The sequence below is a fragment of the Loxodonta africana genome, chromosome 3 (assembly GCF_030014295.1).
Source record: "Loxodonta africana isolate mLoxAfr1 chromosome 3, mLoxAfr1.hap2, whole genome shotgun sequence".
Lineage (NCBI taxonomy): Eukaryota > Metazoa > Chordata > Mammalia > Proboscidea > Elephantidae > Loxodonta > Loxodonta africana.
The window spans coordinates 34,748,452-34,817,323 of record NC_087344.1 but is presented as its reverse complement, the minus strand read 5'-3'; the positions used below and the strand labels follow the sequence as shown (position 1 = coordinate 34,817,323).

Here is a 68,872-nt window from a genome sequence, read left to right as displayed (position 1 = left end):
CTGGGCCAAGTGATTTGGCAGTTATGATGTAATCTGGCAGTTGTATGATGATGTGATCACTTCCATCATGAGATCTGATATAATGTGATCACCTCCATGATGGGGTCTGCTGTGAGTCCAAATCAGTTGAAAGGGAGTTTCCTTGGGGGTGTGGCCTGCATCAAATATAAGTGGACTCTCGGGCAAGGCTCGTGGGCTTTTGGTTACTCTGGATCTTGCAGTTGGCTCCTGTTCATCTGACCTCCAGTTCTTGGGACTCTAGCTAGCAGCTTACCTGCGGTCTTGCCTGCCAATCTTAGGATTCATCGGTCTTCACAGCCTGCGAGCAAAAGCCCTGCTGTCTGATCTGCCAGTCTTGGGTTCTCCAGCCCCTGAATCAGGAGAAGCCTCCAACCTGACTTACAGATTTGGGACATTCCAGCCTCTTCAACTGCATGAGCCATTTCCTTGATATAAATCTCTTTATATATTTACACGCTTTACTGGTTTTGCTTCTGTAGAGAACCCAGCCTAATACAGGTATGTTGAGATATTCCTTCTAAAGTGAAGGATAAGTTGTTGCATCTGGCTCCTAAAACTAAAAATGAGGCACAACATCTGGTGGGCCTCTTTGGATTTTGTAGGTTACATATCCCTCATTTGGGTATGCTTCTCCAGCCTCAAAAATCTGCTAGTTTTAAGTGGGGCCCAGAACAAGAGAAGGCTCTGCAATAGGTTCAGGCTGCCGTGCAAGTTGCTCTGTCACTTGGGCCATATGATCCGGTTGATCCAATGGTGGTTGAAGTGCCAGTGGTACATAGAGATGCTGTTTGAAGTCTCTGGCAGGCCCCTATTGGTGAATCACAGCTCACACCCTTAGGATTTTGGAGCAAAGCCCTGCCATCCTCCGCAAATAACTACTCTCCTTTTGAGAAACAGCTTTTGGCTTGTTACTGGGCCTTAGTAGAGACTGAAAACTTAACCATGGGCCACTAAATCTCCATCCGGCCTGAGCTGCCCATCATGAACTGGGTGTTGTCTGACCCGCCGAATCATAAACTCAGATGTGCGCGGCAGCACTGCACCATTAAACGGAAGTGGTATATACAAGATCGGGCCCAAGGAAGACCTGAAGGCACAAATAAGTTGCATGCGGAAGTAGCTCAAATGCTCTTGGTTTCCACTCCTGTCACATTATCTGCCCCCTCCCAGTAGGCACCTATGGTCTCTTGGGGAGTTCCTTATGATTAGTTGATTGAGGAAGAGAAAACTCATGCCTAGTTTTCAGATGGGTCTCTGCGATACACACGCACCACTCAAAAGTGGGCAGCAGCAGCACTGCAGCCTCTTCCTGGGACCTTTCTGACAACAACGGTGAAGGGAAATTCTCCCAACAGGCAGAACTTCAAGCAGTGAACCTAACTGTTCACTTTGCTTGGAAGGGAATGCCAGATGTGCGATTGTATACTGATTCATAGGCTGTGGCCAATGGTTTAGCTGTATGGTCAGCGACTTGGAAGGAATACGAGTGGAAAATTGGAGACAAAGAGGTATGACAAAGAGGTATGTGGATAAATCTCTCTGAATGAGCCAAAGAAGTAAAGATATTTGTGTCTCATGTGAATGCTCACCAAAGGGTGATCTTGGCAGAGTAGGATTTTAACAGCCAAGTGGATAGGATGACACTTCCGTGGAAATCAGTCATCCCCTTTCCCAGCCACTCCCATCATTGCTCAATGGGCTTATGAACAAAGTGGCCATGGTGATGGGGATGGAGGCTATGCATGGGCTCAGCAACATAGACTTCCACTCACCAAGGTCAACTTGGCTACAGCCACAGTTGAGTGCCCAATCTGCCAGCAGCAGAGACCAACACTGAGTACCCAATATGGCACCATTCCTCAATGTGATCAGTCATCAACCTGGAGGCAGGTTGATTACATTGGACTGTTTCCAGTGGAAAGGGCAACATTTTGTTCTTACTGGAATAGACACTTACTCTGGATTTGGGTTTGCCTGCCCAACACCTAATGCTTCTGCCAAAACTACCATTCGTGGACTTAGAGAATTTCTTATCCACCATCACGGTGTCCCACACAGCATCACCTTGGATCAAGGGACTCACTTCACAGCAAATTAACTGTGGCAATGGGCCCATGCTCATGGAATTCACTGGTCTTACCATGTTCTCTATCCTGAAGCAGCTGACTTGACTGAACGAAGGAATGGCCTTTTAAAGACACAGTTACAGTGCCAACTAGCTGGCAATACTTCGCAGAGTTGAGGCAATGTTCTCCAGGAGGCTGTATATATGCTCTAAACCAGTGTCCAAAATATCATGCTGTTTCTCCCATAGCCAGGATTCATGGGTCCAGGAATCAAGGGGTAGAAGTTGGAGTGGCACCACTCATTATTACCCCTAGTAACCCACTCATGAAATTTTTGCTTCCTGTCCCTGCAGCCCTATGCTGTGTGTGTCTAGAGGTCTTAGTTCCAAGGGAGGAATACTCCCACCAAGAGACACATTGAACTAGAAGAATGCCACCTGGCCACTTTGAGCTCCTTATGCCTCTGGATCAACAGGCAAAGAAGGGAATTACCATACTGGCTGCAATGATTGATCCTGATTACCAAGAGGAAATCAGACTGATACTACACAATGGCAGTAAAGAAGAGTATGTCTGTGTGATGGTTAAGGTTGTGTGTCAACTTGGCTGGGCCATGATTCTCAGTGTTTTGGCAGTTGTGTAATGTGATCACTTCCCTGTTGAGACTTGATATGTGATCATCCCCATGATGGGCTCTGCTGTGAGTATCCAATCAGTTGAAAGAGAGTTTCTTTGGACGTGTGGCCTGCATCAAAAATAAGCGGACATTCTAGCAAGGCTCAGGGGCTTTTTGGTCATGCTGGATCCTGCAGCTGACTCCTGTTCATCTGACCTCCGGTTCTTTGGACGTGAGCTAGCAGTTTACCTGCGGTCCTGCCTGCCGATCTTGGGATTCATCAATCTTCACAGCCTGTGAGCAAGAGCCCTGCTGTCTTATCTGCCGATCTTGAGTTCGCCAGCCCCTGTGGCTATGTAAATCAGGAAAAGCCTCTGTGCTAACCCATGGACTTGGGACATTCCAGCTGCTACAACCACATGAGCCGTTTCCTTGATATAATCTCTCTCTATACATATATTTATATGCTTTACTGGTTTTGCTTCTCCAGAGAACCCAGCCTAAGACAGTCTGGAATACAAGAGATCCCTTAGGACATCTCTTAGTAATACCATGCCCCGTGATTAAAGTCTGTAGAAAACTACAACCACCCCAATTCTGGCATGACTACTAAAGGCCCAGACCCTACAGGAATGAAGGTGTATGTCACCCCACCAGGCAAAGAACCATGACCAGCTGAGGTGCTTGCTGAGGGTAAAGGGAGAACAGAATGGGTGGTGGAAGAAGGTAGTTCTAAATACCAGTCACAACCAAATGACCGGTTGCAGAACTGAGGACTCTGATTGTTATGAGTATTGCTTCCTTGTATGTGCGCATCAAGTATTTTTGTTTTCTTCACTTATAAAATATAAGATGTAAACAGGGCTAGTGCGTTTTCAGTTGTGCACATGTTAGTTGTATCACGTTAGGTGCAAGTATGACTTTACAATTGTCTTTACTTAGAGATGTGTATGGGTGTTAAGTTGACAAGGGGTGGACTGTGATGGTTAAGGTTGTGTGTCAACTTGGCTGGGCTAAGATTCTCAGTGGTTTGGTAGTTATGATGCAGTTTGGCACCTAGGTAATGATGTGATCACCTCCATAATATCTGATATAATGTGATCACCTCCAAGATGAGATCTGTTGTGAGCAATCAGTTGAAAGGGATTTTCCTTGGGGGTGTGGCCTGAATCCAATACAGGTGAACTTTCTGGCAAGGTCCTCAGGTTTTTACTTACTCTGGCTCTTACAGCTAGCTCCTGTTCTGACCTTCAGTGCTTGAGACTTGAGCAAGCAGCTTACCTGCAGTCTTATCTCCCAGTCTTGGCGTCGCTCAGCCTCCACAGCCTGTGAATCAGAGGACTGCTGTCTGACCTTCTGATCTTGCCAGCCCCTGCAGTAATGTGAGTCAGAAGCTTTCAGCCTGACCCAAGGACTTGCGACTTTCTAGCCTCTACAACTGCATGAGCCATTTCCTTGATATAAATCTCTCTCTGTATACATTTATACACTGTACTGGATTTGCTCTTCTAGAGTACCCAGCCTACACCCCTGGCCCTCTCCCTGTGACAGTGTCCCCCACTGTCTGTGACCCCCCTCTACCTCTCCCTGTGACAGTGTCCCCTACCATCCTATGATTCCCTCTCTGCCCTCCATGGCCATTCACCTCTGCAGGCCCTTCCCCCAGGGCCCCCAAGAATGACTGTTCTAAGCAGTCTGACCACCGCCCCTCCCCCATCCACCCAGGGTGGTTCCAGCTTCTGCCCTTCCCCAAGACCCTATCCCAGCCCACCCCCCAAGTAGAACCCAAGCATGCCCTCCCACCAGTGTGGCGCCCTGGATGCTTCTCCCCAGGGAACCACTCACAGTTCTACCTCCCATCCCCCGCCATGCTGCCATCTGGACCCCAAAGTCAAATGATGCGTTCAAAATGCAAACCCGGTTCTGTCCCACCTCCTACCCACTTCCTCACTTTGTGGGACCCTCGGTAGTGACCCACTGCCTTGAGGGTGACTGGCATCACTGAGTGGTGCCCCCATCTCCTCAGCCCCACCTTATACCCTACCCACCCTATTTCCTCTGCTGAGCCACCTGCTCCTTCTTTCCCAGGACTGAGCCAGGCTTTCACTACCACTAGGCCTTTGCATGAGCCTCAGCTGCCCCTCAGTATACCTCCCTGGGATTGCCCCTGTACTTAAAGATCACACCCCAGCCATCCCCAACCACCCAGAGCAGGCTGAAGCTCAGGGTCCTATGTCCACTGTGCTCCCCCATCACAGGCCCTCCCTCAAGGACCCTCACAGATGCTGTACCTCCACCTCTTCGGTGGTTTGACTCGCATTGGTCTCTGACACCCAGGCTGTGAGACCACGTGGTCTGGAATACACTGCTTGCTCCCCTCCTCCATCCCTTTGGTCTTCTCCGCTGGCTGCAAACCCACTGACACCAAGGTAGCTCCTGGGCTGCAGTCAGTCGCCTCCTCACCTCTCACCCCTCAGCAGACACCAGCGGCCATGCCTGGTGGCCCTAAGTCCCTCCCTTGCTGGCTGGTAGGGGAGTCAGACCTAGGGTCATTACAGCCGAGTGGTCCAGTGGGGTAAGGCAACCAGGAGGGCTTCCTGGGAGAAGAACGGCCACACTTTGACCTTGAGGCTCCAACCCCGCCCAGACAATGAATGCTGCTGAACCACATCCTGCATCCAGGTACTCCCCCCAGGCCCCCAGCAGCCCTCCCTCTTGGACTGAGATGGGCAGTGCTCAGGCAGGGACATCTGGACAGGCCATCAGAGGGTGGGGCCAGGGCTGGGGTGGCAACCAGGCCTCGAAGCCTCAGAGAGGGTGAGGGGCACCTTTTTTCCCTCTCAGGTGTGCTCCTTCATACTTTCTGTCATACATCCTTAAGATGCCACTGGGTCTGCTGGGTGGAAACTCCAGGGCCATTCATGGCTGAGAGGGTGTGGCTGCTTGGCCACTGGCCACCCCCCATGCCCCCTGCTCCACTGCACCACTGCCCTCCCCTCCCCGGCCCACCGATATCCCAGGCCAAGACAGGGCTGGTTGACTCAGCACCCCACATCCGTGCCTGGAAGGGAAGCCAGGCGACCAGCACCAGTGTTGCTGTCAGGGCAGAGGGAGATGGGAGGAAGCAGAGAGGTACAGGATCCCCACCTCCCATCCCCACAACTCTCTTGTGCAGCTCAGGGCAGGAGAGGGGTTAAACAAGGCCGAACCCGCTCCAAAGAACCCAGGGCTACCTCTGTGCCAAATGGTGCCCGACTCCAAGGCTGGTCAGTGACTCAGCTCTGCCCTGATGCCAGGGCCAGGACACCACTGGCTCCTCAAACCCAGGGAGAGGGACAGGTGGGCTGTGGGGCACCAGGACTGCTCAAGGTTGGGCTGAGCCAAGTGCTCAGGAGCCCAGGAGTGGCCAAGATCCCCCAGAAGATCAGCCTGAACCAAGAACAGCTACTTGCCAGTCCAGCTCCCTGGCCTTGGCCCTGGTGTCCCATCTGTGGCCAGCACAGCTCCAACCCTGGGTCCCTGGGACCTCACCCCAGAAGGAGCTACACCTACACACACTTGATACAGGGACCAAAAATGCCTACAGTGGAGAAGGGATCCCGAGGTGAAATTCCAGGGCTGGGGACCCTGGTGGGGCAGTGGTTAAGAGTTCAGCTGTTAACCAAAAGGTTGGCAGTTTGAATCCACCAGGCGTTTGAATTCTCGGAAACCCCGTGAGGCAGTTTTACTCTGTCCACGAAAGCCAAAGTATGATCTTGAGTATATCCCACTCGAATTTAGAGACCGTCTCAAGAATAGATTTGATGCATTGAACACTAATGACTAAAGAGCAGACGAGTTGTGGGATGACATCTAGGACATCATACATGAGGAAAGCAAGACGTCATCAAAAAGACAGGAAAGAAAGAAAAGGCCAAAATGGATGTCAGAAGAGACTCTGAAAGTTGCTCTAGACGTAGAGTATCTAAAGCCAGAGGAAGAAATGATGAACTAAAATAGCTGAATAGAAGATTTCAAAGAGTGTCTCAAGAAGACAAAGTAAAGTATTATAATGAAAAGTGCGAAGACCTGGAGATAGAAAACCAAAAGGGAAGAACACAATTGTCATTTCTCAAGCTGAAAGAACTGAAGGAAAAATTCAGGCCTCAAGTTGCAATTTTGAAGGATTCTACATAGGGAAAATATTAAACGATACAGGAAGCATCAAAAGAAGATGGAAGGAATACAAAGAGTCACTGTACCAAAAAGAACTGGTCAATGTTCAGCCATTTCAGGAGGTAGCATATGATCAAAAACCAAAGGTACTGAAAGAAGACGTCCAAGCTGCACTGAAGGCATTGGTGAAAAACAAGGCTCCAGCAATTGACGGAATACCAATCAAGATGTTTCAACAAACAGATGCAGCGCTGGAAGCGCTCACTTTTCTATGCCAAGAAATTTGGAAGACACCTACCTGGCTGTCATGGATTGAATCGTGTCCCCCCAAAAACGTGTGTATCAGTTTGGTTAGGCCATGATTCCCAGTATTCTGTGGTTGTCCTCTATTTTATGATTATAATTTTACATTAAAGCGGATTAGGGTGGGATTGTAACACTCTTACCAGGTCACATCCCTGATCGAATGTAAAGGGAGTTTCCCAGGGGTGTGGCCTGCACCACCTTTTATCTCTCAAGATAAAAAGAAAGGGATGCAAGCAGAGAGTTAGGGACCTCATACCACCAAGAGAGAAGCACAGGAAGCAGCGCATCCTTTGGACCTGGGGTTCCTATGCAGAGAAGCTCCTGGTCCAGGGGAATATTGATGACTAGGACCTTCCTCCAGAGCTGACAGAGAGAGAAAGCCTTCCCCTGGAGCTGATGCCCTGATTTTGGACTTCTAGTACTAGACTGCAAGAAAATAAGTTTCTCTTTGTTAAAGCCATACACTTGTGGTATTGCTGCTATAGCAGCGCTAGATGACTAAGACACTGGCCAACCAACTGGATGAGATCTGTATTTGTACCTATTCCAGAGAAAGGTTATCCAACAGAATACAGAAATTATCAAACAATATAATTAATATCACACACAAGTAAAATTTTGCTGAAGATCATTCAAAAGCGGTTACAGCAGTACATCGACAGGGAACTGCCAGAAGTTCAAGGCGTATTCAGAAGGAAAAAAAAAAAAAAAAGCCCATTGCAGTCAAGTCGATTCCAACTCATAGCAACCCTATAGGACAGAGTAGAACTGCCCCATGGGGTTTCCAAGGAGCGCCTGGTGGATTCGAATTGCCACCCTTTTGGTTAGCAGCCGTAGCTCTTAACCACTATTTCACCAGGGTTTCTAGATTCAGAAGAGGATGTGGAAAAAGGGATATCATTGCTGATGTCAGATGAATCTTGGTTGAAACAAAGAATACCAGAAAGATGTTCACTTGTGTTTTATTGACTATGCAAAGGCATTTGACTGTGTGCGTCGTAACAAATTATGGATAACATTGCAAGGAATGGGAATTCCAGGACACTTAATTGTGCTCATGAGGAGCCTGTACATGGATCCAGAGGCAGTCGTTCAAACAGAACAAGGGGATACTGAATGATTTAAAGTCAGGAAGGGTGTGTATCAGGGTTGTATCCTTTCACCATACTTATTCAACCTGTATGCTGAGCAAATAATCTGAGAAACTGGACTATATGAAGAAGAACGGGGCCTCACAATTGGAAGAAGACTCATTAACAACCTGCGATATGCAGATGACACAACCTTGCTTTCTGAAAGTAAAGAGAACTTGAAGCACTTACTGATGAAGATGAAAGACCACAGCCTTCAGTAAGAATTACACCTTAACGTAAAGAAAACAAAAGTTCTCACAAATGAACCAATAAGCAACATCATTACATATGGAGAAAATATTGAAGTTGTAAAGGATTTCATTTTTACTTGGATCCACAATCAATGCCCATGGAAGCAGCAGTTAAGAAATCAAAAGATGCATTGCATTGGGCACTCTTTAAAAAGTGTTAAAAAGCAAAGATGTCACTTTAAGGACTAAGGTGCGCCTGACCCAAGCCATGGTGTTTTTAACTGCCTCAGGTGCCTGTGAAAGATGGACAATGAATAAGCAAGACAGAAGAAGAATTGATGCCTTTAAATTATGGTGTTGGCGAAGAATATTGAATATACTGTGGACTTGCAGAAGAACGAACAAATCTGTCTTTGAAGAGATACAGCCAGAATACTCCTCAGAAGCGACAATGGCAAGACATCATCTGGCATGCTTTGGACATGTTACCAGGAGGGACCAGTCCCTGGAGAAGGACGTCATGCTTGGTAAAGTAGAGGGTCAGCAGAAAAGAGGAAGATCTTCAATGAGATGGACTGACACAGTGGCTGCGACAATGGGCTCATGCATAACGATTGTGAGGATGGGGCAGGACCAGGCAGTGTTTTGTTCTGTTGTATATGGGTCGCTATGACTTGGAACCAACTTGAAGCACCTAACAACAACAATATAGGGTCACTATGAGTTGGAATCGACTCTTACAGCAATGGGCTTGTTTTTTTTGTTTTTTTGGTTTGGGTACCCCAGAGCCCAGGCAGTGCCCCTTCCTATCTCCCTGCCTGGGACCTGGAGGTCTTTCCCCAGCCCCACCATCACCACCATGCCCCTTGGACACAGATGGGGGCCCCCAACCAGGGTGCATCCTGACTAGACAGAATCACATTAACCAGAGACATGTCTTTCGTCCCTGGCACAGAGGGGACCTGAAGGGGCTCAGTAGGCCCAGCCCCCTCCCCCCCACAATAGGACCAGTGTCAGAGCAACAACCACAGAGCCTGGGTGGGGACTGTGTCCAGCCTGGAGGTAGTGGTATTGGCAGTGGTTGCTGTTGATCCGCAAGCCACAGGGCCTGGAGGCAGCCAGAAAGGGTCACTGGGTCAGGGCTGGGATTCTGTTGGCTCTGCCCAGGCCTGATGTGGTGGGGGCAGGCCCAGGTCAGGGCCAGCCAGATGGTCATCACAGGGTGGGGTCCAGGGGTGAGGACCAGGCCAGCTCATTCTGGGCTTTCCAAGCAAGTAGCTGGGCCTGAGGGCCAGGGACATGGACAAATGCCAGTGACTCTCCCTGAGCACCAATGGCACTGGCCGTTGGTCAGGGGACAGATAAGAGTGAGACTGAAAAGGGAGCCCCAAGGGCTCATGTCCATCAGGCCCCACCCTGGGATGTAGATCCTCAGGTTGGATTTTAAACCTGGGACTCAAGGGCTTGGAGGGTGACATGTTCTTAGAGATAAACCCACTTCCAACTTTCACGATGGGGTGAGGGCCCATAACACTGCAGCTCAGTCAGGCTGCCTGCCTATCCCCTTCCTCACCCCACACCTCCCCTAGGGGTCCAGAGGACCCTAACCTCACAACTGCTACAGGATGGCTGGTGGGAGGTGGAACAGGGAGTAGTCTCTCTGCGTTGGGCTGAGGTCCTTGAGCTCAGGCAGGGAGGTGCTAGGTGGACCCTGCAGATCGGATCCTGTCCAGTCCAGCCCTGGCCAGGGGAGGGTCACTCTGGACCTCAGTCATAGGGTGACCCCTCCTATGACATCTAACCTCACCAAGACTGGGATCCCAGAGGAAGGGGCTCTGGGTGAAATGCTGGGTACCTGGACTTCGTGGTATGTGGTTCTCACTTATGCAGCTCCCGGATGATGGCCATGTGCAGGCTAGTTTGGGCTTGCACACACACATTGAGCAGGGATCCAGGCAGAAAGGATCCAAGCAGAAAAGGCAGGAAGTGCCCAATTCCTGTGGCTCTTCCCGCCTTCTCTCTCCACGGAGGCAGGAAGCTGGCCCAACCTGCCGCCTGGCCCAAGTGCTCCTCAAAAGGGGCTCCCGGGGATCTGAGGCAAGGGTACATAGGCCAGGTCCAGAAGGGGAATCTGGGGCAAGGGTACATAGGCCAGGTCCAGAAGGGGAGACGACCCACAGGAACAACCCCAGCGCAGCTGCCCACAGTCTGGGCAGGGGAAAGAGTGGCTGGCCACGGACTGCATGGAGCCTGGAGCAGGGCAAGAGGTGCAGGGAGGCCCCGTCGCCTCCCTTCCACCATTGACGGAATGAGGTCTTGACATCTGTTGCCCTTCGAGGTTCCAGCCCCTGCGCCCGAAGCGCATCTCCCTGGGCTGCGGCGTCGGGGCTACCGGGCGGTCGGGCTCACCTGAGCGAGATCCTGCATGCTCGGGGCGCTCAGGGGTCAGCTCTGCAGGCGGCCGCGCCCTTTGACCTCTCAGCGGAAGGCCCCGCCCCATCGCGAGGCCACGCCCACAGAGGCAACGCCCCCCGGCTTCCTTAAAGGCACCGCGCCCACCTGCCACCTCCGTGCCCCGGAAGTTGGGATTGGAAACAGAAGTATTGGAAGGCGCCGCTGACTTCAGAGACGAGAGGTTCACACCAGCGTCTGGGGCCCGGACGGCGAGCGCGGTGTCGCACAGAGTCGGCCTGCCGGGGCGGGGGCCGGGTCCCGAGCGGTCCCGGTCCCAGCGCGGCCGGTGCGTAAACATGATTAATAATGGATCGTCCCGGGCCGGGCTGAACGTCTCGGCGCTTTCCTTCCAAGAATCTCCGGGCTTTTCTAAGCACCGCCTCCTAACAGGGGCGGCCCAAGAGGAAGGACTCGGCTCCTTACCCTGGGGTGGGGGCGTGAAAGAGAAGACCCCGGGCGGAAGGTCTGCCAAGATAACAACTCCCGTTTACTAACACGTGCGTGGAACAAAGTAGCCACACAAGTTATCCAGAGTCTTCTGAACGAGCAAGTTAATGAATCAAGGATGAGAATGGGGGGCCCACAGGTTAGCAGGTTACCTGGATGCTGAGATTATGGGAGATTTGCCTTCTTATTTGCATTTTTTCCCCCTACCATTAACACAAATTCCAAAGAACATTTTGTTATCTTTAATAAAAAACAGAAGCTATGAAAGGGCTGACTCAGTAAGGGAAGAGCAGGTGGGAGTACGGAGTAAGATGTATGTAAACTTATATTGACAGACTGATTGGATTTGTAAACGTTCACTTGAAGCTTAATAAAAGTTAATAAAAAAAAAAAAAAAAAGAAGCTGGAGGGACGAGGCCACACTGGGGTGTTCCTCGCCTGCCCCACCCCGCAGCCCACCTAGGGGCTCACGCTTTCTGGGGTGGCTAGGCTCCTGCTCATGGGGTGGGGCAGGACAGGGAGTTGGCTAGGGCCCCCCACCAGCACCAAGGGTCCCTCTGCACATGGGCCCAGTAGGGAGGGCCACCTGCCACCCCCTACCAGGCCCTCTCTGCCAAACTGCTCTCCTCATAGGCACAGATGCTGGCCAATACATGTGCGAATACATTGTGTACGTGCACATACACGTACGGGGCGGGGGGGGGGGCAGCCTGCAGGGTCTGCCACAGCCTGGCCACCTCCAAGGATCCCACCTGGAGTGTCCAGCCCGTGGTCCCTGTACCCCCAGCCAAGCGGTGTTCTAGCTGGTGTGTGTCAGCTCACCCACATGGGGTCTCCTCAGCCAAAAGGGGCCTCCCACCCGCCCACAGTGGAGGCCCACCCCCTCCACCCAGAGCCCCCACCATAAGGGTGAGCCAGGTGGGCACTGGGAGGGGCTGGGGAGGAGTTCAGTGAAGACAGACACAAGCACCCCTTTTGAAGTGCTGAGATTTTATTTCACGGTGACCGACAGACAGCACTGGGTTAGTAACGGTACACCGGGCAGCTCCCTGCTTCTCTGGGCCCTGGGCCTGAGGCAGCCCCGCCTCAGGGAGGATGTTTGCGCCACTGGCTCCACCAGGAGGACGGACAGGGGTAGGATGACAGGATGGACACAACAGTGCAGTTTAAGGCAGTTCTGGCTCTGCAGCTGCCTGTGCCTCCCCACCGCCACCATGGCCTGGGCCCCTGCACGTTCCTGGTCAAGGACACCACCCCTGACACCACATTGTCCACAGCTGCCCTCAACCAGGACACGAAGGCCAAGCGCCTCATTCCTCCAAATGTTAAATAACGTCATACATGAAGCACTCTGTGATCGGTGGCCAAGCCCAGACCCCCAGTCCCTCAGAAGGGGGAACGCCATTGGCCCAGGCAGGCATGCAACAGAGGTCAACAACTTCACACCCATGGCAGCCACACTCTCTCCTGGGGGCCTCAGTGGCCTGTTGGGGGGAGGTGGGCATAGCCATGTCCATTGGGGCTGGATGAAGGGGTGGAACCTGCAAGTAAGGGCACCCAGAATGGTCTGGCCCTGGCTTTTTCCTTCCCAGTACCCTGGGACTGATAGACACAGCTTCTGGGGGGCACGGTGTGTAGCCCCAACGGTAACAATGTTTTTAAGTCACAGTATTGGCACAGGAGGCCCAGGGTGGCCTACCACAATGTACCCCTGGGTGGGGGAGCAACTCAGAGGGGGACCCCAGAAAGGTCCTATGGGACTGGGGGGAAGGGCCCCCCTTGAGTCCCAGCACATTCCTGGCAAGACCTGAGGCCCTCTGCCAGAGGGTGTGACATGTGCAAGGGCCTGCCAGTGGGCCTGAGGACAAGGGGGCCAGCACAGGAGACACATGAAATGCACAGAAGGACAGTTAGTGTGACCACCAGGGACGGAGGCAGGATGCAGGGGCCAAGGCAGAGGGGTGTGTCCGTGGCATCAGGCTGAGCCCCGCTCCTGCCGCTGTTGTCCTTCAAGTCCTGGCTCCAGGTTTTGTCTGCAGCAAGGCTGCCTGGAGGAAGGGAGGCCGGGCCAGCAGTCCTTCCAGCCAGCACACAGGTGAGAAAATCATATCAAAAGGCAACGAGTTTACAAAAATAGAAAATAATTACAGCAGGTGGGAAGTGGTGGCAGTGGGGGCTCCTGGCCCAGCTGGCTCAGGGGGCAGGGCACGGCCGCAGCTGGGGCTTGGTGACGGCATCCTCCAGCAGGTGCAGCGGGCGCCGGCCCACCACCACATCCCGCAGGCAGCCCACGAAGCCGGTGCTGTAGGCCTTAGGCAGCCCCTGGCCTGCGGGCAGCTTCTCCAGGCCCCCTGTAGGCCAGACAGAGGAATGATCACCCGCCAAAACTCAAGGGTCTGCCAGCTGGGGCGGGAAAGAGCTGAGCCCCCCGCCACTCTGCTGTCCTGAGCTGGGCTAAGTCAGCTCTGCCCACAGCAACTGCCCCAGCAGCTGTGGTCTGCCCCTGTGAAACCCTGGGACCCTTGGCTGGCTCCTGACCATCCCAACACTCACCAAGCCACAGGGTTCCGTCTGTGTCGAGCTGCGAGGCGCCCAGTGGGGAGGAGCCGGTTACGGGGGCCTCATTGCCCACCTGAAGGGAGCCTTCCCTCTGTGCCCTGGGGTGGGGGGGAGACGATCAGGTGGCCCAGGGGCCCCTCTGCCACCTTCAGATCCTAACCTGACACCTTGCAGGTGATACTCCCTGAGGGGCTGCACTGATCCCCAGGAGAGAGCCTGGTGGCGAGGGGATGCAAATGGGCCCCAAGGAGCATCCCCAACCAGCACATGGCAGGGCAGGGACTCTCTTTCCAGGAAGGAAACCCTCAGCCCACACTGCTGCTGCTGCTGCTGCTGCTGCTGTGTCTTCACGTCCCTCCCTCCTCCCACAGGCCAGCGCACTCCCTGCCCACCTGTGTGCCTTGACCCGCAGCCATCGGTTGGTGTTGACAGGCACAGTGGAGCGAAGCACCACAGGCTGGGAGCCCAGGTCATAGGTCATCTGCAGGTGCCCGTCCACAATGGCCAGCGCCATGTAGTCTGCTCGCTCCGTGGCCGTGCCACTCCACAGCACCAGCCCCTGCGTGGCCTCCGTGCGCAGGCTCAACTCAAAGTGGTTGCTCTGCAGCGCCTTTTCACTGGGGAAGAAGGGGACAGAGTCTCAGGAAGGGACAGAGACCACCACCCCCAGGCCCCGGGGCCATGACTGCCAAGGCCACCAGGCTGGGGAGGGTGACTCAGGGACGTGTGGATGGGCAGATGGACCGACATGGATAATGAGGCAGGGAGATGGACAAGGATAGATGGGCAGACACAGAAGCAAGGGCAAGGGGAGATCAGGTGGCCGTCAGAGGGGCAGCGCGGCAGTGAGCATGATGGTTGGGCAGAGATGAGAGGACAATGGTGGGTAGCAGGAGGCAGCAGCCCGGTCCCTTGGGCACTGCCACGTGCTCACCTGTGAGAGGCCCCGGGATCCAGAGCTTCGGGGCTTAGAAGTGGGAAGAGAGGGAGGCAGGTGAGCAGGGGACAGACAGGCCAAAGCGCAGGGGAGGGGCCTAGCCACCATCCCACCCCACACCCCACTGTGAACACTGGATGGTGGGAGGAACAAGCGTCCACAGGAGACATGCAGGACCCTGGGCACTGGCTCCATCCCTCAAAGAACCCGACAGTGACGCATGAGACACATGCAACACATGGCAGGCGGCCAGGGCCCACGCCCAGTGCAGAGCTTAAGAGATGAGGTATGGGGTGCCATGGAATGGAGCTGAGGGGACACCACCCCTAGAGAGGCCCAGAGATGCCTGCATACTCACACATGTGAGCAGAGTGCTCACAGATTTATTCCCATGGGTGCACATACATTCACACAACAGCATCCATGTATACACATATTATACACACAGTGCACGCAAACACAAGTGTGAACACACACACGTGCACACTTGTACTGGTGCCTCCATGATGAGTGGAGTGGCTGCAGGGGTGGATGAGGTGCCTTGGCCCTCAGAAAGGGGTCCTGAGTCCCGGTGGGCTTCCGGAGACCAGGCAGCACAAGTCCTGGAAAGGGGTGACTGCCTGCTTCCGAGGTGGGAAACAGAGCCTTTCAGAAGCACAAACACTGGCCCCGGCCCCATCTTCCTCCATCTGGGATGGGGGGACTCAGAACAGAGATGCCAGGTGAGCAAGGGAGCAGAGGCAAATGGATGAAAGTTGAGTATGGAAGTGCAGGTGAGCTGGGGGACTACTTACGCTGGGATCTCATTGGTCAGTTCGCTTGGAAATAAAGAGACAGAGACAGTGAGAGGGAAGCAGAATGACGGCAGTGGGTGAGGGTGGGTGCCAGGCTTTCCCTCCTGGCCACGGGGCCATGGTGCCTAACGGTGAGAGCCTACGCAGCAAATAGGACCAGACAGACCACAAGGGGTGGGGTGTTACCTCTCGGTCACAGCGTTGAGGTACTCAATGTAGGTCCGCCCATCGAAGGCCACTGTGTCCAGGTCCCCTGCTGACTTCTCGATCAGCCCTGAGACACAGTGGGTGAGGGGAGGCCTCAACAGGGATTCCTGTCCCGGGACCCCACATCCCTCTGCCCCCGTATGCTCACCTTTCTCGCAATTTGGCCCTGAAAAGCCCGCAGGACACAGGCACTCGTAAGTAGCCTCCCGTGGGAGGCAGGAGGCCCCGTTGAGGCAGGGGTGGCCTGAGGGCCGGGTGCAGGGGTGGTCCATGAAGGACGAGACATCCACCACCCGTAGCACGTTCTCCTCAGTCAGCAGCTGGTGGCCTTTCAGGGAGACCTGTGGGGATGGGGGAGCCTCTGTGCTGCCACCTAACATGCATGTAGCCCCACCTCAGGAGAGCATCCCAGGAGGACAAAATCCCTGGACAGGCCCCTCCTTGGAACCCCTGCCCTCCCCACCCAGGAGACGCCCCCCATAGGCTCCACCCTACCCTGGAGAGCCCCCCTGCTGGGATAGGCTTCCCCCCTGCAAAGTACTCCCCACAGGCCCTGCCCCCCAGGTACCATCTGGATGGCGCCGTCAAAGCCTGTGGACACAGCAGCGGCCCGGGCCAGCTTGCTGAAGTCAGGGGCACCCCCAATGTAGAGTGGCTCCTTCAGGTTGAGGACCGTGTGCGGCACCTAGGGGAGGCACTGGGTGAGGGGCCTGTGGGGCCCACCCATCGGGCAAGGACAGGGACGCTGGGCCAGGTGAGCCTGCCCAGGGCACCGCCTTCCTGCCACGCGCCCAGCCCGCCTGTCTGGGAGGCAAGTTAGTCATAGGAACAGCCGCCGCCGGGCTCCTTAGTGGGGTGGGGGCTACTCTAGGGAGGAGGAGGCAGCAGACGGTACCTTGCGGGATTTCTGAGATCCGAAGAGCGGGGTGGGGGTTGCAGAGCAAGAGCCAGAGAGCAGGGAGCAGAGAGAGAGACGGACGGACAGACAGACCAGGCAGGGCACAGACAGGGAGAGAGAAAACAGTTCAGTGAGAGCCGGCAGGGCGGGGCTGCGCACGCCCGACAGGAGGGGCCAGAAGTGGAGGTGCGGGGACTCACCGGGGACTCCCCCAGCACTCGGGGCCCATCACCAACACGCAGGGCACCCTTGCGGCCACTGCGCTCCAGCAAGACCCGGGTCCAGGTGCTCAGGGCCACTGGCTCCTTGCTCCTAGTGGGGAGAGAGTATCGTGAGCAGGTCCTGCCCCTGCCTGCCTGCCACCCACCCCAGTGTCCCTGCAGCTGCTCACCTGATGACCGCTGCCCCCTTGCCCAGGTCATATCGGAACTCCAGGTGGCGGCCGTGTAGTGCCAGAGACACAAAGTCCCCCCGGCCGTCTGTCTTCTGCCCATTGTAGAGGATCAGGCCGTTGGGGCCACGGGCCAGGAAGACTACCTCCAGCGTCATCTTCTCCCTGGGGTCACGCAGGGTCACACAGACTCCTCTTGCCATTCCCTCCATGGCTGAACCCATTGGCTGCTTCCCCTCCCCCGCTCCCTGGCCCACTGACCCCAGGTCGCGCTCAAAGGTGTGGAGGCCTTTCAGCTCCAGGTAGGAGAAGCCGTTGAAGTCAGCCAGAAAGGGCCAGGAATCATCCCGCTCTGAGGCTGTGGAGGGCAGGAGACAGGGTCACACAGTACCAGGGCCCCGACTCCTGTTGCCTGCCCCCACAATCCCCTACCCACCTTGCGATCTTGTGCCAACCTATCTCAAAAACCTAATTCTAGCCCAGATTAGAACTTGGAACTCCAACCCTGACTCAAATCTGAACCCAAACCTGAAGTCTACCTCTAACTCAAATGCGAACCCTCGAGCCTAACTTCTGACCTTTGATTCCCACTCACCCCTGTGGCCCTCACCTGTCTGGCAGAGGGCGCCCTCACGTCCCGGGGGGCACTCGCACTTGGCCCCATCCCCAGGCAGGATGCGGCAGGGGGCCGCCCCGTGGCAGGGGTTGGGCAAACAGGGGCTCTTTTCATCGGCGCAAGTTGGGCCTGGAAGAGATGGAACGGGTTTCATAAGGCTTGAGCCCCCGCCTCAGACTCCCAGCACCCCACACCATCCTCACCGAAGCGTTTGGGTGGGCACTGGCAGAGAAACATGTCAGTATCCAGGGCCTGGCATGGGGCGTCGCCATGACAGGGGTTGGGCAGGCAGGGGTCATCCCCACACTCGCCCACACCAACACTGCGGGCTGCAGGCCCCTGACTACTCAGCTCCAGCTGCTGGTTGTTGATGTCCAGTAGGCGGATGCAACCCTGAAGGCCAGTGCTGACTGAGGTCCGCTCTAACACCCTACAGTCAGGGAAGAGGTCAGAGGTCAGAGGCTAGAATTCAGAGGTGTCCTTTCCTATAGCCAGCTTCAACCCACACATCCCACAATAAGCCGGGATCAGGCGTCAGGGTCAAGGCTGCCTCCATTCCATACCCCCACTCCTCCTTGGTGCTCACAAGGTGGCCGATCCCACAAACAGGACAGAATCAGGAGGTGGGGTTGAGGGTCAAGGGTCAGGACTGATGGTCAGGGCCAGGCCAGCCCCTCCTCAGTGGTCACCCAGCAACCTGGTCCTCAGGGAAGCTACCCACAGATAGGACAGGATCAGGATCAATGGCCAGGGATCAAGGTCAAGGTCAGGGTCACAGCATCCTCCACACCCAATCCCCCACCCCTTTGCTATCCAAAGGGTAGCCTGGGCCTCTTGGATACTGCCCACAAGCCCATTAGAAAGGGTCAGGGGTCAGGGGTGAGGGTTCAGGGCCACCCCCCTGGTGCTCACACAGTGGCCTGGTCCTCGGGGACGCCACCCACAAAGAGGTCTGTGTCCAGGTTGAGGCCATCAGTGCCACTAGGGCTTTCACCAAGTACAGGGGTCTCGCCATCCACTGACAGTGTCCCTTGACGCCAGTGCCGTGACAACTCCAGGCGGTGCCAGGGGCCTGGCTCAATGGGCACCAAGCTGGTCAGTATGGCGGGTCCAGAGCCAGTGTCAAACCTGGGGGAACATGGGATGGTGCTCTGGATGGCCACCTGGTCCCCCCAACCTCCCTCCTCCTCACCCCACCCCAGCCCCCGCAGCCCAGGGTGCTCCTGTTCAACCATGGCCCCTTCCCAGCCCTGTCCCGCCCACCTGAGCTGCACGCGGCCCCCCAGCAGAGTCAGTGCCAGGAAATCCTTGCCACGGGCATTGCCATTATAGAGCAGCAGCCCCTGTGGCTCCAGAGTCCGGAACTCAAGTGCCAGGCGCAGTGTGTGGTAGGCGCGCAGTGTGGGGAAGGCCAGGAAGGAGTGGCCCCTGAAGGCTGGCACTACAGGCCGCAGCACTGTGGGGCAGTGGGGAGAGTCAGGCCAGGGAAGGACAGAGAAACCCAACCTGCACATCCCCGACTCTGCCCCTTCCGGTCCCCAGCCCTGCAACCACCCTCCACTCAGCTTGTCCCCCCATGCTTAGCCCTGACCCACTCCCCTATGTTCCCAATTCACTCTCCTACCCGTCTCACAGACAGTGCCACCCCTGCCTGCGGGGCAGCTGCAGCTGAAAGCCTGGCCGGCATCCTGGTCCTGGCAGGTCCCGCCGTGAAGGCAGGGCTGTGAGTCACAGGGCTGTGGGGGCCGTGGGGTGCCTGGGAGCAGGGGTCGGCGTCCGGGCACGCGGCTTGGAGCAGCAGTGGAGGCCCGGCGGGTGGTAGGGGGTGCTGTGGTTCTGCTGAGGGGCCGGCTGGTGTGAGTAGGGTAGAGGGTTCGGGGGGTCACAGAGGCAGAGGGCGGGTGGGCAGCAGTAGTGGCTCCGGCCATGGCAGTGGTGGCTCCCGGGGTGAAGAATGCAGGAAACCAGTCTGAGGAGGAAAGGGGGTTTACAAGGGCATGGGTAGGGTGGATGCAGAGCTGGGAGACATGGGTAGAAAGGGGGTAGGCCTGGCAGCACTCACCGAAGTCCATGAAACGCATATGTTCCTGCAGCGGCCGTTTCACCACCAAGGACCTGCGGCGGGATGCCTGGATCTGCCTGAGCAAGGCCCGTCCCACGTCAGCTGCCCTGAAGGTTGTGGCTGGGGAAGAGGAGCGCTAAGCACAGCAGAGTGGGTGCAGAGCCCCACTACCTCCAGGGAGGGACCTGGGGACACAGGCGCTCACTGGGGTCAAAGTGGGCTTCCACGATGGCACGGACTAAGATGCCAGGCCCCAGGTCCTGCAGGCGCACGCTCCGGAAGTCTTTCTTGACATCCGAGTTCCGGAACAGGTCATCCAACTGTGGGCAGGGAGGGGGTGCAGGGCTCTTGGGGGTGCCCAAGCCTGGCTGAGATCTGTCCCCAGGCTGTCCTGCTGCATCTCCCACCCCCCAACACTTTTCTGGGACCGTCCTCTGTCCTGGGACTTGCACCCCACCCCATGCCCGTCCTCACCGCACTCTCAATGCTCCGCGCCATCTCCCCAAACAGCTCTGACTTGGGGTCGGCCATCTCAGGTGTATAGAAGAGTTCCTGTCCCTCAACCTCCTCAAGCTCCAGCACACCCTGGAACGCCTTGGTGGCTGCAGAGGAGAGGGCAGTGAGGCCCTGCCCAGCACCTGCCTGGCCTCCTGGCCGGCTTTGGGCATGGTGGACTGCAAGCCACCCTGAGGCAGGGGCAAGTGGAGGTTAGTCAGATGGTGATGAGGTTAGTGGGGACCCCTAGTGGGGGGCTGGCGTCAGTTACCACACAGACTCCTCGGGGCAACAGCCCAGGCTGGCTGACGACGAGAGAGACATTGTTAGCCACAGGTCTTAGGCGAACACACGTGTGGAGGCTGAGACCATGCACACATGTGTGCAGAGGCCGACACCACACACGTGCAAAAGCCAGAAGACCATCAGCAGACGTGGACTGGCCACGCCCAGGCCACTCTCTGGGGTCTTGCCCATCTCCCCAGCCCCAGGGCCATCTACTTACCTGGGCAGTTGGAGCCCTCCGCGTCCAGCGAGGCCGTTGTCCCATCTGAGCAGCAGCCCAGAGGTGAGTTATAGCAGGAAGCCCTCTCGATGGGTGGTCCTGGAGTCACAGCATCACCACCTTCGGGAAGCTCAAGTCCTGGGGCAACACAGTGTCAGCCACGCCCCGGGGATGCCCTGGGGGTCCTGCCCACCCGTGCCCTGCGCCTGCACGCACCCCCAGAGCCGGCTCCACTGGCCTCCAGGTCCCCACTCAGGTCCTCGTCACCACTCCCGCCATCGGCGCTGCCTGATTCACCAAAGGCTGACGTGGCCAGGCTGGCCACCATGGAGAAGGCCGTGGGGGGCACTGTCAGTGCTGGCCGTCCTGTGGTCCTGGGCATGCTGGCTGTGGTCCACGGTCGCACTGAGGGTTGAGGGGTGGGCCGGCCATGGCGGGTACTACTAGGACCCAGGGGAAGGGCACTGGGGGGGACCGGCAGTGCCCTGTGTATGACAGGCTTGGCGGTGGCTGCAGGTGTCGGGCGGGTGCTGGGAGTGATGGAGTCTGCAAGGAGCAAAATTGGGGTGGGGGCAGATGAGGAGCAGGTGGGGGGAGGGGACAGGAGGTCAGGGCAGGGTCAAGCCTTCCCGGCTGGTATCGGGGCGGTGGATGCAGGGCCTCACCCTGGCAGGGCCCGAGGCTTTGGACGGAGATGTCCAGGCCCTGACGGCAGGCGATGGTCCTCAGCTGACACTCGTCACCATAGGTGATGCCGTCCGACCCACAGACCTGAGGCGGCACAGGGCAAGGAGGCTCAGGTGGGCCATACCTGTCCTCCATCCACTGCCGTCACCCATGTCTCCCCACCCTCACCTTGGTCGCATTGGCCTCTGAACATGTGGGCGTTGGGCACACACAGTGAGCAGAGCCAGCTTCCTCCACGCAGGAGGCTCCAAACTCACAGCGCATCTCCGCACAGGTCACAGGTGCCACAGAGTCTGGGGGCACAGATACATGAGCCCACGCCAGCTGAGGCAGCCCGGCCCCCATGCCAGGACCCGCCCCATCACAGGGCGCCCAGCTGCTGCCTGGCCTTGCCCTTACCTGCTTCACAGCCAGTGGGGCCCAGGGCCCGGCCATCTGGACACTGCCCGCACTTGGGGCCTGCCACGCCAGGCTTACAGGAGCACAGCCCGCTCATCTGCTCACAGTCATCCCGTACAGCGCCCCGGGGGTCACAGCTGCAGGCTGGGGTGAGGGGGAGAAGCCACCAGACGTCCAAGCCTCAATGGGTTCCCATCTGCCGGCGGGGGCCCGCCCAGCCCCTGCCAGGTGTGGGACAGAGACCTCTAGCCCAGGACACAGATGTGGGTGGACAAATGAAGTACACAGCTGGCCCTGGTCACTCACGGGTGCAGCCACTCCGGCCATCAGTGACGATGCCACGGAAGTTCCAAAAGCCAGGCTCACAGCGGTCGCACTTGATACCCCCCACGCCCGGGCGGCAGGAGCACTGGCCCGAGGCTGGGTCACAGGAGCCACCATAGGCGCCATGAGGGTTGCACTGGCACACACCTGCAAGGCCAGGTAAGGACATGGCCACATGCCCATGCATTCCCCCAGGACCGAGGTTCGGCCAGGCCGGGTACTCACTGGGACAGCCAGCCAGGCCTACACCCTGGGCAGCCGTGACATTGTCCTGGCAGCAGCCGTAGGGGGTCTGGGTGCAGTGTGGGGGAGCCATGGGTGGCAGTGGGGCAGCGGTAGGGCCTACAGAAGGAGCACAGGGTTCAAACTGGGGCCTGGGCCCCTACTTCAACTTTTTCCCAACCTCCTGATGCCAACTCCCAACCAAACCTGGGCACCTTGGGGCTAGGGTGACAGAGGAAGATCCCACATCACACAGGAAGACATGTCTGCACACACAGGACCACGTGCAGACAGAACATACAAGGCCACATACATAAAGAACACACAGAACACATATGACCATGTCTGCACACACCAAACCATATGCACAGAGAACACACATGACTATGTGTACACAGAACACATAGGACTATGAACACATACGACCACATGCGTACAGAACACACATGGCTATGTACACACAGGACACACAATAGCCTGTGCACTTTGAACACACAAAGATCACTGACACAGCCCTGTGCACACATGTATATCCACGGCTATTCACACTCGAATAAGTGTCTGTGCAAACAGTACACACACACACAAGAAAACACATGTGCGAACATTCACTCACACACACCTTGAAGCATGTACGCACAGGGAACACAGGAGAGCTGTATACACACCCACGTGAGTGCCCGTGCAGAGACCCAGAACACACCCTGCATCACGTACACCCACCTCGGCAGGCTCCCTGAGCCGCAACATACAGTTCTCGCTGTGACTCGCACTTGGCCTTCTTCAGCTCACACTCGGTGCCATAGGTGACCCCATCAGAGCCACAAACCTGGAGGGGGGAGCTTAGTGAGGCAGCTGCAGCCCTTTCTTGCGGCCACCCAAAGCCAGGGGAAAGGCCTCACCAGGTTCCGCAGAACGCTCTGGCAGCTGAAGTCACAGACGCATGGCCCATCCTCTGAGTCCTCATCCCAGATGCCGCCACGCTGCCGGCACAGCTCGGGCTCACACTCACCATCTTCCCCAGAGCCAGAGCCTCCTGAACCACACTCGGCTGTGGGCCGGGTGGGAACAACAGTCACTATGTGGTCCTTGCTGGGGTGCACAACCCTCCCTAGAAGCCCCCAGAGCTGGGGCCTACCCAGCTCGCAGGGCCCTGCCCGAGCCTCCTCAATGTGTGTCTGCTGCCGGCAGGAGGCCTCACGGAGCTCGCATACGCTATGGTAGGTGACGCCATCACTGCCGCACACAGGGCCAGGTGGGGGGCGCTCGCACCGTGGACACACGCACTGCCCCATCGAGCACACAGCCCCAAAGGCGCACACCATGTCCCCACAGGTTTCTGCGGGCAAGGAGCTGGGTCAGCAAGTTCAGAAGGCCTGGGAGGGGGGTCACCACCCGGCTGCCCCGCCCACTCACGGCAGTGTCCAGCTGCGGCCACATGAAGGCTGATCTGGTGGGTGCAGGCGGCCACGTGCAGCTCGCACTCGCTGGCATAGGTACGTCCATCAGAGCCACACACAGGCTGGGCCAAGGCCACACACTCGGAGGGGCACACACAACGCCCCGTCTCCGCCTCGCACAAGGCCCCAAAGCGGCACTGCCCACAGCGGTCTGGGGAAGGGGCTCTATCACCACATGGCCAGGAGCCCCCCTGCCTACCCCTGCCAGGCCCCCCACCCGCCACTGACCACAGGGCCCTCTTCTCGCCACATGGGTCTCTCGGCCGAGGGCGCAGGCTGTGGCTGCCAGCTCGCATGTGCTGCCATACGTGATGCCGTCACTGCCACACACAGGGTCGTAGATGCCTGGGCATGCCTGCGGGCACTCACACGCAGCCTCACCGTTCTTCACAGCACAAGTTGCCCCGAATGGGCACTGAACCCCGAGGCACGGTGATGGGGGTTGGCCTAGGGACAGATGTGGCACTTAGTGACCCCGGCCCCTCGCTAGGGGCAATAGCTCCCCCACACAGCAGACCCTCCCAGATAGGGTACGGCGGCGGACGAGCGCGGGCCAGGGAGAGGGATCAGATGCACAGGATACAGCAGAGAAAGGGACAGAAACACAACAGACAACAAGGGACAGGGACACAGACCTAAGCATTACCAGCCGCAGCCCTGGGCGTGAGATATGGGCAGCCGTCCCCAGACACAGGGAACTTTCTGACCACCCATCAGGGCCACAGGGAGTGGCTTAGCCAGGCCCACCCAGCCCCACCCCAGCCCCTGACACCCACTATGGGGGGGCTCTCCCTTGTGGGCCTGGGGAGTCCACACCCCGAGTCACACCCAGGGCCGCACGGGGAGAGGGGGTGTCTGTCAACTTGCTCTGGGGACTGCAAGGCCAGGCAGCAGCGAGCACCCCTCCCCCCTGCCGCGCCAGGGGCCGACCTCGGGCTGCGGACTCCGGGGTGCAGGCGCAGCACCTCCTCCTGCCAGTAGTTCGGCTGGAAGACATAAGAGGTGGAGCCGAGAGGGGAGGAAGGCCCATAGGAAAGAGACAAATGGATGCAGAGAAAGACAGGAAAGACAGACAGAGAAAGGGGTGGTGGGCAGAGACACCCCTGCCTGAGCCCACACAGGACATATTCCAAGCCCAACCCCAGACTCTGCTCCCTGAGAGGGCGAGGTCCTGTCATGTCCACTCCCACCCACCCCTCCACCCCAAGGCAACAGCACAAGGTACACAGACAGACTGACCCACCAGAGGACTCAAAGGCAGGAGTGGGCCTGTACAAGGACCCCTGCCTCCATCCCCTACTTACCACCCCAGGCATCCTGGGTGCCCCCTTCATGGCCTCTCCCTGCCCCAGCCCCCAGTAGCCCTCCCCACAACCAGGACCCAGGGAGAGCGTGACTCGGATGCAGATGGTGTGTGATGGGGGATGACAGAGACTGATGTGGACCCAGGTGGGTGCAGGCAGGGCAGGTGCTCACCACACGGGCCCCGGTGCCTCACAAGGATAGCACTCTGCTGCTGGCACTCAGCTTGGTGGAGCCAGCACTCGTTGTCATAGGTGTGCCCATCCTGGGCGCACACTGGCCTGTAGGCGCCATCACAAGTGACTCGGTCACAGGAACAGCGGGGGCGACCCCGGCGGGACAGGCACACAGCATGAAACTGGCAGGGCTCCAGGCACTGGTCTGCAGTCAAGGGGTGAGGACACCACTAAGTGGCCAAGTCTCAGGTGCAGGAAGTGGGAGGACCTAGGGACATGGGGCATGCGGAGGTGGGGAGAAGTTGGCCTGTGGTCCCCCATCGCAACTGTGCCCACCTCGTGGATGGCACTGGCCAGAGCGAACTTTCTGGAGAAGGATGCCATGGGCGGCCCCGGTGCGGCCCATCACGCAATCGTTCTCGTAGGTGACACCGTCGTCACCGCACACAGGTGCCTGCCGTGGGGGGCAGCTCTCGGATCGCAGAAGCATCTCAGGCTGCCTTGTGCGAGGGTTCACACGGCACATGCGGCTCGGGTCATCAGGGGTGCCCTGGCAGGGATCTGTGGGCAGAAGGTGACGTCAGAGCACTGCTCCCACGACTGCACATGCCAGGCACACACCAGGCACAGAAGTAGTGCTCACCGCAAGGGCCGTCAAACTTTTTAAAGAGGTTCTCCTGGTGGGCGCAGGCGTGGCGCAGGAGCTGGCACTCGCTGGGGTAGTCAGTGCCATCACTGCCACACACTGTGCCCTCGGAGGCCCCTGGGCAGGAGGTGGGGCACAGGCACACCGCCGTCTGCCCATCAGCGGAGCGGGTGCAGGTGCTGCCAAAGCTGCAGGTCACGTTGAGGCAGGGATCCCGGGACCCTGTAGATGGAGAGGGTTAGGGGTCCGGGCTGTCTGACCACAGACCCAGCTCACCAAGCCCGCCCTTTCACAGAACTCCACCCCACTCTGCAGGCCCCACCCCTCACTGCCCCTTGTCCCCCTCCTTACTAGCCCCACCCACTCATCCTGGCCCCCAGTCCCCCACTCACCAGGCCCTACCCCCATGCACCAGGCCCCACCCTGCCACTGGGCCCTGCCTCCCCGGCCTGGCCTCCTTGCCAGCCCCTCATTAGGCCCCACCTCCCACTCACCAGGCTCAAACCCCACTCACAAGTCCTGCCCCTGGCTCCACCTCTCACCAGAGCTCCCCCTCACTCACCACAGGGGCCACGGCTGAGCAGGCGGATGCGGCGCTGCTGGGTGCACTGTGCCCGCTGTAGCTCGCACTCGTTGCTATAGGTGGAGGCGTCAGAGCCGCACACGGGCGCCACCACGCTGGGACAGGCGCTCTTCTTGCACACGCAGGAGGCTGGGCCAGGGCCCTCCGCACTCAGCTCACACACGGCACCAAAGCCACACAGCATTCCCCGGCACGCTGGAGAAGGAATGAGAGAGGGTCAGAGCCCAACTCTGCCGGATGCCAGGGTCTACGCTCACAGTGCCATGTTTTCATGTCCACACACCTGCCGAGCACACACACATGCATGCCAAACACACGTCGTACATACCTCCACTCCCCTTCACATGTGCCTCACATTATCCACAGGTGTGTACACACTGCATAAACTACGGCACACACTCACACTGCATGTGCTTCTGCACACACCCCTGCATACATGCACCCGCTGCAGTGCTCCTGCACACACTCAGGACCTGGCTGGCCTCTCCGCAAGCCTCTCTTTCCTCCTGCATTCTTCCTTTCTCACCTTTGCTTCTTCTTCAGGTGCCTCCTCTCTGGAAGCACCTTCCCTGGCCCTGTTCCCAAGTGGGCCCTGCTTCTGCTGCCTCTTCCCTCCTCCCCTAAACTTCTGGGAAGAGCCATTCTTGTTCTCTCCCATCCCCTATCCCCCACCCCACCAGTCAGTGCCTCCCCCGCCCCAGTCCACACCCTCCATTAGCCTCTGAGGCTCGGCTCTCTGATGTGACGTCTCCCAGGGCACCAAACTGCCCATCCAGCCTTCCCAGGCCTCCCCACCCCAAGGTCCTGAACCCTGTCCCCTTGGACCCACACTGCCCCCATCCTGCCAACTCCCTGGTCCTGCTGCCTCCACCTGAGCACTCAGCACTCGAAACCCAATCCATCCACAGTGACCTTCGGGGGGCAGGAGTTGAGCACTGAGGCTTTGAGGGCCACTTTACTTTCTAAGTATTTTACTTAACATCATAGGATGCCAACAGCCGGCATGGACTGAGAGCTGACCATATGCTGGCACAGCCGGGCCCTGTCCATGGCTCTACACCAATCTAACTTGAGCCTCTCTTGACCCCCATCTGGTGGCAGAGGAAGGGGGCTCACTGAGGTTAAGGGACCAGCTGTAGGTCCCCAGGCTGGGGGGCAAAATCTACTGAGTGTAAGAGCTATCTCTGCAACCAGAAAGAATAGTGTAAGAAACAAAGAAAGTAGGCAGACGTTTAAGCTCATAGGCCTGAGCACCAGGCCCTCTCAAGTACAGACTGAAGCCTTGGATGGGGCAGGGGCAGGCTGAGTCCTCCAGGACCCCCAGCCCGTGTTGGCGCCTGCTGGACTACCACCTATGGGCGGGTGGGGTGGACCCATAAAGGACTACAGCTGTCTGGATCCAATAAATGTTCAATTAGGTTTAATTATCATTAATAAATCATGGAGAGAAGGGTGTGGCTCCCCATCCACCCATCACCTCCCAGACAGCTTGGGAAAAAAGGGCAAGAAGAGGCACCCCACCCCCATCTCCAGGGGAGGGAGGACTGCACAGGCCCAGGAGCTAGCTGTTTCCATGGCAACAGCCCTCCTGGAGGCGCTGGCTGGCTGTGTCTGTCAGAGCATCCCCACCCCCACCGGCACAGGCTGGGTGAACACAGGGTGGGGCTTGCATGGACCAGGGATCACTGGCAGGAGGAGGATTCTCACCCTCTGTCTCTGCCCCTCCTCTCCACATTCCTGTCCTCCTTCCCCACCTGCCCAAGGCTGCCAGGTTGCCCCCAGCTCTGCATCATTTGTCATTACTGCCTCATTGTGCCTCGGTTTCCCCATCTGTAAACAATAGGACCTACCTATAGGGCTACTGTGAGGTGAAATGAGCCAGTATCTGCAAAGTGCCCACAGTGCCCAGAACCTTAGCATTAGGTGCAGTGTCAGCTATCAATAACCGCTAGGACAGTGACAAGAGCTGCTATCCTCATTACCACCCCTCTGTCCTGGCTCAGATCAAGCTCAAACTGTGTCCACCCTTGACCCTCTCCATGCCTTCCCACCTGCCCTCTCTTCTCTGGCTCCAATCTTCCTTCCCAGGCCCCCGGCACCTCCCAGACCCAGCCAACAGGCACTTGCTGATGATGTCCAGCTGGCCACTCCACTTGGCTTCACCTCCCTGCTGGTCACCGTACTCTCCAGTCACCACGCCCTCTGGTTACTGCACCACCAAGTCACCATGCTGCCCAGTCACCACACTGCCCGATCACCACATTCTCTTGGTCACCACACCTTCCGGTCACCACACCGCCTAGTCACTATTCCGCCCAGTCACCACATTCTCTTGGTCACCACAACCTCTCAGTCACTAAGCCTCCTGATAACCACATTCTCCTGGTCACCAAGGCCTCTGGTCACCATGCTGCCTGGTCACCACAACTTCCCAGTCACCATGCCCTCCTGGTCAACACACCACCTGGTGACCACACCTTCCCTGTCACTATGCTCCCCCATCACCGTGCCACCTGGTCACCACACGACCCAATCCTCCTTCCTGGCCCAGGCTCCCTGCCAACTGCTGTGCTCCCCAGTTGGGTTTCCCTGTCTCCAGCCCGTCTCTCCCTCTGGTCACCTTGACCATCCCTCGACCAAGGCTCCAGTGCTAGCTACACAGAGACCCAGCCAGACATTTACTCCTGTACCCAAATCCATGGCCAAGGACACCTGCTCCTGATAATCAGTATGCTCCTTGCCCACACCCCCCATGACCCTGCTCACAGGTGGTTGCCCCAAGACAGCCCTGGCAACAAAGCCTACTCTGATGGTGGCAGCCCACTTGGGATGAGCATACCTCCCTGGGCTGAGGCTGGGCATGGCTTGTCCAAGGCAGGAGCCATTCTAAAGAACAAGGGAGCCATAGACCAGGCATCCGAGCCAGGCATGAGAAGGAGGCGGCAGGAGGTGGGCAGCAGCAGAAGGTGCTAGGCTACCCGGGCCTGGAGCCCCTATGTGGATGATGGGGCTGGCGGTGGGAGCCCAGTGGTATCCTGGGGGTGGACTCCAAGGGACCTGCTGCTGGAGTGGACATGGCTGAGGGGAAAAGAGGGGCCCAGGGTGCCTGGGGTGACCAGGTCCCGGCTCCTCGCCCTCTCAGCTAGGGCATCAGATTCCTTGGCCGTGCAGGGGGTGCTGCCCTGGACTGAAGTATTCTACCCCTCCCCTGTCCCATATAGCATCTCTTCCTTCCCAAATTTAGCCAGAAATCACCACCTCCAGGCAGCCTCCCCATTCCTAGGCTGGAGCTGTTCATGACTGCCCATTTACATGTCTGCCTCCCCTGTGGGCTAGAGATCACAGGAGCACATGTTTCCTGATGAAACATAAAAATGTGCATGCAAGCACAGAGACCACACAGACAGGTACACACAGAAGACAGCACCCCCAACGCATGCGCACACTCAGATGCATGTGCATTCAAATATGCAAACATTCATACCTGCACACACCTGCATGCAAAAACATGCACACACGCATGCACACATAAACACATATGTACACATTCACACACATGCAAGTGCACAAACACATATTTTTCATGTGCCAGGCATTGTTCTACATGGCATATCTTAATTGGCTCATGTATCACCGTATACACACACACATACATGCGCATATGCCCCTTCATGCCCATTTTGCAGAGGAGAAAGCTGAGGCAGAAGTGAGGTCACTTAACACGATCACATTGGTATAACTGGCAGAGCCACTCTGGCCCACACACCTACTCACTGCCCACACTGAGCACCTGTGAGCTGTGAGCTCACCTCTGGGCCCTGCCATGGCCTCCCCAAACCAGCCTCCTGCAGGTGCCCCGTCCTGGCCGCTCAGCCCTCACAGTTCCACTTCCCATGTGCCCATGTGCCAACGCCTCCCTCATGACGCTGGAGGCAGCAGTGGCTTTTTATAGCCAGCCCGTTGGCGCGGGCTATATTTAACTGCCTCCTGGTCTCGGGTGGGGAAAGGATGCCCCAGCCCTGTCTTGGCCACAAGTGTGCAGTGTGTTGGTACACATGGTGATGCCATGGCATGTAGCAGTCCATATGTGCGCAGTGGGGTTGTATGTCACTGTGGGGAGGGGGGACATGTAAAGGACAGGGGAGGCCCACCAGCCTCTGGGACTTCGGGGGAAGAGGCTGTGGGTGTTGGGAGAGGGGAGGGTGGCCTCGCTTCTGAGCACAATCGTAAACCTAGAAGTCTCCAGGCTTCCTGCCCACAGACTATGGGAACCAGTACAGCCCCGCTTCCCTATCTGGAACCAACAACACAGCTGCCCTCCACTGTCCTGCTGGACTGGACTTGTCTGAGCCACTCCCTCCTGCCCCTAGTGCTGGGGCTGTGGGAGGGAAGGAGTGTCTGAGCCAAGTAAGGGTCCCTGTGCTCTGTGTCCTCCTCATGTACCATGGTCGCATGTTGTGTGGTCCCCACAGGGGAGGGGGGCAACACCCCACAAGCAGAGGCCCCCAGAGGTCACAAGCACCCCCAGTAGGGCCAAGCAACTCTGGCCCTGGGGACAGGTCCCTCCCTACAGGCTAACTTTGGAGCTCTAAGGGTTCCGCAGGAGCTTGTGGGGGTAACCTGAGGGGTTCTGTGGGGGAACCAGAGCTGAGGTGCACCAGCTGCAGCCTGGGACCTCCTGGGTGACAGAGGAGGCAGGGGAAGCCCCTGGCTGGGCCAAGGGACAGAGGAAGGGAAGCCCTGACCCAGCCAGCCCCAAGTTCCCCACTCCCAAGACCCAGGAAGTGATCCCGACTAATTATGCAAACCAGGGGCATACCCAGGGAGGTGAGCCCAGGGCCCCCATGCCCAGGGCAAGACCCACATCCCCCTGAAGTCTATGCTCCTGTACAGGACCCACTTGCTGCCTAACAAGGTGCCCCAGTGGAGGGCAGATCCTGAGGGCAAACCTGGGAGCTCCTGGGGAGGGGGTGGGGCAAGAACCCCTCCCCCGCCCCCCAGGGCCCACTGGCCCCACCCTCGCCCCTACTCCCCTCTGCCATCCCTGCAGTGGCACTAACAGCTTCCCTTCTTCTCTTCCACATTAGCTTAATGGCAGCTACCCACACACAGCAGACCCCAGGGAGGCTGGTCAAGAGGGTCAGCCCTGCCCCCTTCATCACTACCCCCCGGCCCCAGCCAAGGTCTGCTCAGTCCCAGGGACAGACTCCAAGCCTGCCAGGCCCCTCCCCAGACAGCTGGCAGTCCTTCTGAAGGCTCCCGGCTACACCCCTCCAGTGCATCTCTGTCTAGCCCTGTCCCTGTCTGCACACACTGAGGCCCTTTCACAGCCTGTTGGTTCCAGGGACTTGGTCCCAATTTCATGACCAGGAGGCGGAGGCCCAGAGAAGTTAGCAACCACGGCCAGAGGTACGCAGCCCAAGGGACTTCTAGCCCCAGGCTTCTTCCACTGCCTCTCAGCTGGGAGCTCCCAGTAGGACCCTGGCTCCCTCATCCAGCTTCCCCACCTCCAGACACACCCTACACACCCCAAGAATAGCCTCCGATCCCCAAGAGTGGCCACTGCCCCTCCAGGTACAAATTCCCCAGCTCAGCTTAGGCCCCCACTCACCGTCTGGAGGCGTAGGGGCTGCTGGTGTGAAGTGGGTCCCAGGTTTATCTGGAAAAAAAAATCTCGAAGTTAGGCCCTACAGATCAGGTTGTCCCAAGGCCGTTTGCTTGCCCCGTCCCAGCCCCTCCATGCCACCGGCCACCCAAACCCCAGCCCTGGCCACCCAAGCCCCACCCCCATTCCCCCACGACCCATACCCTGCTCTCTATGCCCTCATCCTCATGGCTCTCTCAAACCCCACCCTCCAGCCCTGACCATCCACACCCTACCCTCCATGCCCCCACTCCCACAGCTCCCTCACACCCCACCCTCCAACCCCCTCATGCCCCACCCCCAGCCCTCTCACACCCCATCCTCCAGCCTTGGCCACCCACAAGCTGCCTTCTAGCCCCTGCCATCCACACCCAGCCACACCCCACAGTCCCTACATACCCCACTCCCCACGCCCCTGCCTGGTCCAGTATTTCCCTTTCCAGCCCCAGCTACAGAGATCCAGACTGGGGAGACTGGGAAGCCACATGGCCCAGGTCCTGACTCTCACTGACTGGCAGGCTCTTGCTCCTCTCTGCCCCCCAGCTGCAGGGTCACGGCCTGACACCTGCCAGGCCAGCTGGTGCGGTGAGATGCATGCCTCAATCCCATCCCCCCATCCCACTGCAGCCAAGGCCTCTCCCTCCCCAACTCCAGCAGAAAGTTGCTGTTCAGGGGGGTCAGCCCCCACAAGCCCAAGGCAGGCCTTAGGGCCTGAGGTCCTGTCCCCATAAGTTGCCGGGGACCCTGCTGCCCTCCAACCCCTGGAGGGCTGGGAGCTGGGGGGGCAGGGGAGTAGGCCGTTGTGCCAGTGTGGGGCCACCTGAGGGCCACGTACAGTTGCTGAGGAAGAGAAGGACGGCGAAGCCCAGCGTGGCGGTGGCCAGCAGGATCAGGCAGACGTTGCAGGGGACCATGAAGTAGCGCACCACCAGGGAGACTCGGCGCTGCTGCCGGGGGTCCCGCTCCAGCGGCAGTGGAGGCATGGCCCTGGGGGCCCCCAGGGGCAAGCAGCCCCCGAGGGTGGGCAGGTCCTCACGGGGCGCCCTTGGGCCTCTGAGGGGCTAACCCTCCCATGCTGGGATCCCCAGGACGGGTGTGGTCAGCAGCTGTACTCACACCAGGGGAGGGCAAGCCCTCCCAAACCTCCAGCTCTGTACTGGGAGGAGCTGATTGTTCTGGAGCAGAAATTCCAAATTCAGGTTCAGAAGGAGGTGAAGGGGACTGAGGGCCAGCGGCCACCCCTGCTGTGCACGACCCTCCCTGCTTCTGCGTGGCCCCTCTGCTCAGTCTTCGGGGGTCACCGACAGCCCCGTTCACCCGCCCCGCTGACCCGCCCCCCTGGAGAGGCTGGGGAGGCCCCTCCTCGCGCGCAGGATGGACCGACGGGCTTGGCGGGATGCGGCAGTCCGGCGGCGGGCGGTGCTTCCACGGCGGCTCCAGTCCCGGCAGAGGCGGGTGCGGCGATGGCAGCGGCGGGAGGAGCAACGCGCGTCAGTAGGAGGAATAAAGAGCCGGTCGCGCGCGGAGGCCGCGGACTCCCGACTCCCGCCCAGGCAGCAGCGCGGCCACCCCGAAGCAGGCTAGGCGGTGAGTGAGGGGCGCAGGGCACCGAGCAGGGAGCAGACAAAGGAAGGTGCCTCGGGGGACCCAGTGTCCACGGGGAGTCGCAGCTCGAGGAGTAAAAAGGATGAAGCGCCAGGCAGAGGGCGGCGGGGCACAAAGGGGAACACGGGGCGGGATGGGGTGGGGGTGGTAGGGGCTGGGGGAGAAGGCTGGAGGAGTCAGGGGCAGAGATGGGGGGCCGGGGGTTAGGGCAGGGGGCTTGAGGAGGGGGCAAAGGTGAAGACTGGGAAGGGGGCTGGAGCTGGGGTGGGGAAGCGGGGGTGGGGCAGGGGTTGGGGCTGGACCTCTCCTCTCTCAGCCCTCGGGTCTCTACTGCTAGTGCGCAGCCCTGTGTGAGCACGCCAGGAGGCCGGCGGGGTCTCCAGTTAGGGTCTGGGAGCGTCTTTCCGGGTCCCCGCAGGAGATTGAGGCCTGCGGGAAGGACCCAGTTCTGGGCTGCGGGCTGTGTATGTTTGTCAGTGTCCCCCTCCTGTTGGCCCCACCCTGTCAGTATGTGGGTGCGGGCAGGTGCGTGTACGCAGATGGGGAGTGGGCTGGGTCACAAGAAATAACCAAAGGGGTCCAAGCTAGAGGGTGGGGTGGGACAATGACCCCAGAAATCTCGTCACCTTCTCCCCTAGGAACTGAAAGCAACACCTTAAACCACTTCCCAACTCCCAGCGCCAGAGGAACAAGCAAATGAGTTCCATGCAAATAAGCCGTATGCAAATAGTGGCCGGGGTCCCGCGAGCCTGGAGCGCCCCCCAGAGGCCCCACTGGAAACGTTGCCGACTTGACGTCACAGCGGGGAGGGGGCGCGCGTGGCACCTGGAAGGCCTGGTCCTTCGTCAGGAATAGATACATGCGCCCCCCAGGACAACCCTTCCCCTGCCCAGCTGTAGGGGGTGAGGGTCCCGCCCTGCCCACCGCCCTCTCCCTGCCCAGGCTGGATCTCCCCTCCCCCTGCGAGCCCCAGGCCTGGCTGGGACCCGCCTCCGCCACCACTTGGTCCAGTCCCCACCGTCCACTTAACAATCAAGTCCTGCTCTAAAACCCGCCCCGTCAGAATCCTTAGGTGACAATCTCCATGACCAACGCCTTCGACTGGCCTGGCCAACCTCCCTGCTTCCCCACCTGCAAACCACCTCCACATCACCCGCAGGCCTCTGGGAGGGACTAGAGCGCCCCTATTAGCAGCGGGGTGGTCCCTCCTGCCTGGACCTTGTCACACACGCCCCCGCGCCCTGCAACGACCTCTGTCCACATGCCCCCTTCTTCTGCGGATCCCACCAGCCTCTTGTCCCCAGGGCGCAACCTGACCTCGGGCTTCGTGGCGCTCCTAGGGCCAGTCCACTGCATAGCTGCTAACCTGTCATCCCAGCTGACACACACACTCATACATTTACACAGCCTCACTTCTATATCCACTTGCACACTCAGACAGTTCCATGCACACATCATGCCCTTGCATTCATTCTCATACATTCACACACACGCTCACTCATATATTCACACATGCACACTTACACTCACACATTAACATCCACACACTCTCCCACACTCTGCACTCAGGTCTCTAGGGAAGGGTCAGCATGTGGGGTCAGGAGGTCCCTCTTGCAGTCAAACTGCTGTGGCCTGACCACCTAGGCCCCCCAGGGGTCCCTCAGGTTTCCTCTGATTCCATCTTGGGAAAACAGCACTGACCACACCAGCCTCCCGGGACCACCCCCTTCCAGCGCCCAGGCTGGGGACTCCTCTGCCCTGTGACCACCCTAACTGGGGCCACCGGAATCTCCCTCTGCACACACCCCATGGTTCTAAAGGAATCTCTACACCTGCAACTCCCCTGGCTGGCCTCACCCTCCCCAGTTGGGGAAGCCCCAAGCAGCAGAATCTCACAGCAGTCCAGAACTGCAGCCACCCACTGCTGGAGGTGAGGGAGTAGTGCTGCCTCAGAGAGGCCCCTTAGACAGCAGTCTCCTGACTCCAAACCTAGGGAACGTCCCTGGCTACACGCCAGCCAGGCCCTGCATGCCTGACCCTGCATGCTGCCACCAGCAGCTGTGGGGCTTTGAGGGAAGCCCTGCAGCAGAGGAATGGCAAACTGGGGCATGCCTGGGGGGAAGGGGTCTGCCAGCCCAGATGCTCTGGGTAGGACCCCTGATGAACCAGGGCACGTATGGGGGGGGAGCGGTCTGGAGGCTGGGTGCTCTGAGTGGGGATCCTGGATGAACCACGGCATGCTTGGGATGGGGGGGTCTGCCAGCCCACGTGTTCTGAGTGGGAATCCCAGATGAATGGGGGCATGCATGGGGGCGTCTGCCAGCCCCAGCTGCTCTGAATGGGAAGCCCAGTGGCTGTGGGCACCCACTAGGGTGGAGGCAGGCAGACAGGGCACAGGCAATTGAGGGAAAGTGGCAGCAGCCTGACCCCGCCCAGCCCTAGTCAAGTGTCTGAGCCCCCCACAGGGGCGGGGACCTTCAGGCAGACAAAGGGCCATTGAGGCCCCAGGCCCATCGGGGGAGGGGAGCTCAGACTACTCAGGCTATTTTGGGATCTTCAGATCCAAAATCATTCAGCCCTGACCAGCCCATGCAGGCTCTGGTCACTGATGGAACTGATGCTCTGAGCCAGGACCAGCCTGGTCTCTGGGCTCACACTCACTACAGTGCCTGGCTGCACATATGTGTCACACACACACTAGGTGTTCCAGTCTCATACATGCACACAGACATGCACATACACTTGCTCACCTGGGTTTGTATAGGCAATGGGTGACCTCTCAAACACACTCACCTGTGTGCACACACACCCCTGCTTGCATACAGAGTCCTTCGCAAACAAGTTCCCCTTAGTCCCCCCACACACATACTGGGCATTACGAATGGTGCACACACAGGGTCTCTTACACATACACAGCGTTTCCCTCATTACCCCTGATAGATGTTGATCCCACCCATATATGCTTGGGTGCACACACAGGGTGCCCCCCTCACACACACCTTCATGCGCACACAAAGGATGTGCCTCAGGCTTCGCGGGGCTCCTGGGGGCCCGTCAGGAGTTGCCACATGCGTCCCCCCCGCCAAGGAAACCAGCTACCGCACACACATGACCTTCAATCCCCCACGCACATGCTGGGTGTTGATCCCCTACATACACTTGGCGCACAAACAGGGTCTTGCACACACACACTTTCTCACCTGCACACAGGCTGTCCCTCACACGCTCTCACCTGCATGCACACACACAGCATGTCCCTCACCCCACCCGACAAGTATACATGGTGCACACACAGGGTGTGCTCCACCATCACCAGGTACTTCTCTGGCCCTGAAAAGGGAGTGGGGGAAGGGAACTGCAGAGGGGTGGGGAGCAAAGTCCCCAGACAACTAAGGGTCCCTTTCTCATGCAGATGTCCCTCCTCCTCCTCCTTCAGAAAGGATGAGTGGGGGTTGCAGAGGGATCTGGGTTCTTTTCTGCCCCACAGGGAGCCCACAGGCAGGGCCAGGGCCCTCCCCACACACATACCCTCTAACAGTGTCTGCACCTGGCCACTGCCTCCACTCCCCACACCCCCCTATGCCCTGGCGAGTGTGAGGTCTGGCCAAGCCTGGGGTCCATCTGCCACCCCCCCGCTGCCCTCCCCCACAGAACATGGAAGCTGCTTAAAGTCACAGGTGACCGGCTGCCCCAGTGGGGGCAGGGGAAGAGGAAGGGCTGGCAGAACAGCACCCCCCTCCCTGGAGTATGGGGCCTCCTGGTGTCTGGTCTCAGGCTGTGGCATTCCCTCCCCCTCCCCCTCAGTGGACAATGGGCGTTTCACGGCAGCGAGGCCCTGCTTGGCCCAGCCAGCTGCCAGAGGAAGGCTGGCTTTTGGGGCGGTGTCTTCCCCAGCAGCCCTAGGCCCCACAGTTGCCCATCGTCCTCAGGTGAGGCTGGGATGGTGCCCATGTTGGACCCCGTGGGCATGTGTGCCTTTCTTTGGACCACCCCTGCCTGGCTCACCTCTCAGGCTCAGTGGCCCACCTGGGTTTGAATCCCAGCCCTGCTACTTGATCATGGTGCAGCCTTAATGCCTGGCAGCCAAACCTGCTCTGCTGGGTCTCTGAATTACGCAGGACAGTAGGAGGGGGCTCCGCAGGGCTGGCTGGGAAGGGCGCCTGCCCTGCCACATGTTCATCCACCAGCCTGGATGAGCCCCTCACAGCCAGGGAGCCCCAATTCATCCACCGGCATCTCTGAGGCCCCCCTAGGCTAAGTGCAGGAGGTATGTCCTGTACCCCATAAACTCTTGACCTCAGGAAGGTTATATTTTGGTTACATTATAGCAATTTCAGACACAGCTCAGACAGGCTGAGGCGGGATGAGCTCCAGACTTAAGGATCTAAGAGGTAGTATTTGCAGAGAGATCTGAATGATAGTGGCAGAGGGGAACCTATGCATAGATCTGGAGAGTTTTCAGCCAGGGGCAACAACAGATTCAAAGGCCCCAAGGAAGCTGCAGGAGGCAGGAGAGGCCTGCGTGACAGGGAGTGACAGGGGCAAAGGACAGTCACACGGCAGGTGAGGAGGCCTGGAAGCTGCCAAGATGTCAGTGCAGCCATCAGAGGGCGCTAGCTGGTCGGTCGAGGGTAGAGGGGCTCCTGAGAAAAGGGGGAGGGTGGGGCCAGCCCTCTGCCCCACCCTCCCTGGCAGCCCCAGGCCAGCCACATTAGGCCAGGAGGAAAAGGAAAGCTTCCTCTGGGCACCAGGGTGTGGCCCAGGTGTGGTCAGTGCCAGGTGACTCAGGAGACGTGGTGGCCCTGCTGAGAGGCCATACGGGGAGCGCCGGGGTCAAGGAGGGGTAGTTTGCAGACAAACGCTCACTGCAACCAGGAGAGGAAGGGAAAGGTGGGGAACCTTGGTGAGGGGGGCGGTGGAGAGCAGCAGAGCAGGAAAAACAGACATAGGACAGAGGAGAATGCAGCAGTGACAGTGGCATTGCAGACGGAGGGGGAGGGCAGCTGGGTGCCCGGTGGAGCCAATGGGGCAACGGTTGCCACATTTCTGAGGGAAAACCAGCCAGGGTCCCAGGAACAGGGACATGAGTGCATCCCTATTTCCCAGCCCCCTCCCCTGCAGCACAACGGCAGGGCAGCCACCCACCCTCACACAGGCCTCTGGCTCCTGAGCCTCTCTGTACCCTCCAGCCCTCCCTTCAGCTTTAAAGCACAGCTCAGACCTGACCTCCTGGTAAGCCCCCTGCCCACGCTGTCCAGGACTCTACCGACGGTGGTGGACCCTGCTAAGGTGTGAGCACCCACAGCAGCACCAGAGCCTGGATGTGTGGATGAGTGAACTGACACGGAGCAGCCCCCAAGCCTGAGCCTCAATGCCCCCAGGAGAGCTATGAGGCGCACACTGTTCTCCACGCCCGCTCAGCCCAGATGTGCACCCAGTCTCATGTGTGGGCAGGGGACAGGTGCCTCCAAAGGCCGCCCCAAGCTCCCTGCTTCTCCCAGTGTGGAGGCCCAAGAAGGTACTGGCGGAGGGCCAGCTGGACCACTGAGGCCCACCTCAGGCCATTGCTAGACCCACTGCCTCCTCTGCATAAGGTGCCCTATCCCCTGCAGACAGGACTGCACGTGAGGGGACAGAACTCAAGTGGGCCTGACCCAGGACTCTCTCCTCTCTCTACACAGCCCCACCCAGCATGTGCTCTTATCACTGTACCTGGCAGCTTGGGTCACCCTGGCTGGACAGTGAGAAACTGCCGCAGTCATTCCCAGGGGTGGAGCTGGCAGGAGATGCACCCAGCACCTGCTTAGCTCATCACGAGGTACAGACACAGCTGCGCCACCGGGCACAGGCGGGCCATGGGGCTCAGCCAGAGCAGGGAGCATAGCTGCACCAGGCAGTTCAATCGAACCAGGGGGCACAGGTGGGTGAGAGGGCTCAGCCAGTCTGGGGGGCTCAGCCAGACCAGAGAGCTTGGGTTCAACAGTGAGATAGAGGCCCTTGGATGCAAGACCCTGGGACTCAGCCAGCCTGCACTAGCCCACTGGCCGAACACCTGTCACCACCCAACCTGGGCCAGGATATAAGGGCCAGCCAGGACCTAGACCCCACAAGTACAGGCTGTGACTGGAACTCACATGTGCACAGATGGGTTTCTCCCCAGAGCCACAGGTCTCTGTGCAGGCACATGTGCACACACACATGCCACAGACACATATGCATGTACGGCACAGGCACACATGGAGATGCAGTGCGCACACAAACAGGCACACACTGTGTAAATGCACATATACATGTGTATACCACATGCATGCACAGTACACACACAACACACATATACATACATACACAGTGCAGGCAAGTGTGAGCGTGTACACGCACACACACACACACATACATACAGCCACTCACAGCTGGAAACAGCCGGCTGCCTCTGAGGACAGCTTCCCCCCTCTCCCACGCCACAAGTCCTTAGGGGGGAGCTGGGGGCTGGGTGGGGCCGGTTTCCCCCTTCCCAGGTCCCACTTGTAAGCAGCCCTTGGCAGGGGGCCTTCCTCAGAGGAAGTTCTCAGGGTCTGTGCTGCGGGGAGGCTCTTGAAGGAGGAGCTTCCCCCCCTACTGGAGGCTCTACCACAGGCCCCCATCCGCTCAGCCCAGCAGGCAACCCTATCTCAACTGGGATTAGATAGTGACACCCCCCCAGTGGAGGGCAGCACCTGGAACATTGGTTCAGCCCTGAGCCTTTCCAGAGGCTGCAGTGGTGCCTATGTTGGAAGGACCCCCAACCCCAGCAGTCCCCTCAGCCTGAGCCCTCCCCTCATTCCCCCATCCCAACAGGGGTCCTGGACAGGAATGCAGGGCAGGAAGGGAAGTCATTCCCAACCCCACCCTGGCTTGGCAGACTGTTTCTGTGGGGTCCCCGCCCACTCAGTTATCAGAACCCAGCGTTAGGGTTGGGGAGCCTGCAGCCTCTGAAGTGAGCAGTCGGCCGGGTTCCCACAAGTGGAGGCAAGGGACAGACGAGGGACAGCCTGTTTTGCAGCTGTTTTTCACCATCCTGCTGTGCCGGTGACAGGGAAGCTTTGATTCTCAGGGGCTTGGGGGGCTAACCCTTCAGGAAGGAAGGGAGGCAGCCAGGCCACACAGCAGCAGGGGGACGACCAGGATGACCTCTGGCTGGACCCTGGTGACCTTGAAGACAGAGCCACTCCCGCCCCACCTGATTTCCCTCCAGGGATGCTGTGAGGGCACAGGCTGATCCCACAGAGTATACTTCTGTCCAGCACCCACAGTGTAGGCTTAGGGGGACAACCAGTGTAGACAGAGGTGCGGGACAGTTTCTTTTCCATTTGCCCATTGGAAGAGAAGAATGGCAGTTCCCCCCTCCCTCCCCCCAGCATGGGGGTGTGGGAGTCTGGAAAAAGCCAAGAGCAATTTCTACCAGCTAGGCCCTGCCCTCTTTTTCCTGTCTACAGGGGGTCACCTGGGGGAAGCGGGGTCCCCTCCCTGGCTACCACTCTGCCCCTGTGGTTTTAGACTGCAGTCACAAAGCCCCCTGGGGCTGCCTCAGAGACTCCCAGGCCCAGGCGAGCCCAGCTGAGCTGAAAGACAGACAAGTCCATTCTTGTACATGGGGAGCGTCTGATCCCACTTCCTACCTGGAACCCCCAGGTGGGGAGAAGGCCGCTGGGCCTCCCCACCTGGGCAGACCCCTCCCCCAACCTCAGGAGAAAGATTCCAGGCAAGCCAGCCTTTAGCCCAGACCTGCCTCCTCTGGGGTTGGCTGCCTGGGAGAGGGCCCCAGTGGAGTCTAGAGGAGCAGGGCTAGAACCTGAGTCAGGAAGGGGACAGGAGGGAATCAAGAACAGTGAGAAGCGACACCCTCACCCCCACCCCTGCCTCAGCAGGGAGGAATGGGGAGCAAAGCAAAGTGCCCAACAGCAGGGTCGCCCCCCACAAGCCCAGAACTTCCCTTAACCGCTTCTGGGACTTTAGCTGCCCACACCTGCCCGCAGGCCACTTGGCCTGCTCAGAGACACAGAGGTGCCCTGCCCAGACTGGCCTCCTCTCCAGGCCAGAGCCCCGGCTGTCCTCCTGAAGGCCCTGTTCGCCAAAGTTCATGCCGCTCCTGGGACCCAGAGCTCACCCCAAGCAGGGAGGAAGGGAGGGCCCTCCAGGCCACAGTCTAGCTTCCAGGACCCCCAACTTCAGGGCTGGGCAGGGCCGGGTTGGGCTAGGGCCAGACTCATTTCGACCCTGGCCCCTTGCCCTGTCCCCAAGCCAGGCCCTGGCAGAGGGCAGACAACACTTCCTTTCTCTACTCTTGGCCCCCTTGTTGGGAGGGAGGGCCCAGGCTGCCCTGCCAGCCCTGAGCCAGGCCAGAGTCCTTCCTGGGGGTTTCAGGGGAGCCCCAGGACATGCCTCCATAAGGTGGGGGCGGGAAGGGATGGGAGGTTAGGATAGTGTGGGCAGCACCAGGACCAGGACAGGGTGGCTGCAGGCTGTGGGAGCGTGGGCGGCCACACTGGGAGAGGCCAGGCTGCCTCCCAACAAAGCGGGGGTGGGGGTCTCCTTCCAGAGCAGGGTCCCTCCTCCATCCCGCCCAAAGGTGGCAGAAGAGGGAGGGGCACATACCTGTCTCAGCTATGTCAGGAATGTGGCTCCCCAGGCCAGGCAGGGGAGGAGGAGCCAGGCTGGGGAGCTGGGGGAGGGGCTTCACCCGGAAAGGGCCGGGCGATACTGCAGGGCTAGGGAGAAACTGAGGAAGGGAAGCCAGTCTCTAGTGGAGCTGAGAGGCAGGTGTGCTGCCAGTGGCAGAAGCCCTTTGGAGTAGGGTTGAGGGCCACATCTTCGAGGAGCAAGGCACTGGCAGGGTGAGGCGGGGAGGGCCAGGGCTGCACAGGGGCCTGATGGGGGCAGCCTCTACCCTCCCGCTTCAAGGATACCCTCCCCAGGGTTCTGGGCAAGACACCCCTCCCAGGAGGTGCCCATTCTGCAGGGCAGATCAGATGCCCCAGCCAGGGAGGAGAGGGGGAGGGGAAGGAAGGGGTCTGAGCACTGGGGGGAGGGGAAAGGTCTGAGCACTGGGAGGAGGGGAGTGGCCACTGAGCACAGTGGCCTGGGGTCTTTCTAACTGTGGTCTTTGGGGGGCCCAGCTTGGAGTGGGGAGGGACTGCAGCCACTCGCTGAAGGAAGCACCCCTGGGAGGCCATGCCCCCCATGTTCTGGGCCTCCCTGAGGGGGTCCTTGGGGAACGGGGATTCTCCCACAAGGAGGGACCCAGTGGTCTCAAGAGTAACCTCCGCAGACCAGGGGCTACCAAGAATTTACCCTGTACCTTGTGGGGTGAGGTAGCTTGTAGACCCCTGGGAGCAGAATGGGGTAGGAGTCAGATGAGGAGGGGTCAGCTTGGCCAAACTCTGTCCTGTCTGACCCCTCACGAGGGAGAAGTCTTGGCTCTGGGTATGCCCAGCCCCAGTATCTGAGGTGGGGTTGGGTGTCCTATCCCCCACAGAACAGGAGGTGGGCTCTCCTCCACCCACAGCCAGCCTGGATGGGCTGGGCACAAACCAATTGTTCCTTCCCCAGGCCACCCTAGGCACCCTGATCTTCTTCCAAAGCAGAAATGGATAGTCAGTTCCAGCTCCAGGCTTCCAAGGACCCCAGTGCCTCATAGGGGAGCCCAAGCTCCTTCACTAGGCCCTATTCTGGGCCTCTGTTCTGGGGGGCTCCCCACAGCAAGGCCTGACAGACACAGCCACCCACCACCTCAGCTGACTAGAGATCCTACTAGATTCAGCTCAGGGTGGCCCTCCCTGGTAGCCTTGGCCCACCAGGGTCTATGGGCTGGGACGGGGGTCTTGCTCCTTACCAGCTGTCCCTCTGCCCAGCTTGGGCATTTGCAACACAAAGCCAGGGCTTGGCGTGGGTCGAGCCAGCTTAGCAGATGCCTCACCAGTGTTCTGCCCAGGGTGACCACCTGCCATGTGCCCTCTGACCCCATAGCAGGTCCTCAGTTACTGAGTCACAGACCCTCAGGCCGGACCTACCCAGCCACACAGAGTTAATTATTTGCTTTCTTGATCTGGAGAGACAAGGAGCTGATGGCGCCCGACCTCCCTCTCCTGCTCCTTCCCTGACCACTCCCCAGCAGTGAAGATTTGGTCCTGGGCTCCAGCCACCCCTCAGCACCCCCTCCAAAAACTTAGCATCACTGGTGAAGCCTGTACTACCCTGTGTCAGCCCTCTGCATCCCTCCCCATCTGCAGCCCCCATCCTCCTCTTCCTCCTCTCCCTGCTCAGTTGCCGCAGCTGCCCACCAAGCCCACAAGCTTCCACAGCAGGGCCAGTATCTCAGTGGTCCCCATGGGGGCACCAGCTGGGACCCTGCATGGGATGGAGATGCTGCCCCATGGACCCCTGCCCCAGGGAGCCCTTCTCAGCCTGGGCCCAGGAGTCAGCCGACTATAGGCTGGAGAGAAGCTGTGGGCTCATTTCAAGACTGTCCCTCCCCCTGTGAAGCCCCTCACCTTCAGTATGGGCCGGAAGCCCAGGAGCTGAGTGCCACCTAGCACCCAGAGACCCCTCAAGCAGGGTCACGGCAGGCAATCAGAAGATGGGACTTCAGCCTGGCCAAGAGGGTGGGGGGGTTGCCTTCCCCAGGACAGGAAGTCACAAACCCTTCCCACCACCCTGGGAGGAAGCATCCTCTCTGGACCACCTCTGGGCCTGGGTACATCCCTTCCCAGGCAGACAGGGGACAGACAGGATGTGGGGGCGACGAGCAGTTCCTATGCCCCCCCGCCTCATTTCCCAGCCAAGGATCTCAGCCCCCAACTGGGTCTGTCCTGGGGTGAGAGGGGTCTGTCACAAGAGTCCCACTTCCCAGAGGCTGGGTGGGAGAAGGGACACCCTTGGGCCATTCTGAACAGACACGTGAGGACTGAGGGCAAGGAAAAGTTCTTAGGCTCCCAAACCCACCCCTACCCCCAGAGCTGCCCCTTCTCTGAAATGACAGCCTCTTTGGAACAAACATGGGGCGGTGCCCCTCCATCCCCACACCTGCCCCCACAGCAGGGTTTGCACGACATCTGGGCCCAGTCTAGACAGATGTTTAGGCTTCTGTGAGAACACCAACAGCTGGTGCTCATTCACCTGGTCCCACCCTCTCCCCTCAAAAAGGGAGGGTGAGCAGAGCTGGGGGGAAGGGACACACAGGAAGCTTGTCCCTCTGTAGGGCTGGGACTCATTCCACTCTAAGATGAAGGATGTCAGGGTGGGGGTGCTAAGGTCAGGGCTTGAGGCTGCTGACCTGGGATGGCCAGACACAGCCGGAAGCAGGGAGCAAGGCCAGTGCAGAACACCGTGTGCTTCAGCCGAAAGCAGGCTTTCCCTCTGCCCCCAGAGCATGAGAGCGCCCTAGCTCAGTCACCTCCTCCGAGCTGCCAGCCTCTGCCCACAGCCGGTCACATCTGCTACCACCTGACCACTCCTACCCTCCCCACTGCCTGACCCCTCACCTTCCACACAGTGCTCCACCTCTTCCAGGTTACGGAGGGTGATCCGCATCAGGCTGGAGTTGAGCATGAGCTCATTCTTGTGGGCTGGCCACAGGTATGGGGGTGCAGGGTTCACAAAGAAGATCCTGGTGTCCCCAGTGGACACCTGGTTGTCACAGATGAGGGGGTCTCCAAAGCCACCAATCACCACCTTGTTGCCACCGTCCAGTAGGCTCTCTGGGGTCACAACATCTTTGCCCTTCAGGTATCGCCAGACCCGAACCTAGGATGGGATGGGCAGGTGTCAATAGTGCCCTTCCCTCTGGGGAACAGGGGCCCACAGAGGCCAGAGGCAGTGACTTCCCCCCTCGTCTGGCCTTGATTGCTCAGGCCAGCTCTCCTGAGTAGACCCAAGCCCTGGGCAGTCACATGGAGACCTTGGGTCAGCCCCCCCACCAAAAGCTGCAGGGACACCAGAGGTCCTCACACACGAGGACACTGCCTGGAGCACACCCCCTCAATCAGGAGGCAGCTCCCGATCTCCCAGGTCTAACTGACCCCAGCCACCCCAGGCCCCAATAATATCCACCTCAACTCAGGCTGGACTTGGAAAGGGGGCCCACCGGCCCAGGGCATCTGCTTTCCAAGCCTCCTCCTCCTCTCCCCATCTGCCCACCCACCACTCAGGGCCCACGTGGGAAAAGCCAGGAGCAGAGGCTTCAGGGGGACAGGCTCAGGGCTGGGGGCTCTGGGCCAGCCCTGTGGGTGGGCTACAATATCCTCCCCTCCGAAGGCAGAAGCCTTCTCCTTCCACTAGGCTCCCACCGCGTGTGCAGTCAAGGCACCAGGGAACCACAGAGTCAAGTTCAGGCAGCTTCGCAGGCTGACCCACCCTCCTTGCTTCTTAGGCCCTAAGGGCACCTGCTCTGACAAACTGCCACCCACTGGGTCCTGAGAGCCCCGGCCTAGGGATGTGCATGGTGCACTGCACAGGCAGCCCCTCAGGAACAGGTAATCCCTGTGGAAAGAGCCCTGAGAAGAAAGCCCTTCCTCAAGAGCAGGGGCGGGGGAGCTTGAGGGGCGTAAGCCTGCACTCAGCTGGAGCCTTCTGGAATGGCAGGTGAGAGGCAGTGGGTAGCCTGTCCCTTTGCCCAGGTTTTTAGGATTTGCAGGGCTCCCTCCACCGTCTATTCACCCAGGTGGGGTCTTGTCCAACCCCACTCCCCTTGCCCCTAGAGACAGACACATAGTGTGTTCTGGAAGGCCTTAGGATAGCCCAGGCTTGGGAGGGGCTGAGTGGCTTTCATCGCCTCCCCCCTCAGCCACACCCAGGAGCTGCAGGGAGGAAGTCGGGAAAATCCTGCAGGGACTTGGCAGCGTGCCCCGTGGGTCGTGAAGGGGAGGGGGCCGGTGGGGATCCCAGCTGTAGCCTGCATGGGCCCCATCTGAAAGCAGCACTGCCACCCTCCCCATCTCCATGCAGGAGGAACCATCTGATTTCTGGTCTGGTCTGGGGAGGTGGTTTCTGGAGTGGAGGGGAGTGAGGGGAGTTTGGGTCCCCAGGGCCCTCCACTGGAGCAGACTGTGGGAAAAAAAAAAAAAAACACCAAAAGAGACCCAGGGGCCCCGGATCCAACTGAGGGAGAAGCAGGACAAAACCCCCCTCCCTATGGCTGGGGGAGCCCAGGTTCTCACAAGACCCAAATGGGGCTCCTGCCCTTGACCTCACCCCCCACACACACTAAACTCAGCAATGCCTTCCCCACCTCCCTGTTCCTGACCCCACACCCAATCACTGCAGCACCCCACCAGGCAGCACACCCTTCTCCTGACTGCCCCCTCTCTCACCTGGTAAAGGCCTCTGGAAGGGGGGTGACAGCACTGACCACAGGCCCACCCCTCCACCCCCCACCCCCCGACCCAGCAGGAACACTGACACCTCTCCTTGTTCTATTCCTTATCTTTGGCTGGTAGGGAGCGGGTGCGGCAGCCATGAATCCTCGAGGGAGAGTGCACTTGCTTCTGCCAAGGGAGTGGGCTTGGGGGTTGGGGGACAGACACGACCGGCTTCCCCGGGCCTGGGCACCGCGGTGGAGGGACTGCAGCCGCACCGCAGGAACTTTCCCTCCGGTGCTCGCGAGTTTTCCGGGACCGGCGCCCCACCCGGGGGCTCGGCGGTCGCCAAGGGAGCGGGAGCGGAGGCTGCGGAGCGTCCGGGCGCGCGTTCCCACGACCTGGGGGCGGGGGTCCCAGCGGGGCGGCCACCATCGCAGGGGAGGGCCTGGGGCGAGGGGGCCGGGACGGCGAGGAGAAGCCCAGGCCCGGGCTTCGAAGGGGGCTGGAGGGCCAGAGAGCCGCAGAGGGGTCGGGGGTCGGGGGCCCACCTTGCACGAGTACGTGTGCTGCACCGGGTCCACGTTGAGAATCTCCTCCACGGTGCCCGTGAGCACCACGTTCGCCTCCTCCTCCCGCCGCTCCAGCGCCCGCTCCGGGCAGGTCCCGCCAGCGCGGGGCAGGACGCTCGCCGCCACCACCAGGAGCAAGAGTAGCAGCCGCAGGGGGGCCGGGCCCGGTGCGGTGGAGCCCGAGCCGGACGGCCGCAGGCTCGCCATGGTGCGGACCCGGGATAGGGGCCGAGGACAGCGGAGAGCGGCCGGAGCGGAGAGCGCGCGGCCGGGCCGCGCCGGGGACCTGACTGGATGGGACGGGACGCAGCCCCAGGGAGGCGGTGAAAGCGCTGGCGGCGCGCGGGCGGCGGGGGCGGGGCGGGCCGGGGCGGGACCCCGGCCCGCCCCGCCCCCCCCGCGCCGTCCCCGGCCCGCCCCGCGCCCTCCGACCCGCGCCGGCCTTGAACAAAGCGCCCGGACCGCTGCGTCGGGCGGGGGCTGGGGCTCACTGGGCTGCGGCGCTTCCCGCGGCCGCCCCTCCCCCGCGGGCTCGTCTCCCCCCCAGGAAATGCGGCTGGAATCGGGTTAATGCCTAATCTGGAGGCGGGCGACGTGATGGGACTTTTAAGGGATCGAGGCGGAGCCGGGGCTGGGAGCTGCGGGGCTCCCTGGCCTCTGGGGGTGGACGGCTGCCGGACCTGCGCCTGGAGTCCCTGACCCGAGGGAGGAGACTCCCCAGGGACCCGTGTCCCCCACTGGAACCAGAAAGAGGTTCGGACGAGAACCCTGGCACCAGCCTGTCTGGGCAGAGGCTGCCCCAGCAAGCCGCGCCTCCCGGCTGGCGGGACCAATGCGGGCGGGGCTGCGGTGATTGGCCAGGACGGGGCGCAGCCCGCCCACCTCCCGCCCCGGCGCGCTCGGGTCCACTGCAGAGCGAAGGGTGCCTCCAGCCGTCCTGCGGCTGCTAGCTCAGGTCCAAACGGCCGGCCGCGCCTCCCGCACAGCCACCTTCTCCAGGGGGTAAACTGAGACCCAGACTCCAAATCTAGCTGAATATAGGAAAGGGGGAAGTGGAGACCCCTTTCGTGTCCCAGGGCCGGCTCCACTTGCACCCCTCACCCAAGCCAGCCACAGATCTCAGGCAGAGAAAGGTGAAGGGGCCCCTTCCGGGGACCCATCCCAGCTCCAACCCTGGTGAGGCGCTCAGGAAAGGAGGGTGGTGCCCAGGGTCTGTGCTCAGCACTGGAAGCAGAAGTTCCCTCCAGCGCGGGTCTGTGCTGAGCTGCAGGCGGCACAAGGAGTCGGGGTGGAAGGCCCAGGGAACAAAGCTGGAGAAGATATGGACCCCCCCAGACCAAAAAGGGGGTATCCTGGTCTCCAGCCAAATTCCCCTGGGGTTTGGGTGTCTGAGGGCTCAGTGCTTCCCAGGACCATGGACTCTGGCCCTGAGAGGTGCCCGTCCTGCTGTGCTCCCCCACCACCACCACCCAACACATCTTCCCAGAGCCCAAGGCTGACTCAGCCTGTCTCACGGGAAGGGAAATTTCCTCCTCTGGGAAACTGGTACAGAAGAGAAAGGCAGAACAAGTAACCTGCAAGGAGGTGTCTTACTTGTCTAGTGCTACTATAACAGAAATACCACAAATGGATGGCTTTAACAAAGAGAAGTTTATTCTCTTTTAAGTCTAGGAGGCTAAAAGTCCAAATTCAGGGTGCCAGCTCTAGGGGAAGGCTTTCTTTCTGTGTCAGCTCTGGAGGAAGGTCCTTGTCATCAATCTTTGCCTGGCCTAGGAGCCTCTCAGCACAGGTACCCTGAGTTTAAAGGACAAGCTCCCCTCTGTTTCTTCATTCTTGGTGGTAGGTAGGTGGTTCCTACAGACTAAATTATGACATGGGGCTGGAGAGTTGATATAGCTCTGAGATAGGACACTGAATGTGTTTTGCTGGCCTTGCTAGCTGAAGGCAAACAGCTTCTGGTGGCCCATTGAAGTAGGTATGGAGAAAACGGCATTAGCTAGATCAACAGCTGCATACCAGGTAGCAAAAAAACCAAACCAAACCCATTGCCGTCCAGTTGATCCTGACTCAGAACAACCCTATAGGACAGAGTAGAACTGCTCCATAGACTTTCCTAGGTGCGCCTGGTGGATTTGAAGTGCTGACCTTTTGGTAAACGGCCATAGCACTTAACCACTATGCCACCAGGGCTTCCACTAGGTACTAGGCGATGTATTCATTTGAACAAGCAATGAAACCACATCTGGAACAGCAGCTGCAATTGAAGTCACTACCTTGTTAAGTTTTCGATAATCCAGTGTCATTCTCCAAGATCCATCTGTTTTTTGCACAGGCCAAATAGGCAAGTTGAATGGGGCTGTGGTGGGAATCACCACCCCTGCATCCTTCAAGGCCTTGGACGGTGACACTAACCTCTGCAATCCCTCCAGGAATTCGGTATTGCTTTTGCTTTACTATTTTCCTAGGTAGGGGCAGTTCCAGTGGCTTCCACTTGGCTTTTCCTACCGTAATGGCCCTTACTACACTTGTCAGGGATCCAATCTGGGGGTTCCGCCAGTTGCTGAGCATATCTTTTCCGATTGTGCCTTCCGGAATTGGGCGTATCACTACAGGATGGGTTTGAGGACCCACTGGACCAACAGCGAGACAGACATGAGCTAAGACTCCATTAATAACCTGACCACCATATGCCCCCACTCTGACTGGTGGGCCACAGTGACATCTTGGATCTCTTGGAATTAATGTCATTTCAGAACCAGTATTCAGTAATCCTGAAAAAGTTTATTTCCTTTTCCCCCATGAAGAGTCACTCTGGTAAAAGGCAGTAGATCCCTTTAGGGAAGGCTGGGAGAAAGATTAACAGTATAAGTTTTTAGCAGTGTATTGGATTCCGACCTCAAGGGAACACAGACTCCTCTTCATTCAAGGGGTTGTGGGTCTGTAAACTCGCTCAAATCTGGGAATTGAGTGAGGGGATGTGACTCTCTATTCTGGCTATTTGAGTTAGACTGCTGTTCGCTTGACCTAGAATTCTTCCACTTATAGTTTAAAAGTCTCTACAGGTATCTGGCCAAATGTGCATACTATCATTCACTAGGAACTACTCACAGTTCGAGGCCCCTTGGGTGATATAAATGGCTTATATTCGACTACTCTCTTAGGCTGGGTTCTCTAGAGATTTATATCAAGGAAATGGTTCATACGGCTATAGAGGCTGGAAAGTCCCAAGTCTGTGGGTCAGTGTGGAGGCTTCTGATTCACGAAGCTGCAGGGGCTGGCAAACCCAAGATTGGCAGATCAGACAGCAGGGCTCTGGCTCATGGGTTGCAAAGACTGACAAATCCCTAGACTGGCAGGCAAGACAGCAGGTAAGCTGCTAGCTCAAGTCCAAAGAGCCAGAGGTTAGATGAACAGGGGCCAGCTGCAGGATCCAGAGCAAGCAAAAGCCCACAAGCCTTGCCAGAAAGTCCACCTATATTGGATGCAGGTCATATGTTCAAGGAAACTCCTTTTCCACTGATTGACTACTCACAGCAGATCCCATCATGGAGGTGATCACATCATTATATGACAGCAAAACTACGTCATAACTGCCAAATCACTGAGAATCATGGCCCATCCAAGTTGACACACATCCTTAACGATCACAGGTGCCCCCCTATATGGAACAAGCTCATCTTGCTGAAGCATGGGAGCTCCCCATTCCAGTGCCCCCCGATCTTGGACAAGCTTATCTCCCTGGACCATGAGAGCTCCCCATTCTGGTGCCCTCCAATCTTGGATAAGCTCATCATCTGAACCATGGGAGCTCCCTAAATAGATAATTTGTAAGTATCAGCACAAAGCTGGTGCCTATCGGGCAGAGGTTAAAGATGTCACAAATGTGCAACTTTTCCAAATTGCTGTGCCACACCATCATCTCTAACATCAACTACTCCTCCGCCCCTCAGTATTCTCTGTCCCATCTTTCGGTTCAGTAATTCTCTGCAACGTCTCACAGAACTCACAAAGTGAGTTAAGTGGCTTATTAGGAAATTAACAGGGTACAATTCAGGATCAAGGTCAGAAATGACTCAGGATAGAGTTCTTAATCAGGACAGCCTCTTCTCAGCAGTGCTCACAGGCAGGCCTCTTCTTGGCTCTCAACCCGGTCTCTGCCCTGCTTGAGCAAGTGTTACAAAGTTCTTAACTCCACTGTCCAGTGCCCAGAGGCACGCTACTCTGCCAGCAGACTCCTGCTCCAAGGCATTTAGCTCACTCATTCCGTGGGTTGACAACCTAGTTCTGCTAAGCGTTAGGAGCACCCCACTCCTCCAGCAAGCCTCCTGCCCGAAGGCGCTCAGCTTTCTCTCTCCTTGGTCCTAGAAGACCACTTCGCAGTCTCCTGTCAGTCTCCTGGTTCTGCTGTCTCTGCTGCCACTATTTCTCTGCTGCTGCTTCTGGCCGTCTCACACCATCTCTGGTGTTACAGCTCTCTCTCTGTCTCCTGCATCTAGGAGGTTCTCAGAGCAGGGATCTCGGGTCCAAAGGATCCACTCCACTCCCATTTCTTCTTCTTCTTGGTAGTCAGGTCCCCCTCTGCTCTGGGATTGGCTCGCTTTTAAGCCTAGCAAGATGACAAAACTGACCAGTCATTAGAGTTCCATACACCTTATTTACATGGTTTCATCCCCACAAGGGTGCCATGCACATTGTATTATCAGCAAGCTGTCCAATCCCCTTGGTGGACCACAAGCACTTTATTTGCATAGTCCCATCCAATCATTTGGTGGGAGTTACAAGACCATGCCTAGAAAGGCCATATAAAAGTGATCCATCACACCACACTCACCCATTCTAAAAAACAAAACCCACTGCTCTCAAGTCAATTCCAACTCACAGAGACCCTGTAGGACAGAGTAGAACTGTCCCATAGGGTTTCCAAGGCTGTAAATCTTTAGGGAAGCAGACTGCCACATCTTTCTCCTGCACAATGGATGGTGGGTTTGAACTACTGACCTTGCCACAGTCTGGGACAAGCTTGCCCCCCTGGGCTGTGGAAGCTCTTCCATTCCAGTGCTTCCTATCTAGAACAAGATCACCCCCTGGACCATGGGATCTCCCCATTCCAGTGCCTCCCAATCTGGGACAAGCTCATCTATGTGGGCCGTGGTTGTTCCCCACCTCCAATGCCCCCTCCCTTCTGGCCATGGCCTCTCCACTACACGATAATTCTGGAGCTGCCCAGGGAGGGGTACTGGCTCCACTGGGCAGCTCGGCCTTCATCAAACCCCTGCCCAGACCTTTCCCCAGACTAATGCAAGTAGGACAAGGCAGGCTGGTCAGTTCTGGGGTGCCAAGAGACCCTCAGCCCCAGTTGGTGTGGGCCTCCCTCCCTCACAACCACCAGGATACGTCCTGGGGACCCACCACCACACCTTCCCAGGTGGGGGGCAGCTGTGCAGGGCTGGAGAACACTCACCTGCATGGGCTCCAACAAAGTTTCCTCCTTTTGTTTCTCTAAAGTTAATTTGTGTGTGCCGACATGTCTTACTTCAATTTCTTCACTATTTTGAGCCCACCAAGCTCTCAGTGTGAAACCTTTGTCCTTTAACCCAGAGCCTTGTTGGTAACCCTGGCCTGGTCACCCCCAGCAACCCTGGGTCCCCTCCCCCCACAGTCTCCTGCTTTTCCCCAGCGGCGGTGGGGAGGATAGGGGCAGACAGACACAGGGGCAAGACAGAGCAGGAGGCCAACAGTTCATTTTGCATCAATTTTTATTACTGGCACGGGAAGCCCGCAGGTCTTGGAGTGGGCACCCCAGGTATCTCCTCCTCCAGTCCCCTCAGGAGGGCAGAAAACTCAGCGTCCCCTGGGGCCTCTTCAGCCTCCCCGAAGCCGCAGATTCATGTACACTGTGCACCTGGGGGTAAGGCCATAGTCCCCCAATAGCTTCTGTTCATCCAGGGACCTCCCCTCAAAGGTCAGCCAGAAGAGGTCAGCCTGCACCCTCTCCTGCTGGCACACTTGCTGCTTAAGCTGGGCCACAGTGTCGGTCAGCCGGACCTCATAGGCAACGCTTCTGCCCTTGTCATTGCGCACCAGGATGCTCAGGGGCTCGCAGCTGTCCACTATCAGCAGGACCATGCTGCCAGGGCCCAGGCTCTGGTCCATGAGGGGCACTCCGTCCTGTAGCACTGTGCCATTTGAATGGGCCAGCCGCAGCTGGAAGGTAGGCACGCCTATCTCCTTCGAGACCCGCTGCTTCAGCTCCGACAACAGCATGGAGGCCGTCACGGGCACCAAGATCTCCTGGCCACTCAGCATCTTCACCTTCAGGTTGAAGCCCTGCATGGCATCAAGTGGCTCAGGAAGCAGCCTGGTGCTGTCCCAGGGCAAGCTACTAGAACCCAGGGCCACTGCCCCTCCTCTCACTTTTCTCCACCCACCAGGCAAGGAACCCCAGGGATGGGGGCCATGGAAGGGAGGCATTGCCAGAAGGAGGGCTGGTCTCCCTGCCATCCTGCCCCTTCCCTTGCCAAGATGCCCCGCTCTATGCTCTACTCCCAGGGAATCCAGGGTTGGCGTCCGGGACAAACCCTCCTTTTAAGATCCAAATTCTGGCTTCACCAGGAGCCTGTCCCTCCTCACACTGGGATGCAACCTCTGATAGCCTCAGAGCATCTTGTACCCAGCAGGTTCCCACCCCCGGGAGGCCCCACAGTAAGGAAGAGTTCAGAGAAGCAGCTGGTACTGAACCCACCTGCCTCCCACCTTCAAACCCGCCTTACCATGGCTGTGGGTTCTGGTGCTAGGTGCTCCGTAGCCACAGAGAAGTTTGTTGCCTCTTGGCTCCCACTTCCCCTGGCCCTACATCCTCTGCCTTTTATGGGCCTGAACAGCACACGTCATGGGGCGGCGTCAAGGGAGAGGAGCCGGCCAGAGGCTGCATTCAGATTCAGTTTCAGTTTCCTTTTCCCAACCCATGCCCCTGAGTGAGCGGCAGAAACAAAACAGAAAGGCCGGGGAAAATACGGTACAGGGAAAGAGCTGAGTTCCCGGGCTCAGAAGCATCCCTCCCCACCTCCACTGCCATCCCTACCCCATGCCCCATCCTGCCCCATCCCCTAGAGTATGCATTCAGAAACTCCCTAGATGTCCAGCACTTCGGGTCCCTTACAAGATGCACAAATGTCAAAACAGTGTGAACTAATGACTAGAAATTTTCATTTTCAGTTTACCAATTTGCAAACTTGTAAATTCGTAGCACATTGCCTTGCTTAATTCAGAAACAACATAAAACAGTGACAATCCAAACTACCCAGATTACCACCATTGATTTAGGATAAGAGCTGTTCAGACCCTTCTTTAATGAACAGATGTATGTTATATTTTCTACAAAAAAAAAAAAAAAATCAACTCATGGACACTATCAAGAAAGTGAAAAAAGAACGTACACAATGGAAGAAAATATTTTTGAATTATGTATCTGATAAGGAATTCATACCTAGAATATGCAAAGAACTCCTACAACTCAACAACAAAAAAGCAAGCAACCCAATTAAAAAATAGTCAGGCCACCAGACACCTTTTTAGCTCAGTAATGAAGTCGCTCCTGAGGTTCACCCTTCAGCCAAAGATTAAAAAAAAAAAAAAAAATTTTTTTTTTTTCTAATCTTTGGCAAAGATTAGACAGGCCATAAAACAAACGAGACTAAAGGGGCACACCAGCCCTGGCTCAACGACTAGAAGGCAGGAGTGGGCAGGAAAGCTGGTAATAGGGAATCCAAGGTCAAGAAGGATAAGTGTTGACATGTCATGGGGTGGTAACCAACGTCACAAAACAATATGTATACTAACTCTTTAATGAGAAGCTAGGTTGTTCTGTAAACCTTCATCTAAAGTACAATGAAAAAAACAAACGAAAAAAGTGGGCAAAGGACTTGAATAGACCTTTCTCCAAAGAAGATGTATTAGTGGCCAATAAGCACATGAAAAGGTGCTCAGCATCATGAGTCAGAGAAATGCAACTCAAAACCACAATGAGGCACCACTTCACACTCACTAGGATGGTTACGTTAAAAACAGAAACAAAACAGAAATTAAGTAATGGTGAGGTTGTGGAGAGATTAGGAACCCCCTTACATTCCTGGTGGGAAAGTAAAATAGTGCAGCCTGTGAAAGAGTTTCCTCAAAGAAGTGAAACATACAATTACCGTATGACCCAGTGATTTTACTCCTAGATGCACACCCAAAAGAAATGAAAACAGGTGTTCAAACAAATACTTTTACATGCATGTTTACAGCCATACTATTTATAATAGCCAAAAGGTGGAAACCCCAGTGTCCATCAGTGAATAAATGGATAAACAAAATGTTGAATATTCTAAAAAGAAATGAAGTTCTGATACATTCTACAATGTAGATAAGCCTTAAAAACATTACACTAAGTGAAGGAAGCTAGATTGTTCTTTGATATTATTTGATTCTGTTTATGTGAAATATACAAACCCATTGCTGTTCAGTTGATCCCTGCTCCTAGCAACCCTATAAGACAAGGTAGAACTTTCCTATAGGGCTTCCAAGACTGTCATCTTTACAGAAGCAGATTGCCACATCTTTCTCCCATGGAGCGATTACTGGGTTCCAACCTCTACCCTATGGTTAGCAACTGAGAGCTTTAACCACTGAGCCACCAGGACATCTTATATGAAATAGCCATAATGGGTAAATCCACACAGACAGAAAGTGGATTAGGCTTTTTAGGGGCTGGGAGGAGGGGGAGTGACTGTAAACGTGTACAGGGCCTCCTTTGGGGTGCTGAGAAAGTTCTGGAACTAGATAGAGGTGAGGGCTGTACAACACTGTGAAAGTGCTAAATGTTACTGAATTGTACATTTTAAAATGATTAATGTTATGTGAATCTTACCTCAATAAAGGAAATGCTTGCAAAAAAAAAAAAGACTCCTTATTTCATAATTTGCTTTGGTCGTGAAACAGTGCATCATAAACATCTTTTCATAGTAATATATATTTATACAAGTTGTTTTAATGGCTGCATATGTTTTGATCAGAATAATGAATTCATTACAATATAGAGTGTAATTTAGTTAACCAATCCCCTATTCTTGGCTATTTAGGTTATGCTCAAATTTTTACTATTATGAATAGTACAGAACAGGCTTAAGTTAGCTAGAAATGATTTGTGAAGAGAAACACAAAATATGGGGGGAGAAGTGTTTTGAATATGAATCTGACTCCCTGCCCCCCCCCCAAAATCTCATGAAAAATCTCATGGGACACCAAAATTATTAACATGCAAGAAACAAATGGCGATGCCTAATTTCCTTCTTTTTGTTATTTTAGGTTTATATCTTGATTTTCTTCTTGCATAAATGATATTGGTATTGCAAAAAGAAAACCACACACTTTTATTGAAACAAAGAATGCAGAAGGTAAAAATCCTCCTGAGTCCCCCCTCCGGTGAGCATCCTTAAACCTGATGTGCCTGTCCCCTGATTTCTGAGTGCTGGCATATACACTAAAATGTTCATTTTTTTTTTAGCTCTGTTAGCCCATGTCTTCCAATCTCCTTCCTGCTTTTGACAGGAGGAGCAAACTCAAAGGCATTAAGGAGACAAACTCACAGAACAGTTGACCCCCCAACAAGTGGGCCTGAGAGAGAGCTGGAGTGAGAGCTCTGCCTGCACAAAGACTCTCAGTGACCCCAGGACCCTGTGTCCTTCCCCCCTCCCAGGGCTCCTCACAGAAGTGACTGTGTGTCTTCCCCCTGGAAAGCTAGCCTGCCAGATACGTGCACATGCATACATACTCACACACAGCCCCTTGCCTCCTCCCGTGCAAACCCTGCGGTGCTGCCCTTCCAAACAGTGGCCTTGGTCAGTGATGTCCTCTCAATTTCCCTCCTACCCCCTTGCCCTCCTGCCTGCTCCCCTCTCCATGGGTCTGGCTGACCAGAGACCCTCAAGGGTCATTCTTCGACCAAATACTGACTGAGGGTCTGTCTTAGTCATCTAGGGCTGCTATAACAAAGAGAAGTTTATTTTCTCACAGTCTAGGATTTTTTTTTTTTTTTTTGGAGGCCAGAAGTCCAAATTCAGGGCATTAGCTCCAGGGGAAGACTTTCTCTCTCTGTTGGCTTTGGAGGAAGGTCCTTGTCATTAATCTTTCCCTGGTCGAGGAGCTTCTCAGCACAGGGACCTCAAGTCCAAAGGACAAGCTATACTCCTGGTGCTTATTTTGTTGGTGGTGTGAGGTCCCCATGTCTCTCTGCTCGCTTCTTTCTTTTATATCTCAAAAGAGATTGGCTTAAGATACAATCTAATCTTGTAGATCTCATCAACATAACTGCCGGTAATCCATCTCATTTACATCAAAGTGACAGGATTTACAACACACAGGGAAATCACATCAGATGACAAAACGGTGGACAATCACACAATACCGGGAATCATGGCCTAGCCAAATTTTGGGGGACACAATTCAATCCAAGACAGGGCCTAAAAGATGGGGAACGAGGCTGGCACCACACCAAGAAATGGGTCTGACTTTGTTTCATCCAACTCTGCCTAATTCAGCTCTTTCCAGGATCATGCGAAACCTTCAACCCCATTAAAGAAATAGTTCTTGCTTCCTGTGCAGAGTGATTCTCAGCTGGGTGAGCAGCAGAGAGGCCAGAAGTAGGCCAGATGACAAGCCAGCCTCTTCCTAGGACCCCGGGGACCAGGCTGAGCCTTCTCATGACGTTGTCTCACAGGGGTCGACCTTATGCTGGTGTTGGTCTCTCGCAGTTGAGTGCCTGGCTTCCTCCATCCCTTGGCGTCCATCACCCCCTCTCCCTAAACAGGACTCAGCTCACCTGTTACACTCACCTCACCTTTCCCCACCTTCTATCCCTTGTCTAACTGGTAATGGTTTCTGACACACCTGGGCCTGAGTCACAGCTCAAAGGGCACCAGGTGACAGTCACCTTTGTGGATGACCAGTGGGGCCACCCCACAGGCCTTCTGAGGGCCGCTGCTCACAGGCAATACAGCACAGAGCTGAGTCCTGTGGGGCCACGAGGCATGTCCTCAGAGAGCCCTGGGGTGGGGGGCACATGTCTTGAGGAGCTAGATTGTTGAGAGCTAATTGGCTGTAAGTTTCCTGAGGCCAGCCTGGTAGCTGCACCTGACCCAGGCCATAGCCTCACTGGCCTGCATCCCACTCCATGTGGTGGACATGGTCCCTCTGAGCCCAGCTCTCTGTAGTCAGGGGAGGTGGGAGGGTCTGCAGAGGAGGAGGGCAGGCTCCAGACCAGGGAGAGCTAATGTTCTGGTCCAGGGGAGCAGGGCTGAGCTGGGGTGTTGGGTAGCAATGTGTGGGGGCTGTGGACAAAGCCAAGGACTGGGCCGGCCCAGGTAAGGACTCGGGGAAGCCATGCAGCTGATGGGAGCATGGAGAGACAAGTAGGCCCCGCAGTGAAGACAACTGGGGCTGGGCTCTCAGCTCTGCCCTATGTGGTCAGACCCCCTGATCCCATTCTTCCAGACCCCAACCCAGCACAGCCAGACACCTCCACCTCCACCCCTTGCAGCTGGCTGGGCGGGGCTCTGGGTCAGCATCTGCTGGTGGGGCTGGGCACCTGGGCAAGGAAGGCACTATGTTGTGGTGATAAGTAGGAAGAAGGAAAATAGAGCAGAAAAGGGTATAGGACACCTGAGGTGGAGTGAGCAGGAGAGGGGTCACCAGAAAGTGGCCTTTGACTAAAGATGCAGTGAGGGGAGGGCAAGAGCCACAGAGAAGAGTGTTGCAGGCAGAGGCTCAGCCGTGCAAAGGCTCTGAGGCAGGTATGGAGTGGACAAAAGGAGTGACACTGGAGAAGTGGCCGGAGTATGTGTGTGGATTACACAGGGCCCTTGGCCAGCAGAGGGTCTGACAAAAGAATCACAGGGTAGGCTGTGGAGGTGGGGGGAGGGCAAGCCTCGAGGCATTCCATTCTGACCACTTCCATATCCTCCAAAATGTCAGGAGGAGGTTGTGGGCTGAGAGCAGGACAGGTAGAAGGTGCTGAGGCTGGAGGAACAGGAAGGAGTAAAAGTTGTCTAGGAGATGAGCGGTGGGCTGACTGTGTTGGGCCCTCCTGAGTTTCCTCTCCTCAGGCAAGGGCAACTACAGGGATCACAGTGTAGAGTAGCTGACTGAGAAATGGCCCATGACTTTCGAAGAAACTCCTTCACTGGAGTCCGGACTGGCCTGTGCCCCGGCTTTGGCCCTTGGAATGTCGTAGTTTTGTTGTATGAGTTCCAGAGCCTGAATCTTAAGAGGCCCTGTAGTGTCCCCTTTACAATCCTGGGATGTTGGCCTGAGAGAGCCTGGGGCAGGCAGAGGGGGAGGTGGCAAGCAAGGAGACGGGCCAGCTCTAAGGGCAGGTATGTACATGACATCACCATGGCTCCATGACTTTCAGCTGCAGGGAACAGACAAGGTGGAGCTCCCTCAGCCCACCCAGATGACCCACAAAACAAACAAAAGAATAGACATCGGTTTTTGAGTGACAGATATTTGGAATCTTGCACAGCCAGGTCTAGCAGAGTGAGTACAATGAGCAGATGAGGGAAGGGAGTGGATGCAGGCTGAGCAGATAAATGACCCGTGATAAGAGGAGAGGAAGGGCACCAAGGGTGGAGGCTTACGAGTCTTTGTGGGACGGATGGCAGAGGTGCCCGGAGAATGGGTCTGAGATTAGGAGCTGAGAGGGGTGGGAAGATGACCAGAGGTGCAGGACCAGGAGGCTAGGACATCTTTCTGTGGATTTTGAAACTACCAGGAACTAAAACCCTCAGACAATGAAGGGCGGCTCTGGGAGGCAAGGCGACTTCAACAGAGATTCCAAGCTGGGGTCTTTGGGTAGAGGAGAAGAGATATCAGGACAGGTCACGGAGGCAAGAAAAGAATATCTCCATCTCCCCAGATGCAGGAGTCCCAGCAGAATGGGAAAGAAAAACCGCACCCACGGGAAACTGATGGGGAGGGCACCCCGGCAGACAGTCTCTGGGAAGAGACGCTACCGCCCCAGGGCCTGGGGGAAACATCCCAGGTGTGGAGAAATACCAGTGTGCTGACAATGGGGCACGCTGCCCCTGCTCTGAAGTCAGGGTGACTGGGAAAAGCCGTCTCCCACTGCCTGTAAGTGGAGAGGTGCCCCCTCCCTCCATGGTGAAGACTGGACTCCCGATGGTGTTCCTGAGCTGGGCCCCTGCTCCCCTCACCCCACTTGCATGCTAGCACCTTCAGCCCTGCCTTTCTGAACATCCTGCGCCCAAGCCAGCTCTCCTGGGGAGAACCTGGGATGGTTCCAGCCTCCGCCACTTTGGTGCCCTCTGCTTGAGCCCAGGGCCGCGGGCCCCTGGCAAGAGGGGGTGGGCGGTGGATGTCTATGGCATCGCTGGTGCTCTGGAGCTGATGGAGAGTAGTGCCAAGGGGCGGGGAGAAGGGCAACCCCGTTTAGGGGCTGGGAGAGTGATGTTCTGCTGGCACACGGTGGGGCCCCAAGGGACATGGGCTAAATGTTGGGGTGTAGAACGCTGTCAGAGGCCAGAGGTGAGGAGATACCCACAAGGCTGGAACCCCCGTGTATGGACTAAAAGATGCCTCCATCTTTCTCCACAAGCCCCCCACAAAAAGGTGGGGGCTTGGCTCTCTTGCCCCAGCCTCTCTCTGCTGCAAGCAATATCCCTGGAGAGGTCCCTGGGACATTGCAGTCCAGGAGTGGCCCACCTCAGCCTGGGCCTGTAGGACAGCCGGCCCCTGTGGCTCCCAAGAAGCACTCAGCAGCGGAAAGACCAGGGCTGTGAAGCCCTGGAAACGCTGAAGAAGGGAAGGAAGGAGGGATGTGGGAAGAGTGACCTCAGTCCGTCCCAGGTGTTCTGTTAATTACTGCTGCATAACAAACAGCCCCCAAATGTAAGGCAAATGTCTTAGTGATCTAGTGCTGCTATAACAGAAATACCATAAACAAATCGCTTTAACAAAGAGAGATTTATTCCCTCACAGTCTAGGAGGCTACAAGTCCAAATTCAGGGTGCTAGCTCCAGGGGAAGGCTTTCTTTCTCCATCAGCTTTGGCAAAAGGCCCTTGTCATCAATCTTGCCCTGGTGTAGAAGTTCTCAGCGCAGGGAATCCAGGTCTGTAGGACGCGCACCCCCCACCCCTTTCCCTGCCCACTTCTCTCTTTCATATCTCAAAAGAGATTGACTCAGGATACCACCTAATCTTGTAGATTGAGTCCTTGTTAACATAACTGCCTCTAGTCCTGTCTCATTAACATCAAAAGAGGTAGGATTTACACCACTTTGGAAAATCACATCAGATGGGAAAATGGTGGACAATCACACAATACTGGGAATCATGGCCTAGCCAAGTTGACCCACGTTTTGGGGGGACACAATTCAATCCATAACAGCAAACAATCACTTTATTCTGTGACTCAAGGACTAGAAGAGGACACTAAAGGGAAGACTGGTCTCAACTCTACCATGTCTGGGGTCTTGGCTGGAAAGACTTGAAGGGGGTGGCTCAGCAGTTGGACTCATCTGAAGGTGTCTCACCCACACCTGCCAGCTGAGTTGGCCACTCTGTGGCCCCTCCTTGTGTGCCCACTTGGGCTTCCTCACAGCATGGCTGCTGGTTCACAGAGTGATTGTCCCAGGACAGCAAGGCAACTTGTACATTCAAGATGTAGCCTCAGAAGTGCCATGTGCACTGCCGCCGCACTCCATGCTTGACCGCCACATAACAGGAGGGGACAAAGGCCCCACCGCGAGGGAGAGCTGTGGCAAGGACACAGCATAAGTATGTGAGTGGGAGATGCTGCTTTGGCTGCCTCTGGAAAAGACAATCGACCTCAGCAGATCTCAGCCTTGCGATTCACTGCAGCCCAGAGCCGTCCCCACCACTCAGAGCCAGGGAACCAGGAAGGCCCCCAGGGTCCCCAAGTCCAGATGTGAGGACAGAGAGGGACACCCAGAGAGACAAGGGCAGAGGCAGAGACCCAGAAAGGTGTGGCAACACAGATAGCCGGGTGCAGCCCTGAGGGAAGCACAGGTGGGGACAGCAAGTGAAGACCCCCCGCCCCGGAAGCTCAACTTCCTTTGGCCTAGAGAGGCCCTTGGCTGGTGCTGGGGCAGCCGAGAGGCAGGTCCTGGGGGTCCTGGGGTGGGGCTCCCTGGGGTGGGGTCCCCCGGAGCTGGGGACTCCTTGGAGTAGGGACCCCTGGGGTGGGGATTGCAGTGGTGGGGTCCTCTGGGGTAGGGGCACCCGTCCCTCTCTGGCAGGTATCTGAGATGGCCTAGAGGGCTTTCAGGCAGGGGCAGGAGGTGCTATGGGGGCTGCAGCTCTTCCCTGCCTCAGTCCACCTCCTGCCTACTTCCCTGGGACAATGACAATGCTGTAGATGACATAAGCATTGGGTGCTCACCATGTGTCAGGCACCATCAATGTGCTTTAAGAGTAGATTCTCACTTCATCTTCCCAGTAACCCTGAGGATCCCCATTTTACAGATGAGGACAGCAAGGTGGAGCAGGGTTCAGCGAGCCCATCTGCTCCAACAGCCACTGAGGGAAAGAATGGCCAAGAACGCAGCTCTGCCAGCTGCTCTTGTCTGTACCCCCTGCCTGTCTGGTCTTGGCATGAGGCTTCAGGCAGCCCAGCTGTGGCCAGAGCCCATCCAGACCCCATTCCAACGCCTGCCTGGGATTCGGGAGGCTCAGGCAGTAACTGATCCCGGAGAACTCTCCTTCCCCAGCAGGACCTGGAGACAATCCTTCCCTCTGGTGAAGGAGAAAGAGCTGGTGGCCACTGGGGGGCACTCATGGTTTTCCACAACCTGCGGAAAGGGAGGGGGCCCCAGGAGGCAGGCCCGGATTGAGGTGACCTCCTCAACCCCAAGATGGCCTGAGACACCTGGGCACTGGGGCTTAGGCAGGGGCTCCAGGCAAGGGGTCTAAAGAGACCATAGATGACTCGACCAGCACTTCCAGGGCTTTCTGTGCTCTGCAGGGACCCTCCACAGGTCTGTGGCCACTCTCAGTGGCTTCCCAAGGTCCTCTTATGCAGAGGCCTGGAGAGGAGAGTGAGTGACAGCTGGGTCAACCACAAACCTTGAAGGCATCCTTGTGAAATAACATCAGCAAGTCACCAAACCCTGTGTTTTCCCACTGTGCGTTTTGAAGCATCAAATAGAAAAGTTGTGACAATTGTTCCTCGTTTTCTGTGAGCCCACCTGTGTGTGATATCACCTACGCTGTGACCTCACGCCATCTGACTTGTCATGTCCCACACGGCCTATGATATCACCTCTGGTTATCCAGTGATGTCCCCCAGCCTATCCATTGATGGGGGGGGGCAGGCCAAGTAACATCATTACAGTTCTGTTCCATGACATCATCCTGCCGGATTCTTGATATCACTTTGTCCTGTGATGTCACCCTGCCTGCCTAATGACATCATGTCATCTGCCCCATAGTGCCACCCTCACTGGTCCTGAGCCATCACCTAACATTCCTGTGATGTAGCCCTGCCTGCCCCATGACCTAGGCCAGCAGAGTTCACCTCTCCAGACCAACCTCACTGGGTGGCCTGTCCTTCCAGAACAATGCTTATTTCACACCCACTGTTTCACAGGCCCCCCAAATGTGCTGCCACTCCGGACCAGACAAAGAGGCAACCCTGAGGGTCCCAGCTCAGCTGGAGGGAACTGGGGGGCTGCCTGGGGGAGGTGGCATCTTGGCTGTCAACCCAGCAGAGGTGGTCCCGCAGCGAGAAGGCCTGAGTTCAAATCCTATTTCTGTCCCTTGCTAAATGGGACCCCGGACCTTGCTTAATTAACCTTTCTGCGTCTCAGTTTCCTCGTCTTTAAAAAATAAAATACTAGCACCCATGTCATGAGGGCCTTTTGAGAGAGAATAATAGGTGTGCAGTGCTTAGCCCTCGGCAGAGAGTCGGCGGTCAGTAGTAAGCCCACTTATTTTTAGGAGAGAAGGGGCCGCGCACGCTGGGAGGGGCCCGCAGAGGGCGCCGCGAAGGAAAACCAGGACAGTCCTGCATCAGGCGATGAGGGTCCCGGGAGGTTGAGCAGGGGCTCAGGACGGATCCGGCGGCCGCTATGCGGAGGCCCTAGGCTTGTCCACTCCCGTTGGGGCCTGACCCGGTTCCCCTCACGAAATTTCCTTTCGTATTCCTCGTTCCGCCCTCCCCTGAGCTCTGAGGCCGGAGCGTTAGCCTCCGAGCCCCCACCCCCCGCCCCGTGTTCACGGATCTGGGCCAGCCTCCAGCGATCCCTCCTGGCGCGCCGCCCGTGACCCGGCGCGGGCTAGGGTAGGAGCTGGGGCAGGGCGCCCCTCCCATCCGAGCGACGCCGGAGGTGGGCGCGGGCGGGTGCTCCGGCGCGCCTCTGTTGCCCGCGGGCGACGGGCGGGGAGCCGGCGCGTGACTGACAGGCGGCGGGGCGGGGGCGGGGCTGCTGCGGCGCGGGGGAGGGGCGGGCGCGCAGCGCGGGGCCGGGGCCTCCGCCCATTGGCCGCGTGAGTGTGGGAAAGAGCGCGGAGCCGAGTTCACACGCCGGGCGGTGCGGCCTTACGCAGCCGGGCGGCGGGCACCGCGCACGGTCGGGAGCCAGGGACCCCGGCCGAGGGGCACGGAGCACCGCGCGCCCGCCACTCGCCGGCCCGTTACCCGGCGGCGCGTTGCGCCCGGCACAGAAGGCGCGGGACCACCATGCCCGCAGAGCCCGCAGAGCCCGCAGGGAAGCCGAGCGCCTCGCCGCGGGCAGGAGCGCCAGCCAGCGCCCGCCGGACCCCAGACAAGTCTCGGAGCGCGGCCGAGCACCGTAAGGTGAGGGCCCGGCCGGGCGGGGCGGGACGGGGGCGGTTGGACGCAGGACTCAGCCTCTGCCCGCCCTTCAGTCCTCCAAGCCCGTCATGGAGAAGCGGCGCCGAGCGCGCATCAACGAGAGCCTGGCGCAGCTCAAGACCCTCATCCTGGACACCCTCAGGAAAGACGTAAGCCGGGGGCGGGGGCGCGGGATCCAGGTGCGGGGCCCCGCGTCTGGGACACGGCTTGCTACAGCGCCCACCGTACCTGCCCCCAGAGCTCCCGCCATTCGAAGCTGGAGAAAGCGGACATCCTAGAGATGACAGTGAGGCACCTGCAGGGCCTGCGGCGCGTGCAGGTGACAGGTGAGGCGCAGGCGGCGGGCGTGGGGTGCGACGCGCGGGGCCGTTGCCGCGGGGCCACCCACTGCCCCCGAGTTGATTCCGACTCATAGCGACCGTATAGACCGACCTCCTATTCACCCGCAGCCGCACTCCACGCCGACCCAGCCGTCCTGGGCAAGTACCGCGCCGGCTTCAACGAGTGTCTGGCGGAGGTGAGCCGCTTCCTGGCCGGCTGCGAGGGTGTCCCCGCCGACGTGCGCTCCCGCCTGCTCAGCCACCTGGCGTCCTGCCTAGGCCAGCTGGGGTCCTCGCGCCGCCCGGCCCGGCTGACCCCCGTCGCCGAGGCCCCGGCGTCCGAGGTCTACTCGCTCTCTCTGCTGCCCGCGCCCAACGATCCCCTGCCCCTACTGCGCCCCGGGGCTGCCTTCGCTCTCCTGCCGGCCTTCTCCGCGTTGGGGCCCATGCCGGTGCCAGGCCTGACGGGGGCGCCTCCCGCGGTCCCCCGGCCGGGGCCGCAGGGCCAGGGCACGCCCTGGAGGCCGTGGCTGCGGTGAGGACGCGACCCTCGAACTTCTGGGGCTCCCGGCCCCGTCCTAGGACCAAGGCCCTTTGCCGAGAGATACCCAGAGAATATTTATTACTAGAAGCTGCGTCCAGAGTGGTAGTGTGTTTTTTCTTTTAAACGGGAAACGACTTAGTGGAGGGCGGTTGTGGACTGGAGAGTGAAGCTCGGTAGCTGGGGGCGAGAGGAAATCCGGGAGGGCTGTGTGTCCCTCGGATTCTCACCGCCAACCGCTGCTTGCAGCCAGCGTCTCCCTCCGAGGGCCGGGGAACGGGGACGCCTGTGTGAGGTCCCTGCGTCGCTCGGCGCCTTGGCTCTGGGGGTGAGACAGCGGGAGGCACCGCCCCCAGGCTCTGCCTCCGCCCCTTCTTCCTCCCGCCTCCAGTTCCAGGCTGCGCCTGCGTACTGAGTGTGGTCGGCCCACGCGTTGGGGTTGTTTGGGTCTGCCCTGTGGCCAGCGACTCGCCTTCAGGTGGGGGTGTGAGGGTTCCCTTGGGAGGCCCAGGAGGAAGGCGACAGAACTCGAAGTTTTCCAGAATGTGTCTAGGGAGTTCATGCAATGTTACCAGGCGAGTTGTTTTTAAAGACTCTCCGTGACTCTGGGGATCCTGGCTTGTTGGGACACGTGCTTGTTCACACCCTAGTGTGCAATGCCATGACCCTGCGCTGGGATGCGCCGCCCTGACGCCTCAGTTCTCGCGGTCTACCTCCTGTTTGTTCTCATGGCTCAGTACAAACCCTCCTGGTCTGACCCAACGGAACCAGAGCCAGGACAGTGCCTGCCCAGAGGAGAGGCGCCGGCAGGGGACAGCATCCAGGCTGGGAGTGCCGGCTGCTATCTGACAGCCTGGGACCGCAGCCCTGAAGGACCCCAGCCCTGAAGGACTCCTGGAGGCACCATCGCTAGCTGCTGCTGGGAGCTATGCTCCAGATGTGGCTAAGTGATGGTCTGGACAGGGACTGAGGCTCTGCAGAGAGTCTCATCCAGAGTGAGAATGAGCACCTGGCCTGGGCTCTGGGGAGGAGAAGGGTGAATGACTGGGAAGAGGTTGGCCCCTTCGCACCCATAACCACCATAGCTACCCTGTTTGTGCCCTCCTGGACACTTGCTAACTACTGGCAGGAACCGTGTGTCCCCCCAGGCTGTTTCCTCTGCTCTCTGGCTACCTGGCTCCACCTCCCAGGACTCAGTTTAGTGTCTCTAGATAGTAGTGGTGGCCTCTGCCGGGTTGGCCAGTCTTAACTTTCAGTCCACTTAGCAGTCCTGGCTCCAGGGGAGCCTCAAAGCAGCACCTCTCTCCCCCAGGGAGGGCAGTGAGGGGAAGGTGATGATGGGGATTCAGAGCAGGACGCTCACCTGGGGAAGCTAGAAGTACAGTCTTACTGGGGGGCACTGCCCAGGGAGGGCCTGGGGCTTTGGATGTGAACCCTTGGCCTTGGGAAGCTGTGCGTGCAAGGGGTCAGGCCCTCAGAGGCAGGACCCACACCTCTTACAGGGAAAGGAGAGATGTTTCCACCTGGCCAAAGGGAGAGGGCCAGGCGGTCACCCAGGACATGGATAATGAGTGCCTTGTGGTCATCGTGCTCTCCCTCCTTCAGTAAGACGGCAGAGACTACTCTGATCAGAGACCCCTGGCCTCTTGTCTCCTCCTGCCTCACTTCCTGTCTCCTCACTGTGGCCAAAGGGATCTTTGCAGAGAGGACCCTGCTCAGCTCTCCAGAGACCTCTAAGGCTCTGAGGGAACTTCCTGTCCCCTCCTGCCTTACTCCCTGTCCCCCTGACCCTGGCCTCCTGTTCCCTCTTGCCTCACTCCCTGTCTCCCTGACCCTGGCCTCCTGTCCCGTCCTGCTTCACTTCCTCTCCCTGGGACCCTGGTCTCCTTTGCCCTCCTGCATCAGTTCCTGTTGCCTGTAATCTGTTCTCACTGTGGCCAAAAGGATCTTTGCAGAGAGGCCTCTGCCCTCCAGGGACCTCTCAGGCTCTGAGGGAACCACTCCCCTGGGCCACTCTGGCCCTCAGCCCACTGGCCTCCCTCAGCTCCTCAGACCAACTTTCTGGCTTGGTTTCTTCATATTTGGCAGCCCTCCCCAAGCCCAGCTGGGATCTACCCAGTACAGCAGGAACTGTGTTGTCCCATTGCTTGAGCTGGAACAGAGCCCCGGATTGACTCCCCCACAAGTGCTTTCTCAGGGTCCCCCTGGTGAGGGAGTTATCAGAAATGCGGCTGCTCTTCTTTAGCAGGGGTGTTTTCTTGCCTTTCCTACCCTCTTCCCATTTCCTGTCCCCCTCTCTGCCTCACAGGGAGGCCTGGTT

At 57.9% G+C, this 68,872-nt stretch overlaps 3 protein-coding genes across 6 annotated transcripts; 1 reads left to right on the top strand and 2 right to left on the bottom strand.

Moving 5' to 3' along the window:
- Window positions 1–12,300: 12,300 nt before the first annotated feature.
- Window positions 12,301–48,028, bottom strand: AGRN (agrin). 3 transcript variants are annotated; one of them, XM_064281052.1, is made up of 36 exons: window positions 47,781–48,028; window positions 45,418–45,679; window positions 32,264–32,311; window positions 26,632–26,847; window positions 26,067–26,291; window positions 25,760–25,984; window positions 25,422–25,628; window positions 24,174–24,392; window positions 23,902–24,096; window positions 23,624–23,824; window positions 23,388–23,536; window positions 23,209–23,314; window positions 22,489–22,605; window positions 22,246–22,410; window positions 21,940–22,083; window positions 21,709–21,833; window positions 21,519–21,624; window positions 21,070–21,399; window positions 20,854–20,991; window positions 20,328–20,455; window positions 20,059–20,173; window positions 19,854–19,973; window positions 19,416–19,760; window positions 19,055–19,247; window positions 18,704–18,919; window positions 17,995–18,221; window positions 17,786–17,920; window positions 17,437–17,533; window positions 17,176–17,340; window positions 16,985–17,096; window positions 16,455–16,571; window positions 16,035–16,227; window positions 15,866–15,953; window positions 14,341–14,565; window positions 13,943–14,046; window positions 12,302–13,740 (listed from the first exon to the last, which is right to left on the bottom strand). In XM_064281052.1, the coding sequence occupies exons 1-36, from the start codon at window positions 48,006–48,008 to the stop codon at window positions 13,583–13,585; spliced, it is 6,144 nt and encodes a 2,047-aa protein (XP_064137122.1). In that variant the 5' UTR covers window positions 48,009–48,028; the 3' UTR covers window positions 12,302–13,582. The 3 variants fall into 3 exon arrangements, with proteins under 3 accessions (XP_064137123.1, XP_064137122.1, XP_064137124.1); XM_064281053.1 differs by lacking the exon at window positions 22,489–22,605 and having other exon boundaries at window positions 12,301–13,740; XM_064281054.1 differs by lacking the exons at window positions 25,422–25,628; window positions 25,760–25,984; window positions 26,067–26,291; ... (2 more) ...; window positions 45,418–45,679; window positions 47,781–48,028 and adding an exon at window positions 24,876–25,126.
- A 4,980-nt stretch (window positions 48,029–53,008) lies between these two features.
- On the bottom strand, window positions 53,009–54,683 carry ISG15 (ISG15 ubiquitin like modifier). The gene is made up of 2 exons (XM_003413234.4): window positions 54,572–54,683; window positions 53,009–54,128 (listed from the first exon to the last, which is right to left on the bottom strand). The coding sequence occupies exons 1-2, from the start codon at window positions 54,572–54,574 to the stop codon at window positions 53,664–53,666; spliced, it is 468 nt and encodes a 155-aa protein (XP_003413282.2). The 5' UTR covers window positions 54,575–54,683; the 3' UTR covers window positions 53,009–53,663.
- Window positions 54,684–65,355: 10,672 nt separating this feature from the next.
- On the top strand, window positions 65,356–67,268 carry HES4 (hes family bHLH transcription factor 4). Of its 2 annotated transcripts, XM_064281051.1 has the most exons (4): window positions 65,356–65,673; window positions 65,745–65,840; window positions 65,930–66,017; window positions 66,141–67,268. In XM_064281051.1, exons 1-4 carry the CDS (start codon window positions 65,557–65,559, stop codon window positions 66,548–66,550), a joined length of 711 nt encoding a protein of 236 aa, XP_064137121.1. In that variant the 5' UTR covers window positions 65,356–65,556; the 3' UTR covers window positions 66,551–67,268. The 2 variants fall into 2 exon arrangements, with proteins under 2 accessions (XP_064137121.1, XP_064137120.1); XM_064281050.1 differs by having other exon boundaries at window positions 65,356–65,668; window positions 65,745–66,017.
- Window positions 67,269–68,872: the final 1,604 nt, after the last annotated feature.

Bases quoted from the DNA above. Each gene is read 5' to 3' on its own strand.
- AGRN (XM_064281052.1), bottom strand. From the start codon at position 48,008: ATGGCGAGCCTGCGGCCGTCCGGCTCGGGCTCCACCGCACCGGGCCCG. The intron at 24,393-25,421 runs GTGAGCACCTGC...ATCTGTCCCTAG, and splicing joins GAGGCACCGGGGCCCGTGTG to GCCAACCCCCATCACCGTGC. The intron at 16,572-16,984 runs GTGAGTCCCCGC...TGCCTCCCCTAG, and splicing joins GAGTGCTGGGGGAGTCCCCG to GTGCCGCACACGGTCCTCAA.
- HES4 (XM_064281050.1), top strand. From the start codon at position 65,557: ATGCCCGCAGAGCCCGCAGAGCCCGCAGGGAAGCCGAGCGCCTCGCCG. The intron at 65,669-65,744 runs GTAAGGTGAGGG...CCCGCCCTTCAG, and splicing joins TCGGAGCGCGGCCGAGCACC to TCCTCCAAGCCCGTCATGGA. The intron at 66,018-66,140 runs GTGAGGCGCAGG...ATTCACCCGCAG, and splicing joins GCGGCGCGTGCAGGTGACAG to CCGCACTCCACGCCGACCCA.